Source organism: Arachis ipaensis, chromosome B2 (genome assembly GCF_059453495.1).
Source record: "Arachis ipaensis isolate K30076 ecotype BB chromosome B2, ASM5945349v1, whole genome shotgun sequence".
Lineage (NCBI taxonomy): Eukaryota > Viridiplantae > Streptophyta > Magnoliopsida > Fabales > Fabaceae > Arachis > Arachis ipaensis.
This window is the reverse complement of record NC_142437.1, coordinates 125,023,499-125,092,684: the sequence shown is the minus strand read 5'-3', so window position 1 is coordinate 125,092,684 and position 69,186 is coordinate 125,023,499. Positions and strand designations below refer to the sequence as shown.

General features: G+C 31.6%; 7 protein-coding genes and 1 pseudogene across 10 annotated transcripts; 4 read left to right on the top strand and 4 right to left on the bottom strand.

Annotated features, from left to right (window-relative positions):
* Positions 1-3,755: 3,755 nt before the first annotated feature.
* On the bottom strand, positions 3,756-6,399 carry LOC107626477 (uncharacterized). The gene is made up of 5 exons (XM_016329365.3): positions 5,979-6,399; positions 5,711-5,867; positions 5,416-5,633; positions 5,229-5,307; positions 3,756-4,776 (listed from the first exon to the last, which is right to left on the bottom strand). The coding sequence occupies exons 1-5, from the start codon at positions 5,985-5,987 to the stop codon at positions 4,151-4,153; spliced, it is 1,089 nt and encodes a 362-aa protein (XP_016184851.1). The 5' UTR covers positions 5,988-6,399; the 3' UTR covers positions 3,756-4,150.
* Positions 6,400-18,678: 12,279 nt separating this feature from the next.
* LOC148575509 (uncharacterized) lies at positions 18,679-20,553 on the top strand. Its single transcript, XM_088506261.1, has one exon. The coding sequence runs from the start codon at positions 18,679-18,681 to the stop codon at positions 20,551-20,553; it is 1,875 nt and encodes a 624-aa protein (XP_088362387.1).
* A 2,421-nt stretch (positions 20,554-22,974) lies between these two features.
* Positions 22,975-24,183, bottom strand: LOC107628079 (F-box protein At5g07610-like). The gene has a single exon (XM_016330888.1). The coding sequence runs from the start codon at positions 24,181-24,183 to the stop codon at positions 22,975-22,977; it is 1,209 nt and encodes a 402-aa protein (XP_016186374.1).
* Positions 24,184-25,030: 847 nt separating this feature from the next.
* Positions 25,031-25,633, top strand: LOC148575508 (uncharacterized; annotated as a pseudogene).
* A 991-nt stretch (positions 25,634-26,624) lies between these two features.
* LOC107628078 (uncharacterized) lies at positions 26,625-27,458 on the top strand. Its single transcript, XM_016330887.1, has one exon. The coding sequence runs from the start codon at positions 26,625-26,627 to the stop codon at positions 27,456-27,458; it is 834 nt and encodes a 277-aa protein (XP_016186373.1).
* Positions 27,459-28,143: 685 nt separating this feature from the next.
* Positions 28,144-29,757, top strand: LOC107626476 (zinc finger (C2H2 type) family protein). The gene is made up of 4 exons (XM_016329364.3): positions 28,144-28,344; positions 28,422-28,527; positions 28,778-28,840; positions 29,525-29,757. Exons 1-4 carry the CDS (start codon positions 28,260-28,262, stop codon positions 29,625-29,627), a joined length of 357 nt encoding a protein of 118 aa, XP_016184850.1. The 5' UTR covers positions 28,144-28,259; the 3' UTR covers positions 29,628-29,757.
* Positions 29,758-30,457: 700 nt separating this feature from the next.
* SAR1 (SUPPRESSOR OF AUXIN RESISTANCE1) lies at positions 30,458-40,931 on the bottom strand. 4 transcript variants are annotated; one of them, XM_016329363.3, is made up of 27 exons: positions 40,612-40,931; positions 40,220-40,352; positions 39,707-39,974; positions 39,300-39,360; positions 39,011-39,153; positions 38,705-38,790; positions 38,238-38,342; positions 38,058-38,152; positions 37,673-37,793; positions 37,286-37,468; positions 36,992-37,181; positions 36,294-36,826; positions 35,898-36,060; positions 35,326-35,597; positions 34,706-34,893; positions 34,190-34,266; positions 33,763-34,094; positions 33,352-33,420; positions 32,951-33,269; positions 32,536-32,664; positions 32,286-32,394; positions 31,978-32,049; positions 31,739-31,862; positions 31,540-31,647; positions 31,232-31,372; positions 30,888-31,061; positions 30,458-30,807 (listed from the first exon to the last, which is right to left on the bottom strand). In XM_016329363.3, exons 1-27 carry the CDS (start codon positions 40,815-40,817, stop codon positions 30,766-30,768), a joined length of 4,443 nt encoding a protein of 1,480 aa, XP_016184849.1. In that variant the 5' UTR covers positions 40,818-40,931; the 3' UTR covers positions 30,458-30,765. The 4 variants fall into 4 exon arrangements, with proteins under 4 accessions (XP_016184849.1, XP_020972411.1, XP_020972413.1 ...); XM_021116752.2 differs by having other exon boundaries at positions 32,536-32,661; XM_021116754.2 differs by having other exon boundaries at positions 32,984-33,269.
* A 3,072-nt stretch (positions 40,932-44,003) lies between these two features.
* Positions 44,004-50,690, bottom strand: ABCB1 (ATP binding cassette subfamily B1). Its single transcript, XM_016329362.3, has 10 exons — positions 49,842-50,690; positions 49,684-49,738; positions 49,433-49,608; positions 49,131-49,331; positions 48,759-49,018; positions 48,313-48,629; positions 47,901-48,124; positions 46,443-46,816; positions 45,601-46,315; positions 44,004-45,496 (listed from the first exon to the last, which is right to left on the bottom strand). The coding sequence occupies exons 1-10, from the start codon at positions 50,295-50,297 to the stop codon at positions 44,213-44,215; spliced, it is 4,062 nt and encodes a 1,353-aa protein (XP_016184848.2). The 5' UTR covers positions 50,298-50,690; the 3' UTR covers positions 44,004-44,212.
* Positions 50,691-69,186: the final 18,496 nt, after the last annotated feature.

Here is a 69,186-nt window from a genome sequence, read left to right as displayed (position 1 = left end):
TATTATAGAAAATGACTAAAATACTCTTATTATATATATTAATTTTGAGAATAAATTCTAATCATTTTCTTCTCTGTCGTCATAGGGTTAGGATTTAGAGTTTTCAATATATATATATATATATATATATATATATATATATATATATATATATATATATATAAGAGTATTTTAGTTAATTTTTATAATTGAGATATTGTAGTCATTTTTTATAAAATATATTAATTTATATCGGTTCAAAATTTAATTTATTAATTTTTTGACTAAATTGATTTGTCTGGTCTAATTTTAATAAAAATAATATAGTTTAATTGATTATATGTGTTAAATTTTAATTTAAAAAAAAAAGATGTTTTTGACATTTTTATCTAAGTGCTCCCATTAATATTCGCTGTATTCTTTCATAGAACCGTCTTTTTTATGAAAATAATAGAATAATCATTTTTGGAAATTTGTTTTATTGTGTTTTGAGAATGTAAAATGAAATAAATAAATAAATTTGTAATAATTTTTTATATATATAGAACCAACTACATATCACTAGGCAAAGTCTGATCTCATGTAATTAGACTTGTTTATAATTTGTCTTTTGGAGGAGGAAAAGGGGCAGGGTTTACTTTTGTCTCATCATCACATTATTTTCCTTTATTTCTCATCATGCCTTTCTACTAAGAAGATGATATATTAAAAAGCACCAAGAAACTAAAGGAATATTGTGTATGTGCATTTGAGTGGGTGCATGAAACTATTATTCTACCATTTACTACTTTTTGTGTACATCAATATCTTTTAGTAATGTAACATTATCAAATCTCTATTTAGATATCGATGTAGATTGCTTTTTATAGCAATTACCTAAAAGAATAAGAAATTAAATTTTAATTTAATTAGTATTATCTAATTTTAGAATTTAAGTTAATAATTTAAGATTTAGAGTTAAGAGTTTATGATATAAGATTTAAATTTAAAATAAATAAAATAATTTTAAAAATATCGACTGATAATATTGATTGAAAAAAATTAATTGCTTAATATTACCCAAAAAATAATTTAACTGTTCTCTTGAATTTTAGATATTATATATATCTTAACACGTGTATAAAATAATATATAATAATAGTGTACATTGGCATGCATCAATTTTTTACTCTATCTGTATTTTAATGAAATGAAAGGCTATATAATCCATATTCTAAATTACGACTACCAACTTAATTAAATTGATCTTACTAATAATATGAGATCCTTAACCAAATTGTATGGATGAAAAGAAAAGAGAAAAAAAAAGTGAATGATATGGTCCTACAAAATTGGACCTCTCATAAATAAAGTTTTGGATTTATGAGAGTGGTTAATGTAGATAAGAAGAATAATAGAAAGATGGTGTTATCGGTTTCTAAGGCAAATGCTCCATTATTATGTAAAAAGGACCACAAAATGAATGATAATGAAGGTGGGTGTATATAATGGTACTGAAACGAATCACCAAGTTGATTTGTACAGCAAAATTAAATTAGTTTTATGGTAGCAATTTAGGATCAAAAGAGAGTAAATTCATATGAATAAGTATTGGGAACTCATTTTTAATTATTAGTTAATATTAGTTATATTTTATTATATAATTATTTTTTATTCTTAATTTTTAAAGATTTAGAATTTAGAATTTAGAATTTAATATTTAAATTTAAAATAAAAAATAATTTAAAAAAACTGATATTTATTGAAAAATAATTATTTTTAAGTTAAATTCCGAATAGTAACATTGTTCTTTAAATCTCATCGTTATAAAAATATTTCTCCCAAACAACTATTTATAAATTGTCACATTAATAGTAGGGATGTTAATGGGGCGGAGCGGGAGCGGGAGATGCTTTCCTGTTCTCCGTCCCCGCCCCCAAAATTAATCCCTGTCCCCGCCTCGTTTTCTACTATGGAAAAATAATAATTGTCCTCATCTCCATTCTTCGTGTTCCCCGTGTTTCTCGTGGGACTCCATTCTCCATTTTCCTATGTTTAACATTCATATCAAAATTATAATAAAAAATATAAAAGAAATAAAAAAACAAACTACAAAATATTATTACAAACACATAAATATATCTTATCCAAGACTATAAGTCCAGAAATATAACATAGCAAATCATAGTCTATAAAATAAAATCTTGAATAATAGAATTAGAATTTTTCAATGAGTGAAATTACTAAAAAACTCCTGTATTAGAAATAAAGTAAGGGGTATTAAGTAAGTTCAAAAATTCAGAAAATTATCGGAATGGGGCGAGAATCTCCGCTCGGGTCCCCGCGCCTGTCTCGGGAGAATTTTGCTCTCCATTCCCACGGAAAAAATTTCCCACCATTGGGACCCCATTCGAGGCGGTCCCTACAGAGATCCCCGCCTCCTGAGAATTTTTGACACCCCTGCATTAACAATATACAATAACTAATTTTCAAACTCAATGTTTTAAAAATCATCTAAATACATAAAATATTATTATAATAATAGTATAAATACTTTACGCAGTGTATCGAAATAAAACTTTTAAACTAAACAGTAATACTAGAAAGACAAAAAAAAACGGTCAAAATTTATTTTATTTAGCATCATTAACTGTCGCAACAATTAATAAATACTAAATAAGGTAAATTATAGTTGTTTTTTACTAATTTTCTTTGGTTACTAAACATTTTGATAAACTAAAATAGATAAAGTCACAAAACTCATCATCATCATTTAATTTCGACCGTGATGTATGTGCCATATAAAAAGAATCATTCAAATATTTATTAATAAATAAATAATGTGAAGCAATCGCCTCATGAAGCATGCATGATGAGCAGAGTTGCTAGCTAGCTGGTGGTGACTTCTTCCTCGATCAAGAAGTAACAAACAAATTAAAGCTGGACCTTCATTTGTCTCTTTTATTGTTCTTTGTTCATACTAGCTAATACATAAAATTGAAGGGATGGAGACCTTGAGTAGGAATATAGAAAAACAAACAAAAGTACAAATTTTGAAAGAAAGATCCATAGCAGGGTGATAAGGCTCTAAATTAATTTGGCCTTTTTCAATATATGTGGGACTTGAATCAAACTAGACTACTCAAATTTTATCAAAAAAGATAATCATGATAATAAAATAAAAAAAAAATAGTTTTTTAAATTTATTATATGCATTTAGTCATTTAGACAATTATTTATGCACTATTGGTCCTGGCGCAATATAAATTTTCCAACTTTTTATAGCAAAAATTATAGGAGATGAACATGGAGTCATGGACCCCCTATACACTCCCATCAAGTTTCTTTTCACTACCCTCTCCCATCAAACTCTTTTAATTTCAATCACATTAATTATTATTCATTTCATTGGTTGCTACTTGCTTTAATTTGGAGTAAATGTCAATGTGTACGGCAATAATATTGCTTTAATGTATAGTAGCAAAATGTCATGATTCCTTTGTACTTCAGTTATCTAATTCATTATTCTCTTCTTGGTAAATTTTTTTCACTTTACTTAGAACCCCAGCAACACCCTATTTTTAATTTTTCTATATATTTAATTTTCTGTTGGGAGGACGTTGTCAACACTCAACTCCAAGTGATGATGCATGTGAGTTAACAATCCCAAAAATAAATATATAAATATTAAAATATAAAATTCTTTCTCAAATGAGACAAATTAATAAACAACCCCTTTCCCACATGGCCACAAACCAAAACCATACACAAAATTTTATTCTATAAAGTACAACATATATAAAACTGGAATATATTTATATATGTATTCATGAAATTAATTATACAAAATATTACAAAGAATGAACCAAACTAAAAGCAACTCATTTTCTGGACAATAGGATTCTCCAATTCCAGCCGGCCATATAATAAGCTCTATATTCTCATAGTCCCACTAAACTATATATATCAAAATATTCTACCATATATTACACATATATAATTTCTCTATAAATATAAACTAACCAATTATTAATTATTAATTAATAATATTGAACCTCCTCCCTCAATTTGTATATAGTCCAACTTATTTTATTTTTTCCCCTTTTGATTATTTACAATTACATGTGTATTAGGTATGTAGTATAGTGTACTACACACACTGACAAAATTAAGCAGCATGAAATTCATATCATCACATGAGGGAACAAGCATTAGGGTTCTCATCACTGAACATCTGAGGGTGAGGTTGGTTAGGGTTCATGTAGAATGGTAATGGACCTGGCTCAACATGATGATACCCTTGATTATGGTTCATCACATACCCTTGATGATGATGGGTCATGTATCCTTGTGGTGGCTCCATATAGTGGTACCCATGGTTTGCATACCCAGGGTGAACCTCCATAGCATAACTTGTTTGACCTTGATGAAAATTTTCATTATTATTGTGCCAATAAATTGGGGATGGCAATGGGTATCCGTGGTATTCCATTTTGTTAACCTCACTCTTTGTTTCAGTCGTTGTTGTCGCTGTCGTCGCTGCTGTTTTTTCTTTTTTGTCACCGTCTCCTCCTCCTCCACTTTCTTTTTTGTCTCCGCCGTCTTTTTTGTCGCCGGCAGCTTCTTTGCTCTCTTTCTTTTCACCGGCACCGGCATCGCTGCCGTCTTTTTCTTTCTTTTCCTCATCTTTCTTTGGTGCAACCACCTCCACGTTCCTCTTGAGCTTGTCGTTCAAATAGGGCACCAGTTCCTTCACATCCATGGTTCCCTTCACCGTCACCAAATCTTTACCTCCATCAATGCTCACCGAATCAACACCTGCATATAAAACAATGTTTAACATCTTCGTTCATAATTATCAACGAGTGCTAAGGACCAGTAACTTTTGTGATCTGTAACCATCAAATAACCATCAATGATGATTTTAATGGTGTGAGATTGGTGTGAGATTTCATCCAATGACTCACTTTTTTTTGTTAGTTACATGCTAACCAGAATTTGAAAAAATTGCTGGCCCTAGACTTTTCCTTATCTTAATATTATTATGATAAAATAAAATTAAATCTCACTAGTTATTATTAATTAATTAATTGATCCACTGAACCCGCCAGCCACAAATTATTTAATTAATTTATAATTTGATTGATTAAAAGGTTATTCAAAGGAATAAAATACTACTAGCTAGTACTAGTACTATTAGTTTAATTATTAATTAATCTTTATTATTTTTTTTCTCTTGGTATCATCGTGAATTAGGTCAAGTCTCTCACCGTTGAACTTCTGGATGATTCTTCTAATTTTCGTAATGCAACCGTCACAGTGCAATCTGATCTTCAAAACCACCGTGCTCTGAATAATAATAATGATAAAAAAATAAAAGTCGGTGAGCTAAATTAAGCGAATTAAACTAAAACATTATTAATTAATTTAATTATTATTATTATTATTACTAAATACCTCTTTAGGTGGCTTCTTCTCATCGGATTTCTTTTCTCCCTCGGCCGGAGGAGCAGGAGGAGGAGGAGCGGCTTCCTTCTTGGGCGGCGGAGGAGTTAGTAGCTCAACCTTCTTCTTAGTTCTGACGATAAGCTTCTCTTGAAGCTTAACGGCGTCAACGTCGTTTCCGGTGACCGTTAACTTGTTAGCCGTTAAATCAGCCTTGACATCCTCCACACCTACACACACAATATATATAATTATTTTGAAATTATATAAATCTAAATTAATTAATTAGTAATTAGTAATTACATACCATCAAAATGGCGAACGGTTCTTTTGATTTTCTTAATACATCCCTCGCAATGCAAGTCAAGCTTGTAAACGACAGGAGCGGGTGTGTCGTTTTTCTTTGGTTCTTCAGACGACGGCTTCTTCTCCTCCGTTTCATTCTTTGGCTGCTCCTTTTGCTTCTGCCACAACAAATTAAACCGCCACAAAAATCAGATACAAAACATAAAGGCCAAATTTAATTACATGCATAGAATAGAATAGAATAGAATAGAATAAGAATCAAAACAAACCTCTCCCATGATAGCTTAATTAAGATAATAAGAAGAAGAATAAGAATGTTATATTTGTTTAAGTTTGGAGAATGGGAATTGAGGAAAAGGGTGAGAGTATTATATTTATAGATAAATAAAAAGAGGGAGTTATATTGGTTGGTGGGGTTAATATTGTGGGTTAGTTGGTCAGATCTATCGGTGGATGGGTTTCATGTTATGTATGCATCATGCATGTATGTATGTTAAATCATAATCATATGGATATGGATATGGATGATGACTATATATAATAATATTGTACTACTTTATACTATAGTGCTAGCTATAGTAGCTAGTACGAATAATAAAATATTTAATTTAATTTGAAACTATATATTATAATGTTAACTGGATGTAGTGGCATGTGTGTTTAAATGAAGGGATTTTGTGTGCTGTGATGGTGTGATGTGTTGTGCCGCCGGTTAAGACTTTGCTTGTTATCTAGAAAATACGGCAACGGCATCATCATATACGAAGATTTTTAAGTGTACTGTCATACCGGTGTTTCAGTTATTTTTAACCGTTGATTTTAATTATATATATATATATATATATTTTATAATTAAAATCAACGGTTAAAAATAACTGAAACACCGATATGACGGTACACTTGAAAATTTTTCCACTATATATTCATATATGAATATGACTTGTCTTCTACTATAGTTATAATGTTATACCCTACATATATGTATATACATAATCTCACTTTTTACCAAACCAAACGGCTCATTTACCTGACATTTTGCCAAAAAGTGATCAAGTTTAATTAATAATTAACCAAATAAACCAATTATTATTATATATATAATAACATAATGTGGATTCGGTTATGCTGTCTCACAATGATGTCACATTTTATATTAATTTTGAATAAAAAATATTTTAGTTAATTTATTTTATTATCCACATGTTGTGATTTTATTGGACTACTGGTGGATGTACATATTTGATTAATTATTATAATAATTTTGTAAAAATGTATAAATATTAGAAATTTTCTGTGTTTTCAGTTTCTAGATTTTTCTCCATGAACATTGAATTTACTGTAAAGGCTTTAATTGTTGCCTAACATTGCCTCACACTTTTCCATCTATTTTCTCACCCTCTTTCTCATCATTAATTATTTATTTTTCTGGAAAATTTACTCATCATCTTTCATGCATTTTTGAGCTTAATTCCGGTGCATATCACAAAGGCAATGCACCTACATACTTCTTTTGCACGTTCATTGAATGCTCACAGAATTTCCAGAGAATATTAAGATGGTTGTTGAGACATTTTCCATCAATTGTTGTTTCTATTCATTTCACATTAATAATTTCAAGTTCAATCTTTATCATAGATGGAAGTAATTACCATACACGCACTGTGTGTCATGGTAGAGGCACATATCGTACCACATGAATTATTATATATTTCTTTTTATTTTATTTTATGCCAATTTTTTTAGAAGTAATATAAAAATTAATTTTACACTTTTTAATCATAAAATATTCTAATACTATATATTTTACGAAATTAATTATTCTATAAGCACACATAATAATTAAGAGAAGCGGACAATGTTACATTTGTCATATAATTTTCAATCAAAATTGCTTGTTAAATAGAGAGAAAATATCTTCATTTTTTGTCCTCTTTTTTTTTTCCTCATTTGTAGTTGATTGATTTTGTGTGAAAAGAACAATGTCTAAATGAAAAAATCTCATTATATACAGAAAAAAAGTTGTTAAGACATGCATATATATGATCATTTACGTGTTCTAATTTAACCGGTTAATTTTATTTTTTTTTAAGAAATAATTATTTTTTCAGCGTTTTATTTTAGCCAGCCACACGTCCTTGGTCCCCAACAACATAGAAATTCACAATACGCACTTAATTGCATTCCATATATACACATTTTACCTACAAATTAAAACTTTATTTTGTGTTAATAATCTGCATATTGTTAAAATATCTTGAAGCTACGTAACCACTAAGGAGATCGATGGAGTGAGGACCACGCACTTGGATCAATTTCTCTTTGTGTTCCTAATTTGGCTCTATATAGGTTGTCACCTTCTACACAATCTATGGTGCGGCCATAAAGCCATTGGCTCCACAAGGGAGAGAAATTAAGAAGATAATAAATTTATTTTTAAAAAATGTTCTCTATATACTCACTATTTGTTATATATACTACATTAATTCATTTTTCTTCTTGTGAAAGGTGATCGAGCTGGTTGTAGAACAAGAGAGTGACTCAAGAGTAAACATTGAAAGAGAGGAATTTTCTGCAGTCTTTTCTTACTTTGGCAGAAAAGACACAGAGCAAAATAAAATTGGTTGATCAAAATTATCTTTCTGATCTTACACTGCAGGTATATATACATTGGATAGAGCTATCACTTAGAGGATTAGGTTATAGTCTAAACTAATTCAGTTAGGGAACCTAGCAATCAGTTCTCACGTGTTGGGTTAGTTACAAGTCACACCAGAAGAGAGAAGAAAAAGGAAATAGTTAGCCAGCTAATTAAGCTTTGATCATATGGGTTAAGTCACACCCTCCCTCAAGCTAGCTAGGCGTGTGAATGTCCAAGAGCCGAAGCTTGCTATGACATGCCGAGAACAGCTTTGGACTCAAAGCTTTTGTAAGGATATCCGCTGTTTGCTCTGTAGTTCTAATGGGCAGCAATTTTGTTACATTCTCCTTCGATTTGTCGCGCACAATGTGGCAATCTACCTCTATGTGCTTCGTTCTTTCGTGGAAGACAGTGTTGGCTGCGATATGCAGAGCTGCTTGGCTATCACAGTATATGGCTATTGGTTTTGCCAAGTTTAGTTTCAGTTCCTTTGTTATGAAGGTTATCCACTGAGCTTCACAAGTAGCCGCTGCCAGGGCTCTATACTCTGCTTCTGCTGAAGAGCGTGCTACCACGTTTTGTTTCTTGCTTTTCCATGTGATCAAGCTTGTTCCTAAAAAGAAACAATAGCCAGATACTGATCTTCGAGAATCTGGGCATGCTGCCCAATCACTATCTGAGTACCCTGTCACTTCAAGGTCTGACTTTGTAGAGAAAATTAGTCCTTGAGCTGGTGCAGACTTTAGGTAACGCAGCACTCTCAATCCTGCATCAAAATGCTTGTCAGTGGGGCATTCGAGGAATTGGCTTAGCTTTCCTACTGCATAGCTTATTTCTGGTCTTGTATTTGCTAAGTAGAGTAGTCTCCCTATTAGCTTTCTATACTCAGTGTTGTTGGCAAGTGGTGTTCCCGTTGATTTAGAGAGTTGTGTTGAGTAATCCATGGGTGTTGTGGCCCCCTTTGCTGCTAGCATTCCATAGTCCTCTAAAAGTTCCAAACAATACTTTCGTTGATACATGGTAATGCCCTCCCTGCTTCTTGCAAATTCGATGCCAAGAAAATATTTTAATTCACCAATGTCTTTAATCTGAAATAGTTGATGGAGATGCTTCTTCACAGACTTTATCTCATTCATGTTGTTTCCTGCTAGCACAAGATCGTCGACGTAAACTAATATGGCAGTGAATGAATTAGTTGTACCTTTAGTGAAAAGACAATCATCATGTCTAGACTGTGAGTATCCATAGGCTGTGAGGGTAGATGCCAATTTTGTGTGCCATTGGCGACTGGCTTGCTTGAGACCGTAAAGAGAGCGCGTAAGTTTGCAAACTAAAGAAGGATCCGAGACATGAAGGCCAGGTGGAACGCGCATGTATACATCTTCAGGGAGGTCGCCGTGGAGAAACGCCGTATTTACATCAAGCTGGTGTACAATCCAGCATTTTGCAGCAGCAATTGCCAAGAGAATTTTCAAGGTGTTCATTTTGACCACAGGACTGAATGTGTCAAAGTAATCTTGGCCGGGCACTTGTGTAAAGCCCTTAGCAACCAATCTTGCCTTATGCCTTTCTATCGTGCCATCAGCCTTCAATTTTGTTTTGAATACCCATTTACACCCTATAGCTTTCTTGCCCTTTGGTAGAGTAGTAAGAAACCAAGTGTTGTTCTGCTTTAGAGCCTCTAATTCTGCATTGATAGCTTGCTGCCAGCAGGGATGTGTAACAGCCTCTTCATATGTATTTGGTTCAACTATGGCTGACAATGCTAGTGATAGGTTCCTTTGTGGACATGACAGAAAATTATAGCTAATGACACTGGACAATGGATACTTACAATGAATTTTAGGATTTGAAGTAAATTGGGGAGTTGAGATCTTATTCATCAGTGAGCAGTGAAAATCCTTAAGATAAGAGGGAGGTCTCCTCTCCCGAGTTGACCTTCTAGTAGGAGCATCAGCATTGTGTCTAGTTTGTGTTTGTGATGCATGTTGTGTTGTAATGTCAGTTTCAGTGTCTTGTGTGTGAAGGGCAGGAATGCCTATAAGTGATGGTTGTGGTGATGTGTTTGGATGTGGCTGATTACCATTTTGAGTTACTAGTTGTTGCAAAGTGTGTTGTGCAGTCTGCTCATTTTCAAAAGGATCTAAGAATGCGTGCTGCGAGTTTTCAAAAACTGATGCATGATTGGTATGCTGTGAGTGTTGAATATCAGATGTATGATGAGTATGTTGATTGTTATTTTGTATTTTGAAAGGAAAAACTGATTCATAGAAGTGTACATCTCTAGAGATGAAGAATTCTCTAGTATTGATATCGTACATGATGTAACCCTTCACTCCATCCTTGTGACCCAAGAAAACACATTTTCTTGCTCTATGATCTAACTTCTTTCTATTTGCAGAAAGTGTAGCAGCATAGACAAAGCATCCGAACACTTTAAAGTAGTCAATACAAGGTAATTTGTTGAATAGGATTTGATATGGGGATTTTTCTTTCAAAATTGGGCTTGGAATCCTATTTATGATATGGATGGAATGTGCAGCAGCATAATTCCAATAACACTGAGGTACATTTGCTTGGAACATAAGTGCTCTAGTGACGCCAAGGATGTGTTGGTGCTTTCGCTCAACAATGCCATTTTGTTGAGGGAAAGCAACACAACTTGTTTGATGTATGATACCCATGGCTGCATAAAATTGTGGCATTTTGAATTCTAGTCCATTATCAGATCTAATTTTTTTTACAGTTTTGTGAAATTGTGTTTGAACTAGTTTTACAAAATTCTTGATCAATTCTACCACTTCAGATTTTGCTTTCATAAAAAACAGCCATGTGTATCTACTCATGTCATCAACGATTGTGAGAAAGTACTTGTGTCCAGCAGTTGATACATGGTTGATTGGTCCCCATATGTCTAAATGAATCAGATCGAATATATCATTTGCCTTTGACAAACTGTAACCAAATGCTAATCTTTTTTGTTTTGAAAAATGACATGAGTCACATGGATTGTTACAAACAGAGTTGTCTATAAATGAGTATGATCTCTTTATTACATCAATTCTACTTTTAGGTAGATGTCCTAGCCTATTGTGCCATAATGTGCCTAATTCATGTATGCTGTGTGAATTTGTGTTGTGCATGCATAAAACCTTTGCTGGTGCTATACTCGATGTGCCAACTGGGTTTAGATCCTCAAATGCATAAAGCCCCTTTCTTTGCTCAGTTTGACCAATTATCTTCTGAGAAAGGCAATCCTGAATCTTGCAAGTCATATCATCAAATACCAATTCACAGTGAAGAGATTTGGTTAGTTTTGAAACAGATATTAAATTGAATTTAAATTGTGGTATGAACAAGACATCAAGGAGAAGAAATTGTTTTGAGAAAACTATAGTTCCTGCAATGGAGGTAGAAATGTGAGTACCATCAGGCAATTTTACAATTATAGGTTTGATTTGATGATACAATTGATATGACTCTAGAGAAAAAGAAACATGATCTGTTGCTCCTGAATCGATGACCCAGGAGTTAGATTTGAAAACATTTAGAGACATCACATAAGCTATACCTTGATTAGATGGAAGTGCAACTATTTGGTTTGTTTGATTCTGCTGCATATCCGGCTGCTGCAGTAATGATATCAATGCGCGTTTTTGCTCTATAGTGAATTCTAACTCACCCTTACTGGCCTCTCCTTGGGTGTTGCTGAATTTTTCATCATTCTCTTCAGCAATCATGTTGTTGATCAGGCTCTGGTTACCTTGCTTGAGATGGGGAGGCATCCCATGCTTTTTGTAGCACACATCCACTAAATGACCTAGTTTGCCACAAAATGAACACTGCTTTGTGGCTCCTCTGCCCCTTCCATGGCTTCTTCCTGGTGCTCTGCCTCTTCCCCTTCCTCTATTTGGGTAGCTGAAGTTGTTTGAAGCACTGATAAGTGCTTTGCAGTCAATTGGTTCAAGTGTATGCAGTTGTCTCTCTTGTTGGAGTATCATTGAGAGGACTTGATCAATCTTCGGAACTGGCTCCATCATCATGACTTGTGATCGCACGTTTGAGTATGCTTCATTTAATCCCTTCAGGAACCTTACTACATATGCATCATCTTGATATTTTCTGACCTTCATCAATCCACATAAGCAATTGTTTGAGTCACATGCTACGCATTGAGGAATTGGCCTTAGGTTTTCAAGCTCCTCCCAAATCACCTTTAATCTTGTGAAGTATGCAGCTATTGTGAGGTCTCCTTGCTTGATTGATGAGAGTTCATCATCAAGCTCAGCAATCTTGAAAATATCTCCCTGACAGTACCGGCGCATGAGATCTTGCCATAAATCGAAAGCTACATTGTGCCACATTACACTTTGTGCAATTTATGGACTCAATGCCAAATTGATCCAAGAAACTACATAATTGTTGCAATGATTCCATGCTTTGCTTAGAGGATCATCAGGAGCTGGTTTCACAATTGTTCCATCCACAAATTTTTCTTTATTCTTGGATGTCAATGCTCTCAACATTGCTCTTTCCCAGCTGTAGTAGCTGTTGAAACCTAGCATGATGGAGATTAATGGTGTTCCTGGACTTTCACCAGGATGCAAATAATACGGATCATTCGGATCGCTGAGGGATTGACATTGTTTCTTGCCGCCTGTGCTTGCATAGTGTTGATTTGATTCATCAGATTTGCGATAGTTCGCAAGTCAATGTTTGTGAAGGTTTGATTTTGCTCTGGCTCCATGACTGGACTTGAATCTCACAAACCTTTCTTGAATTTAGTGAATTATCAATGGATCTCGGTGTTGAAGATCCAGATCTTCTTCTCTACGATCTCGTTTGATCGGAACTTTCACTTCGACCTTGATGCGGAATCGGCAAAGCGATCAAGTTCTCATCAAAACTCTACTGCGTGAGTTCGGGAGAAGAGGGAAGAAAAGGGAAGAAGAAGAACAATTAAGTGAAGAATGAAGAATTTGTGAAAGGGAAGAAAAATTCAGAACCTTGAGAATTTTCAGATCAACCTGCTCTCTTGATTATGAATCTCTCGACCTTGATTCCCAGCTCCACGCTCACCGCACCATGTGAAAGGTGATCGAGCTGGTTGTAGAACAAGGGAGTGACTCAAGAGTAAACATTGAAAGAGAGAAATTTTCTGCAGTCTTTTCTTACTTTAGCAGAGAAGACACAGAACAAAATAAAATTAGTTGATCAAAATTATCTTTCTGATCTTACACTGCAGGTATATATACATTGGATAGAGCTATCACTTAGAGGATTAGGTTATAGTCTAAACTAATTCAGTTAGGGAACCTAGCAATCAGTTCTCACGTGTTGGGTTAGTTACAAGTCACACCAGAAGAGAAAAAAAAAAGGAAATAGTTAGCCAGCTAATTAAGCTTTGATCATATGGGTTAAGTCACACTTCTTCCATTAAATGCCATATGAAATTTAAGAATTGATCTGAGTCTTAAAACTTCATTTGGTATATTTCTCTAAGAAGAGAACATCAATTATCACCTTCAGCCGTTCCGTTTTCATAGAATGCTGTTCATGTCAATTACAATTTACAACATGACAATTGCGTGCTAATTAAAGTTAATTTTATATATATATATAATTTATTCGATTGGTTATATTTTTAATTGAATTATTAACAAACACAATTTTTGTAGTTTTTTTTAATGTAACGGATCAATAGATAAAAAATTTATTAATTCGCATTATTAAAATTTATTAATTGGATAAAGTATATTTTTTATTCTCGAAGTTTGGCAAAAGTTTTAAAAATACTCCTAAGTTTTATTTTGTTTCAATTTTGTCCCAAAAGTTTTCGATTTGCATCAAATATACTCTCGGAGGCTAAATTTTCAAAAAATTTAAGACCAATATAACAATAATGCATAAAAATTATGCTTGATTTGCTTGTGTTGAGGGATTGTTCTTATGAAATTATTGTTAAATCGATCTTAAATTTTTTGAAAAATTAGCCGTCAGGGGTATATTTGATGCAAATAAAAAATTTCTGAGACAAAATTGAAACAAAATAAAACTTAGGAATATTTTTAAAACTTTTGTCAAATTTTAAGGACAAAAAATATATTTTACCCTTATTAATTATATATATCGTGAAAGTCAATATAATTAATATGGACCACATCTATTGGCAATGATCAAGTTGCTACTTGCTAGCCATATGGAGATAAAATGATTCGTTCCCAAATGAAATGGCCATATATATAACATGCATGTGTTCTACATGTGCTTGCATTGCTGGTTGATTTTTCTTATAAGGCTACCTCATATATATATATTTATGCATTTGATTTTATTTATACGACCATGTGCAATTTTCTCTTTTAAATTCTCAACTAATAAAATTAGAAAAAGTTTCAAATTATGATATCTGTTATAATGATTAACCACTACATTTTTTTTCTTTTTTGAGTTTCTAGCCTTTATGACTTTATGTTGATAGTGTAAGATTATATATTATTTATTCATATCTTTAATACTAAGGAGACAAACAAAAAAAAATAAATTAAAGTATCGTTTTTATCCCCAACGTTTTGGGTAAATTCTATTTATGTCCCTAACGTTTAAATCGTCCTATTTGTATCCCTAACGTTTGTAAAAGTGATTCAATGTTATCCTGCCGTCAATTACACATCATGAGTGCTTTAGTTTGTTGAGTTTTAAAAATCTCGTTAGAATACAAATGTTTGGGATAGAATCGATGATTTACTCCGAAAAATAGCTCATCAAATGTTGAAACTAATTCCTACAACATTTACATAATTCACTTTTTTAGGGACATAATTGAATCTAAACACAAATAGTGGATATAATATTAAAATCGAACACATCCAAATGAGACCTAATTGATAATGAATACATCCAAATGAGAATAATTGAAAAATAATATAATCTAATTTGTTAGTATAATTCATAGTAGGATAACATTGAATCACTTTTATAAACGTTAAGGATACAAATAGGACAATTTAAACGTTAAGGACACAAATAGGACTTACCCCAAATGTTGGAGACAAAAACGATACTTTACTCAAAAAAAAATAACAAAAATTTGTTACAATAATTAATAAAATAAATTATAACTGTTTTTAACTTTTTTTTTCTTACCAAACATTTCCGTATTTATATATACTGTCGTAACTAGTTAATAAGAATGAAGATAGACCATATAACTATAGCTATAGTTGTATCTTTTACTTTTGTGGTAGGGTAGAGCTTAGAAGAGAGGCTCTAATTAAGGGCAAGGTTTACATGCAAAATTGATGGAGGATTAAGAATTTTTGACTTATTATATATAGAGAGAGACCTAATTAATAAGTAGCTACGACATTGGTGACGTTACCATTTGGATTGATGAATCCGAATTCAATTCCAATTAGCCACTAATGGCTCCACCTTTTAAGACCTTTTGATTTCTTGGAATCTTGGGGAAGGTGGCAAAACCTTTTTGACCATATTTAGCTTGCACCACAGATATCTGATCTTATTATAATTCATATGAGATGTAGGGCAACAATTTTTAAGAGAAAGTAAAGTGTACATCACTGATAATAATACTAGCTAATAATTAAGTGAACCCATATAATGTAGCACATATATATATACCATTATTGTTATTTAAAAAGGAAAATCTGCTTTTCAAAATTTGTGTATCATAATAATAAATGATGATTACGATTGTGTATTTTACTTTTCTAAATACATGCATCTCTCATCACTTCAAAACTCCAAAGTGTTGGTTTAGCAGACCTTGAGAGAGAGAAATTTAAATCAATGTCACTTTTAGAGTTCAAAAGTGAATTTGGGTTAGTGAGATTGCAGAAGATTTTTTTTTTTTTTTTATAACTCTTGAGCTAATACGAATATAGAGCAGAAAATAAAAAATATAAACTAGTATATATTCTATTTGAGAAAGTATAGGCAATCAACATTTTTATAAAAATTTAGCCTATATTTAACCAGAAACAAAAAAATAATGAATCAAAAGAAAATTAGTAACAACAACAATAAAATCACCAGCAACAACAACAATAAATCAAAAGAAAAAACAATGAAGTACAAGAACGATGAATCAAAAGCTAAAACAATGAATCCATCTCTTCTTCTTCTTTTTTCTTCTTCATCAACAACAATAAAGCAGAAGCATAAGCAGAATTGAAAACAAAAGTTGAAGCAATAGAAATAGAAGCAGAAACAAAAGTAACAAAGGTATCAAAATTAAAAGAACAAAAATTTTAATGGTGACTTCGGTGACAATGCGGCACTTGTTAAGGGACTGGTGGGCAGTGGCGACGCGAATGACGCTTGTTGAGATTGACGCGGACTGGGCAGACAATCGACACTTGCGAGGAGGAGGAGGAGCAGCAAGATCTAGCGGTGCGGACCGAACGACGAGAAACAGCGGCGGTGACAAAGACTGAACGACGAGTAGCAGTGGCGGCGAGCAGCGACAGAGTGATTCCCTTCCTCCTTTCCTTTATCCCGTTTTCTTTTTTTATATATTTTTTAGTTAGGGATAATTTGATAATAAAAATTAAAATTTTGGTTAAAAAATACGATTTTAAAATTAAGTTAAACCTTATGACGATTTTATAAGAAAAAAAGATTGAAGGCAAAAAAAATTTTAACTTCTACCTTAGAACAAAAAAATCTCATTACAAATTTTAAATGTGTGTAGGAGTCCAATTAAAACTTATAAAATGTAAAGATTTAATAATTACAAATTAAAAAAAATTATAGACACTAACATAATAATTTAACCAAAATATAATTAAGAGAAGCAACATTATTATAACATGGTCATCTACTATAACCAGTTAATCCAAATAGGAAACATTTCAGATGTACTATGATATTAGGTATTCTAATATTTTTAGTTATTAATTTTAATTATGTATATATTAAAACTAGTTTTATGATTGAATTTAATTGCTAAAAATACTAGAAAACGTGCATCATGGTATATGTGAAATGTATCCTAATATATATATATATTATATTATATTACCAGCGTATAAATGATGATTGTTATTTTGTTAATAGTGATAAATCAATTTTTTTTATCTTAATATAAGATCAAATTTATTAAATAATGAAAACAAACATGCATACAGAATTAGTCATTACTTTTTACGATGATAAATAAAAAGATTAGTGATACTCAGGGACGGATACATGGGGGGCAAGTGGAGGCCTGGCCCCCCCAGCTTTTTTAAAAAAAAAGTAGTAGTTAGAAGTCCAAGTGCCCAACCAGTGAACCAACCCAAATAGTTTTTAAAATTTTTAAATCCTTAAAATTAGTTATCTTTCTTCACGTTTCGTATTCCCTCTTTGGCTCTTTCTTAATCCTTTTGTTTCCTCACAAGTCACAAGTCACGCCGCGTCCTCGTTAGGTCATGTCTCTGTAGGGAAGTCTTCAATCATATTCATATCAACTAAAGCAAGGTGCCAACTGCCAACTGCCAAGGTATTTATTTTATTTATTACTTCTTTTATATAATTACATAAAATTATTAATTAATAAAATTATTTTTTATTATGAGATAATATAATTTTATTTCTTTGTATTTACATAGTAACATAGACAAATTGATGTTTAATTAATAAAATATACTTAGACTTTGTTTATTTATATAAGTATATAATTATTTGAGTTCTTTTTTTTTTTCAGGTAAAAAAAACTAGAATATTTTATGATGAGAAAGCAAAGTAAAATTGATGCAATTTTTAAGAGAAAAGTTACTGATGATGTTGGAGTTCAAACAAGTCAACCCTCTAATCTTATTTCACAAGAAGGTCAAGTAAGTGAGCTCTCTAATCTTACTCAAAATACACATCAACATGAAACCAAAGTACCAAGATTAGAAAGAGATGTTGATATCTCTTTACTAGAAAGGGATCCTGGAAAGCGACGTCCAATTTGGCAGTATAATGTCAATGAACGTGATAAGATTCGTAGAGCATACATAATAGCTGGGCCATACCAACCAACAAATATTAGCTATCCAGCTTCTGGTAATAACAATCACCGTCGATATTTTCAATCTTCTTGGTTTAAGAAATTTTCAAGTTGGTTAGAATATTCACCAGAAAAAGATGCTGCTTATTGTTTGCCTTGCTACTTGTTTGGTAAACATTATGGTGCTCGCAATGATGGAAAAAATGCATTTTCAGAGTTAGGATTTAGTAATTGGAAGAAAGTAAACAATGGGGTAAATTGTGCATTTGTATGTCACGAGGGTTCTATTCCTAATTCTCCCCATAATTTATGTGTGAAATCTTGTGATGATTTAATGGCTCAATCTAAGCATATAGACAAAGTTCTTGATAGGCATAGTGATGAAACTATTGCAAATAACCGTTTAAGATTGAAGACATCTATTAATGCTATTCGATGGCTTGCATTTCAAGCATGTGCATTTAGAGGCGATGATGAAAGTCCTGGATCTTTGAATAGGGGAAATTTTATTGAGTTAATTAAGCTTTTAGCTTCCTGTAATCAGAATGTTAATAATGTTGTCCTTGAAAATGCTCCTGGAAATGCTCAATATATATCTCCCAGTGTTCAAAAAGATATATTGCATATCTTTGCTAGAAAAGTGCGTGCAACAATTCGAGAAGAAATTGGTGATTCTAAATTTTGTATAATTATTGATGAAGCAAGAGATGAGTCAAAGCGAGAACAAATGTCTGTGGTTTTGAGATTTGTAGACAAGCACGGTTGTGTTCAAGAAAGATTTTTTGATCTTATACATGTTTCTGATACATGTTCTTTGACATTGAAAACAGAAATTTCATCAGTTCTTTCTCGTCATAATCTTGATGTCCAAAATCTTAGGGGACAAGGGTACGATGGAGCTAGTAATATGCGTGGTGAATGGAATGGATTGCAAGCTCTATTTTTGAAAGATTGCCCTTTTGCTTATTACATTCATTGTCTTGCTCATCGATTACAATTAGCACTTGTTTCTGCAGCCAAAGAAGTTTGTTATGTTCATCAATTCTTTTCAAAACTTACACTAATTGTGAATGTTGTGACTGTTTCTCCTAAACGTCATGATCAGTTAAGGGTTGCTCAAGCAAATAATGTTGCAAACTTAATTGCCAATGATCAAATTGTGACAGGTAGTGGACTTAATCAAATTGGTACTTTGCAAAGAGCTGGGGATACTAGATGGGGGTCTCATTTGAATTCTGTACGTAGCTTGTTATGCATGTTTGATGCTACTTGTGAAGTTCTTGAAAAAAGCACCGAAGAAGGTAATTTCTCCACACGTGGTGATGCTAGTGCTGCTTATGATGCTATCACATCCTTTGAATTTGTCTTTGTTTTGCATTTGATGAGAAATATTTTGGAAGTTAGTCATGATCTTTGTCAAGCTTTGCAACGAAAAAATCAAGACATATTGAATGCTTTAACTCTGGTTTCTACTACGAAGACTTTAATCCAAAGAATGAGAGAATCAAGTTGGGAGGCTTTCATAAAAGAAGTTATATTATTTTGTGAGAAACATGAAGTTGAAGTTCCTAATATGAATGCATTGCATATTCCTAGAAGAGGCCGAACTCGCAAAATTGTTGATCAAATTTCAGTGGAGCATCATTACCGAGTTAATTTATTTCTTGCTGTAATTGATACACAATTGCAAGAGCTTAATGGAAGATTCAATGATAATATGGTGGAATTGCTTACTTTAATTTCAACTTTAGATCCCAGAGATAATTATAAGTTCTTCAGTGTCAACAAAGTATGTGAATTAGTAGAACGGTTTTATCCAGGTGACTTCAGTGACCAAGAGAAATTTCACATTAGAATGCAAGCTCAACATTATGAACTTGATGTTCCTAATCATGTTGAATTAACTAACTTGTGCACAATTTCGGAGTTATGTCAAGGATTAACGAAGACAGGAAAGTCTTTAACATATTCTTTGATTGATCGTTTGATTCGCTTGGTATTAACTCTTCCTGTTTCAACTGCTACAACTGAGAGATCTTTTTCAACTATGAATATTGTGAAGAATAGACTCAGAAACAAAATGGAAGATGAATTGCTTGCTAATTGTCTTTTGATTTACATTGAGAAGAAGATTGCTGAAAGATTTGACACAGATTCTATTATCGATGAATTTTATGATATGAAGAATCGACGTGTACCACTTCGTTAGTAAAAAGTACACATTTTTTTTTGTATTTTAAATATATATTCTCTATCAGTATATTTTTGTAATGCATCTTACATTATAATTTATTTGCATATATTTTTATATTATATATATTATTGGCCCCCCATGATAACATTTCTGGATCCGTCCCTGGTGATACTCATACATTATTATGAACAGTGTACACAAACAACTCATTCATAGGCTACAAAATCAACAAAAAGAAAATGTGTATAAACGTATGAGAGAGAGAGAGAGAGAGAGAGAGACTAAAATAAAAGTAAAATTTGTCTAGGAATGGAAGTTATGATAACAGAATAAGCAGATTCTGAGAAGCTGGACACAATGATGGTTTGTGTCTTAATGAAAATGGACCAAATCACACTTCCAGGAAACCCGTTATGTTGTTTCAATTTTCATAATATTTCATCATATGCTGATTGTGATGTACGTGATTATACTCTATACTCTTCCTCAATAAAAATGTGCAACATGGGTCAAAATCAAAAAGTGCTTCTTCAAAATTTTATAATACTTTATAAACCAACCTTTTATATATGTTTTGTCATATCTAGCATTTTACTTACCTTTCAATATACCTAATCCTGATAAACATTTGATTATGTTTTTATTTTCTTTAATACATTCGGAATATTCATGAAATACGAATTTCGTATTTTTTTTCACGATACCCTTCCACTGATAAATCAATGACTAATTCGGTATTAATTAAAGTTTTATTTAAGAGTTTGCTGTTAGCCAACAAATTATTATATGCACAAAACAAAATTCAAATATTCAATACCAGGAAGAGAGCTAAATGAAATATTAAAGGGAGCCAAAAATATTTATACAATAAAATAAGACTAAAATAAAATTTTAAAAGAGGCTAAACTGAAATTTACATATAATTTACATGTAAAAAATTAAAATTAGAAGGGAGGGCTGTTGCCCCCTTTCTCTCTATGTAGCTCCGCCCTGCCCCCGCCCCTGTCCAATACTTAGTTAAACGAACTAATAAACTAATAATATTTAGGCTGATCTAAATTGGTTTACGGTTCTCATATTTACATTCATTATTTTTTTTTCAACATCAACAAAAAAAATTTTGGGCTGAAAAGTGTAAGTTGTTGAAACTTGTAGTTCAATAAAAAAGCAAAAATCTTACTATAATTAGTTAATTACCCAAAAAATGTGAAGCCCGAAACGCCGTCTCTTCATGTTGCCTAAAAAACCCAATTCTCATATCCTTCAGATTATTCATTTAGACCATCTCCGGTAGGAACTCATCACAGTTCCTGTTTATGGCCCACCTGTCATAAAAAGTAACTCCACATCAACTTTTGCGTCATAAACAGTAAATAAGAACTCAAAGCATTTCTCTCTTTTCCATTAGGAGGAACTAACTTTAATCCCTATTGTGGTCCCACTTAATTAATTAATTAAAATACTTAAAATTAATATAATTAATTTTTTTCAATAATATTATTTAAATTTATAAATTTAAAAATAATTTATTATTAAAAGATATTAATATTAAATAAATTCATATATAATAATAATACACAATATATAATTCGGGATTACACTAATTTATAGTTTTGTGTTTATAACGGCTAATTTTAATAATATTATTAGCATTTTAAATTTTAAAAATAAAAATAACCAACTCAACTAAAAATTATTTTATAAAGTATAAAAATTAAATTTATTTTTTAATGTAAGTAAATTTAATTAATTATAATTTAATATAATAATATAAATAATATTCAATATTAATTATAATATAAATAATTAATATAAATCATTAATTAAATAAAAATTTAATTATTTAATATAATTAATTATTTAATTAATTATTATTTAAATAATTAATATAAATTATTAATTAAATAAAAATATAATTATTTAATATAATTTTTATTATAATTATTACTAATTTAATTATTATTTAATTATTTAATATAATTATTTAATTATTTTAGATTTTATATTATTATTTTTTTATAATAACTTGCCAAATGTCAAGTTACTATTGGTTAATTTGAGTCCCTACTTAGAGGGACTCTCTTACCTTGATCTTTGTGCGGGAACTCATTTCTTCTCTCCTCTAATGGTTAGAGTTCCTATATGTCAGAAAAAAGTGAAAGAGGAAGTCACCAATTGTAGGTGCTCTTAATCCATCTTTTATTATAATAATAATAAAAAAAAGGTTAAAACAAATACATCCAATGGATTTAATATTTCTTTAATTTTTAGACTATTCCGGTAAAAGAACTCAATCTTATGGTATCCTATCGAAGTATATCAAAATAGCAAAACATATCCAAGAAAATAAAACTTCACCAAATAGAATGAGGTGCATCAACCTATCTTCCCAGCATGGAAAAACTGAAAAAAAAAAGATCTTATTATTCTATATTACTAATAACTCGGTAGAATACTTGTCAAAGTCTCAAAGTAGTGATGATGAAAACTTGGTGGATAGAATCTATCTTCTTCATAGAGAATTCTCGAGCTATGATCCTTCAAATTATAAGCCACTAATTTTGTACGATTAATTATTAGAATTGCAAGTATTGAATCTTCCTGTTCGTGTTCATCATTTGGTGGTTGCCTAACAACATCAAATGCATCAACATCAAAAGTACCTGCTTCGAAAGTAGTTAGATCTACATGAAATCTAACAATCCATTCACTATAATCTTTTTTTAACTCCCAAATACCATAAATTAACTTTAACGGGTCATCATTCTTTTGCACAATCATGTATAGATTCTCTCCACTATTTCCTAAATACAACTCCGCAAGCTGCTTATAATAAGGTGGTACTGGTGGTATTGGTAACGCTGGAAAATAATTTTTAAAGCAAAGCCCATCAATATCGAAATACACTTTACTTCGATCATCAACAACATCGTACCAATGTATAGCACCATTGCAATAAACACCATTGTTACGGAAGTAGCGAATATCATTTGGAAAAGTAAGAACATCAACTTTGTTCCAAGAACCCGTGTTTGATGAATAAACATTCATCTTCATCTTATTGGTTGCGAGTTCTACGACTTTAGCGAAAAAGATAATTTTATAGTGAGGAGATTTCCAAGGTTCAAAGATAAGAACTGGATTAGAAAAATTTGGATGATGAATTTTATAGCCAAATTGGTCTATACGAACACAATGACCGGTTGATGGATTGCTTATATAAAAATAACGGCATCCTTGGAGAAATTTCTTAACTTCCACATCGTAGGGTGGTGAAGGCCATTGTATTGGAGCACTATCCCAGAGTAGTAGACCATTGCATGATTGAAGAATACGATAGTAAAGTAGTCCATCAAACTCATTATGAAGATGGAGGTAGGTGAACCTGTTGTTGCTGTTATTGGTGAATGGGGTTATGCGAGCCTTCTTAAGGATGAGGCAATCCTCTGTTTCTTGGAGCAACATTCCAGATGCATAAAGTTTGTGATTGCGGCATAGTCCAAGGGTGTGCCGATTACAAAACTGGGGCTCGGAGATCACAGACAACCATTTTTTGCACACGCATTTGTATCGGAGCAAGTCTTTAACCGCCAACCGGAGAAGGATTTCCGTTAGCAAATCCTTGTCTTCCACCACACTATGCATTATTAATGATCACACACACAATAATGACCGAATCTCAATTATATAGATGCAATTGATGGTGAGACTTGATTCATGTAACGAAAAATATGATTAGCCTTGGGATTAGGACAAATAATACTATTTTATTATATCCAATTTAACTTCAGTTAAACCTTTAACCCTTTAAACTTCTAACTCTATCGGTTTATTGACCGATTCGATTTTTACAATCTTAGACTCAGGACAATTATATAGAAAGAAGCGATAATATTGTAGTGTTTATCAGATGAAAAGACATAAGAAGACAACATATCCTTCATAAAATGATATAAATAATAACATTATAAAAAATGAAATGGATGGATCACGATACCTATTTCGAATCTACTGCTGATTACTAAAATACGCTACCCTTACTTATCTCGTTTACATTGTAAACGAGATAATTTTGCACGTATTTCGTTTACAATGTAAACAAGATACAATAAGACAAATTTTCAACGACCATAAAAGGATGTGTAACTCTTGGCATTCTTCACACACATTTCATATCTTCTTCTGTCCCCTTTTTTCACGAAAACAAGGCAACAATAGCCAGTTACAACGAATACATAGTTGTGTGTGTTTATCCCAATTGTCGTGTGAAAAATGGCAACAACGGAGTGATATTTGGGTGTGAGAATCCGATACTGTTGCGCACTCAACGTGTAAGTACATTGTCGGAGTTGAAGAGTTTGATATTGAGCAACATGGATGGTACAGAAACAAGGGAGGTCGGAAGGGTGGGTATAGGTTGCTGGCACCCATGGGTAATGGAGTTTTCCAATTTTGACTATTTCGACTTCTAGGGGACGAGCATGTGCGACTCATGTTTGACATCCATGGGAGGATCATGGCGGAACAGGTGATGGAGCTTTCCGCCGAGATTGGAGATGTTGGTCGTGGTGGTTCTGTACACTCGACCTATGTACAGGACGACCAACCTCTCGCACCACCACCCATTCTTGTGGCCATTCCAATAGATGAGGCGGAGGAGGGCAACGAGGAGTCAGACGAAGAATAAGTGGCGGATAGTGCCGACAGTGATTCTTTCGAAGGGGACGATGAGGAGGAGTTTGTACCGGAGGCGCTCACCCAAACTGTGGCGCGCCATGTCTTGCCTCCACCTCACCCAATTCCGGCGCTATCGGCAGTACCAAGTCGCTATTATAGTCTGGATCTGGACGCCATGCATGAGAGGACTCCGTTTTCTGATACGGGAGAAGAGGATTATAACCTAGACGGTGGGGTAGAGTTTCGGGTTGGCCATAGGTTCAAATGCCGAGATGCAGTGTTGCAGGGTGTGAAGAACTACAGTATTCGCAGGAGTGTTGACTACCAGGTGATCGAATTGGACCGATTAAAGTACCATGTGCAGTGCCGTCAAGCTACGAATGGGAGTCAATGGAGCCTCCGTGTGGCCCTTCGGTAGAACCTCGAATACTGGTAAGTTCAACTGTAATTGTGCTTTTGAGTACTTCTGTGCAATATATTAAGTAGGTTTGAGATATGGCTGAACCAATCAGTGGCGGAGTTTGAAACAAAATTTTGGAGGGGCCAAAATTTAACATAAAAATTTAATAATAATATTTATATTAAAATAAAATTTATAAATATAATTATTCTTTAAGTTTGTTACTAATAAGATAATAAATAAGTAATTCTACAGATAAAAAATAGAAAATAATTTATAATAGTACTCTCCTTCTTAAATATTAGCCTTCCTCTTAAAAATGTATCAATTTTTTAATTTTTTATTATTATTTTATATAAAAATTTAAATATATATCCTGTAAAATATGTAAAAAAAAGTTAGAAGATTATTGAATTTTTTTATCAATTTATACAAATAAAATAATATCAATACTTATTGAATATTCTAAATATTTTTTATCCTATAAAAAATTAAATCAAATAAGCAGTAAAATATAAAATAATATTAAATTAATTAAATAAAAAATATCTAATTTTTTATATTTGAACTCAAAGGTAGAAGGAGTATTGCTTGTTGGATAGAGAGCTGCGAAATGCGAATGGAGAAGCTGCTAGCAAAGTATCGTATTTTTTATAATGATGATTTTTATCTTTTATTTTGTTAGATGATCTTTTTTTATTCTTATCTTTTTTGTTAAATAATTTTTTTTATTTGATTTGATTGTTAGATGATCTTTTTTTATGTTTATGTTTTTTGTTAGATAACTTTTTTATTTGATTTGATTTTATCTTTTAATTTTGATGTGTTGTGAAAGTCAACAAATCACAATCCAACATGTTTTTAATGTTTAAAACTAAAAACTATTGTGTAATAAAAGCAAAATATTTAAGCCAACTTAACTATTTTTTATTTTTTGAAGAAATACTACTAATTTTTTTATAAAAAGTTTGGGGGCCATGGCCTCTTTTGTCTTAACTAAGCTCCGCCCATGGAACCAATACTGTTTTATTGTGTTAGGGATATTCGGAGGGTTGGTGGAGCGCACAGTTGTTTAGCACCCATCATGTTCCAAGACCATCGTCAGTTGGATAGCACTCTCATCTGCAGGGTCATATTGCCGTTGATACAATCCAACCCCTTCGTCAGCATTCCGGTGCTGCAAGGTGCGGTCCGAGCGAGCTATCACTTTAAACCCTCCTACAGAAAGATGTGGATGGCGAAGCAGAAGGCAATTGCACAGATCTACGGAGATTGGGAAGAGTCATACAACAAGGTGCCGAAACTGCTTCATGCACTGCAAAGTTGTTTTCCTGGAACCATTTGTGCTCTACGAGCCGGACCGTACTACGATAAACACCTAGTCCGCGACTGTAGCATGTTCGACAAAGTATTTTGGGCTTTTCCATCATGTGTTGAGGCGTTCAAGTATTGCAAGCCGTTTGTTTCCGTCAACGGCACACATCTATATGGCAGATACGGTGGAGTGTTGCTTATTGCGGTGGCACAAGACAGCAACAGCAACATCCTGCCTATTGCTTTTGCCATTGTCGAGTTCGAGAGCACCGAATCATGGTCATTCTTCCTTACTAATCTGAGATGCCATGTCACCTCACAAGATGGCCTGCTGGTTATCTCTGACAGATCGCAGGCCATCAAGGCCGCCCTCAGCTCCGATGATAGTGATTGGCATCCTTCTAGAGCGTTCTATGCTTACTGTATCAGACATATGGCTGTGAATTTCATGGCTCGTTTTAAGTCAGTCGAAGGCAAGAGATACCTCATAAACGCTGCTTACAGTCCAAGCAAGACGGGGTATGAGTAATAAATAAAAAATTATTTAATAATTATTAAAAAAAAATTAAAAGATATATTTTATTGCTAGCATGATTTATCGAGACATTTCATCCTCACTAGGGGTGGAAAAAGGCTAGACGGCCTGTCAGGGGCCTGCAGCCTGACCTGTTATAAAATAGGCACAGGCTCAGGCTATTATAAAAGCCTTATTATGTTAATAGGTTAGGCTCACTAATTAGCGTGGTCTGGCCTGTCAGGATCTTTTAATATATAATTATATATATAAATAATTTTGTATATTTTAAATACTTTAAAGTTAAAATTTTTTTATAAATATTAAATATGACATTTTATATATAAATATGTTTATTAAAAAATATTTTTTTAAATAATATTTTTATTTTTTGTAAAAAAAATTAGCAGGCCTTTTAACAGGCTTAATACTTTAAAAAAAACCTATAACAAACTACAAGTCAAACTCAGACCAATTAACTACATGACAGGTCAGACCTGATAAGAGCAAAGCCTGACCTGACCTGACCTGTTTCCATCCCTAATCTTCACCCAAATAAGAAAGACTTTTATTGAGGCACTAAGATACATTACAATAAGGTAAAGCTTTTCTTTTAAGGCAAACATTAATAAAGTAAGTATTAAACATTTAAACCCTAACCAAAAAAAATGAAAACGGTGTCGTTTAAATTTAACAGGTGTTAAAGATGTTGAAGACTTAAAAAAAAAGGGGAAAACAAAAAACCCTAATTCACAGGCTGGGTGTGGAAGAGGAACTCAGCTTCAAAAACCCTAGAGCAATTCAGGAACGCCAAAAATGGGGGGTAAATGTCCGCACAGGAGCATCAAGAAAAGGAGATACTCTCACAAAACCGCACGCCGCACCAAATTCCTCATCAAAGATATCCTTTTCTTTTTTTTTGTTCGATTTTTATTTCCGAAATTCGATTTTCGTTGTTATTCTTTGACAATTGAAAACGTGATGACATGGTTTACGATCAGCTAAACAAGGCTGATGAAGAGAGACCTTTACCTGTTGATGAAGATTTGCCTGGGATGGGACAGTACTATTGCCTTCACTGCGAGTCTGTAACTAATTCCATTATACTTGCTTTTTTTCATGTTGTTTAATGTTTTTCACTTCAAAGTTTGCAACTTTGTTTATTTTATTTTCTGGGGTTGAATTGCTAGTAGAACACTTCGCTATCAAATTGATGGGAAAGTGAATAAGAAATTGCTTTGTTGTTCATCAATTCACGTTTTACTTGTTTTATATTGTCATGTTTATTTGTTAGGGATGCTGAAGTATAGTTACTCTTTTGATATAATATGCAGTCGGTATTTTTCCAATGTAGCTGTGAGGGATGAGCATTTTAAGACCAAAAAACACAAGAAGCGGTATGATACTTTTGCTTGTGTTTTCCTATTCTTTGCATCCTTTGATTTGGAAGAATCCTATTCTTCACTGGTGAAGAATCTCCTTTTGTAGTAATGGTTATGGTGATTAGATTGAATTATTGCTTTTAGTTTTTGTACTACTCTTGCTTTGAAGTGTTCTGTTCTGAATGAGTGTGTTTAATAATCAGCTGAATGACTTTGATTAGTGCTCACCTACGTTAGTGTATATACTATTACACTATTACACACACATACACACATAGTTCAGCTTTCCCTATATTGATGACCATGGTATATGCAAAAACAATAATGCTACCAGCTTTCGCACATTCTATAAATTGGTGTGCTTTGAATGATATCGTTTCTGATAGAGTAAACTACAATTTCTATCCATGAAAATTTAGAACGCCGACAAATCTATCTACTAGTAGAAATTGTAGTTTACTCATCTTTTGTGAGTACAAAGTTAGTCTCGTTCATTTAGGTAGATTTGTTAGAGGTGAAAGCTCACATGTAGTTGTCTTAATAGTTGAGAACCATTAGATGACAATTTAATCAAATATATTAAATTATCTAACGGTTTCCAGCTATTAACTTCATATGAGTCTTTACCTTTGTCAGCATTTTGAACTATTATTGGTAGGAATGGTAGTTTATTCTTTCTGGTGTTGATTGTTTGTGCAGTGTAAAACAAATGATGGGTCCTGCACCTCATACTCAACTTGATGCTGAACTAGCTGCTGGAATGGGAATGCCAGACAATGGACCAAAGTTGATGTCTATGTAACTTATTTATGGGACAAATTGATTATACAAATTTTGAGCCTTGTGTAATGAGATTGGATGCTAAGTTGATATGTTATGATGCTATAGATGTTATCTTATTTCTACCAATATATTATGTTTGTTCTCGTTTCTGCATAGGTTGTTATTTTAGCGCGTTATATTTTCATTGTTAACCACAAAGCTGTATCATCTGGAATGTTACCAAAGCGATTTGACTTATACTGTGCTTTGGTCACATTTGTCCAATAATCTAATATCATTTAACTATTTTTTTAATTTTAATAGGTAATTGTTGAAAAAATACGAATATTTATGGATTAATCAAATCATCTTCCCTATATTGCTTGCCCTTGAACGTAAGGTTTCATCTTATTTTGTGCAATGACGAACTGTCAATTTATTTGGCAATCTTATTTACGATTTTTCTTTAGACGAAGATATAAACGACATACAAATAAAACGCATAATTGTGTAACCATCGGAAGTAAATGTAACTTCGTTGAAAATATCACGCTGATTTAACACTAGTTAAGTCAAGTTACGGCAAACACAGCTATTCGTTAATTTCAGTATTTTCAGAATCGTAAAGGTATCGTCTCCTTTCGCCACTCGCGAGAATTTCTTATTGTCTTACATCTAAAGGGTCAGTCATTAATGTTAAAAGGATCATTCCAATAATCCAATGCATACCGAAAGCATGAGAAACAAAAAAGGATGTACAATCATTCACTCTTCATTCTGTGGTGAAAATTTTCCTACAATTAGTCAAACCGAGATTATGCCGAGCTAGCCCACAGTTAAATATGTCTTGGTTATAATACACATACAAAGTTTTAGACAAGTATGCATGGACATGGATTATTACTGCCAAATTTACAGTTAGATGGGGCAAATTTACATGGATTATTCTATTTGCTGGATTACGCGTCTGTTCAAGAGAGAAATTGTAACTCATAGGAAAGAACTAGACCATAGTGCAAGGAACAAAAAGAAAAAGAAACCACCAAAGGCATAAGCGTAAAGACAGACCAGTTAACAGAGGTAATCATCTTTAGGAAGTGTCATAAAAAAGAAATAGTGAATATACTTGTATCGCTACCCTTACAGCATCTGGTAACCACTAACCAACAAGCTAGTAATCATGAAGATACAGATATTGCATCTTCCGAGTCCACCTTTAGCTGAAAAGCAGAGAAAAATAAGAGAAGAAAATTCAGTGCCTAGTAGAAAAACAAAAAATATCGAAAAGACATAAGCTTACTGTCTTTAGATGGTTTTGCAAAGAACTGAGAAGCATCCTTTTGAGCTTGTCGCATTGTTCTACCATGTGACCCTTTCTAGTCAATTCCTCAAGTTGGTATAGTAGGCGCTCGATTGTCGTGTATGGGAACCAAGCAGCAAAGGATCTTTTCCTTCTAATAATATCCGCTGGCCTCTGCAGAAGGTTTACATTAGTCGAAAACAATATCATTAGCATCATGCCATCAAAATTATGAGGATAAAATAGTAATTACCAATTAAATTAAGCAATCATAGCACCTAATCATACAAGTTTGACATACTACCGCTAGTAGTTTCCATAAATAACAGAAAAGATTAATTTACCACTGAAGCAAACAATTGTATGCATTCGAGCAAAAGATTAGTAGCTTCTGTATATCGACCATAGCTAACATAAAGCTGAAATAAAGATGCAGGATTTGACTCCCGGCCACTCATACCGGACATCCTTTCCTTTTGTCCCTCCTGTCATAGGTGAAGTGAATATCACAATTAAATCAGAGAAATTCATGAGCAGATATTCATGTGGAGATGTTTAGGTAGTTTTGAAAACAGAATTTATATAGTGCATTTTGCACAACAAGATTTTGATACGAGCAATCAGTGACTACAAATTCAGCCGAGAATATCACCTTGAACAACTGAACCAGCCAAAGGGGCAATTCAATCTGAGGATCTGCACGTAGAAGAGTTTCGGCAACAATAACAGGCAATCTCCCATGAAATTCCTTATATTTTTCCTGCAATTTAGGAGCAGTTCCAAAAAGAAAGGGTGAAACATGGAAACAGAAAAACATATTTGAACAGACCACAAGTTTTGAATGTGCATACAAGGTAAATCTTCAGAGTTGCCCAGCAACTACTACCGTCAGTTTGTGGAGTTGTGTGATGTGTAACAGGTGAACCATGGACAACCATCTCAAGCTTAGAAGACGTCAGTAAATGGCCATGTTCCCTGAAATCATCCAAAACATGAATAGATTATACAATGCAGAATAAGCAGAAATAAAATAAGATACTGTATGTGCCAAAAAAAAAGTGACAAAAAAAGTATGGTTAGGTTATCTTACTCAACCCAAGTAGATTCTACTTTATCAAGACAGCATCTCAATGAAATAGCAGATAAAACTCTTTCCAATTCCCTAAAACAGAAACCAGTGTTACATATATAAGTATAGCAATACACACAAAAAATTGAATATGGGTTTTTCAAGGTTTAAAACATCGTATAAAGAAAGTCATGAATTTCAATCTTGAATATACATGGATGATATAAAGAGTTAATATTTGCTCCTCTCATTTGACATCCTCCCTTTACTCGCAAAAAAATAAAATAAAATAAAATAAAATAAAATGCAACTTAAGTGCGTATGTCCACCTCTTCAGTGCTGAACCCTTGAAAAATCTGAGAAGGATCGTGAAGGCCATATCATACAAATTATTGTTGACAAGAAGTTCAGCCAAATCTGATAGGGCTCCATCTTTTCCTAAAGAAAAACGAAAAGGGGAAACATCGTTCAAATTGATATCTAACAAAAACAAACAGTACTGAAACCTCATATTATTAGGCAAACCTTGCAATGATCATATGCTTCACATAAAGCTAAAGAATGAGAAAGTATACTAACCAGAAAATGTCCACTTGACATTTACCAGCGATAGCTTATACTCTGCTGAAGTTAGCACAAACTCATTCTCGAGTTTTTCAACATCAATACAAGACTGCCACCTTTCAGGCTCAGCATCATTATCAGCTGCTGCAGCAAAGTTAGAAAATGATATCACTAAAACTGCAAGCAACATTGGAAACAATATTTAGTTTTTTACAAGAAAGCATTAATATAGAAGTTAATAAGTGGGAGTTTAGATGAAGAAAGGAAACTGAAGTAAAGAAAAAACAAAAACAAAACACTAATAAAGAAAAGCTACCCAACGCCTCAATGAGGTTATCAGGAATGCCCCCACATATTTCATTCAGCTAGAAATATGAAACAAGTGATGAATTCAAACTAGCACCACAACTTTGGTTGTAAAGCTACTTACAATGATCTTCAGGTGTTCTTTTAGCTTTCTTACTTGGGTAATGTTCACCAAGAAGAGAACTTCCATTAGCCGGTGGATCAATCCAGGCATATGCAGGATGAACAAGGTGTAGTGAATTGATAGCAGCGGAGAGTGCATTCAGCCTCTCTTGCAACATCAATGAACTGCCTTGGTAATCTTTTGAAGCAGCTTCAGTTCTCAAACGAGTTGAATACATATACATGTAATTTGCTGCTCGTCGCCAATTATGCTGATGCATTTGAAATGCATAGAGCAACTTGTACAAGTTTGGCTTTGCAGAAATATCTGATCGTTCAGCCTGCATATTACACAGTAAACATTCTATGGATGGAAGAAAACTGCAAAATTTACAACATTCAATCTGCTCGATCAAAGCATACCTTCCAAGCAAGCTCTTGCTCTACCTTTTCCACTAGCCCAATAAGGGGAAGTTTATTGCTACAAAGAATCTGTGAAGAGCAAAAACGAAAAAGATTGGGCGAAGATTCTAAAGAAAATATGCAAAACAGAAAGTATAAACATTACAATGCACAAAAGCTTTCTCATGTTAGGCAGAGGCTTGTTTCAGAGTGCATCTTCAATAATATGATCTAAGGCTTCACTAAAAGTAAATAATTAAACAAACCTATATCTACCTGTGAGGATATGGCCAAAAAAATATTGTTCTAAAATGGAAAATTCCACATCTATCTCAGTGTATCTTCTGCATCATCTCAAGTTCTTTAGGTAAACAAATAGAAGCAAATTAACAAAGGAAAAGCAGAAAATTCACAGTTCATCCAAATTCCAACCTTTATAGCACCTTGTTCGTAAAGAACAATTATGAAACGCCTCAAGCAGATGTATTTGCTCTCCTCATCTGGATTTGAAACTATTGCACAATAAGCATCATAATAGCGACCAAGGTCTAAAGCAAATATGAAGACATTCGCCCATAGTCGGCCCCTTGTGGTTGTAATGGATCCATTAACCGGGTTATTCTCATCTTTCATAGCTTCATCAACTTGTTCAAGTGCAGCAAGAGCAAACTGGCAAGCACCTTCACTAATACTATATCGTTCAAATAACTGCATAGCCCATTGATAGTATTGAAGCTTCCAAGCAGCCGTTGATGCACAACCACCTGCATAGAAAGCATAAGAATTGATAAGAAAAAAAATAGTTCTAAGATTATCTGCTTGATGAAGACCTTTGGAATTTAGAGATAAAGATACTCACTAAAACCAAGATACGGAATTCCTACATCTTCAGACAAACTCTGCAAAGCCTCGGATGCACCATTTCCAGATGAAGATCTGAATTAAAACACCAACAAATAGCATCAGGACACAATTTTAAGCCACCAAAAGCATATATGCAGAGGACTTCAATACTACTATCAATGGAGACTGATTGCTCCAAATGCTGAATTTTCCCCAAAGGTGCTTCAGATATTTAAAATGAAGGTGCATACATGTTCATATCTTCCCCCTTAAGCCAAAGAAGTTATTAGTCCTTGCTCTCCTTAAAATTTGAGGACTGAATTTTCCCAAACATATAGTTGATTTTAAATATATATGATTACCATATTTGTCAAAGAAAAAAAAAGGGGGAAGTTGTAGTCACTACTATAGTATCGGATGTCATAAAAGTTTCCAATACCATTTCATTTTATGAAAAATAAGAAAATCATTTTATGCAAGTCTGGATCATCCAAATAATAGAAACAAATATTTCAAAGGTGAACTATTGCACCTGAAGAAACAGCGAATGGCATCAAAAACCTTGTTGTCCTTCTGTGTTGTATGCAATCCACACTGCACCTGTGCAAGGAGGCAGCATCCTAGAAGATGCTGGCGTATGCACCATCCACCATCAGATTCTTGAATACTTTGGGATGTCTTCTCCTTTAGAAGATGTGCTTCCGCCATCATGAGCAATTGCTGTTGAATATATGAAATTGAAATATAGTATTCCTTCAGTAAAGATACTAAAAGGGTACAAAAAACTAATAAAATATAAAGGATGAGCCATGGGTTGATTTTGATGAGCCCCTTTTTTATAAAAAAAAAAAAGAAAAGGTTACAATTTTTAACAGATCTTTATAAGAATTAAAATCTAATTCATAATATTTAGATGTAATATTTAAAATATATTTTATAGTTTAATCATGTTACCAAAAAGGAAAATTTAGAAACTAAAAATGTTACCTCTAAATATCCCTTTTAAGAGGTTTTACTTTAAAAACTAAAAAATTAAAATAAATAATATAAAAGGGCTAGATGTTCCAAAAATAAAATAAAATGAATTTCTTAACAGCACAACAAAGTCAAAATAATGTCCATTCTAAGAAGAAAGCCAGGCAAGTAAATGACCTCAGCAGCCTCATACTGGCCATGCTTGAAAAGGATAAATGCAAGATCAATTGAACGACTCAAAAAATTAGATGATCCACCAGACTGGCCCCATATGATCCAACTGATAAAGTCTCTCATCCTGTTCACAAAGCTCTGCATATTTGGAAATCTTTTTAAAAGGTGGCCATGGTCTGTTGATGAACTTCTAACATTTAGCAGCAATATAAAAGCCAATGTAAAGTCGCGTCTACCAAGCTTCTCATTCCATAATTGTTTCCCCGTGTTGCAATCTGCATCATGACCAAACTTATTAACACACAATATCAGCAGTATATAAAGTCTCACTTGTTCTGTGATATTTCATCTCACAAGTCAGTAAAGGGACACTAGTCTAGATTTTATTGATTTCACAATGAAAGCATGCTTTTGGGAAGTCAATTTAAAAAAGTTTCAATTTCTATTTCTTCTCATTTTGGGAGTGGGGGTGATCTTGTGAGTCTTTGTCACCTTAAGGATGAGTAATTCATGTCAACCTTAATATATTGGCATGTGTAATGATTAAAGATTTAAAAATTAAAAATAAATCGAACCTATATGTAATGATGAAAGTTTAGAATTGAAGTCCTCAGTTGTAGCTGGTGCAGATGGTGTGATGGCAAAGAAGTTGATGATTAGCCATTCAAAAATAATTTCTTGAAGCATTGGAACTATCTCAAGTTGTATTTTGGTGATATCATCATGTGACAAGTGGACCTGTATTATATAAAGTTAAGATGAAACCAAAGTTGTAGTAACAATTCACTAAAAAATACAAACTAAATTCTTTGCAGAATTAAAACTAGATGTAAACATGGTACATGACCTTGGCTGCCCAGGTACTCCACAAATATTACAATTGAAAAACTGCTATATTATGTAATTACGTAACTGTTTCAATTAACTGATTTTACAATAAGAAAATCAATGTCTACACATGGAAAACTCACCTGACCACCGATGTCCACCAGATAACTTAAAAATAGAAGGAAATCCCAGGCAGATTCAAACATCACTTTCGAAATCTGATAAGTAGTATGCACTATAATGGAGGAGTTTATATTTGATGACACTTCAGTATCAAAATTTTGTATTATTTTCTGTGGAACCAAAAATTTCAAGAAACCCTGAATTACATTTAAAATTCTGCTCCATGCAGAAGCCTTTTTGTACAAGCTTTGAAGAGATAAGAACATTTCAACAGAAAGTTTTCTCAAGCTTTTGTGATCTATAAGCTCCTTCTCGTTGGGCCCTGATATACAAGATCCAGTTTCCAGAATCTTCACTATACAGTGAACAATGTCTTCAGATGAAATCACTGGTGCAGTTAAAACTGATTCATAAAAAATAGAGGATGCAGTTTTGCCCAACTGTTGGCTGAAACTCATAACACATCTAAGTAATTCGACCAGAATTTCACATTCAAGATCATCATCAAGTAAATCCACAAGGCCTGTGAGCTCACCAACTTCATCTGAAGACCCTACATGTTATGGAAAAAGCTCAACATATCAAGGAAAGCATACGAAAACAATGTACAGAATAATATAAGAAAGTACCATTTTAAAAAAAAAACTATTTTTAATACAAGAATTCTGAAAGAGAGAAGATAGATTAGAGACTAGAGGTATCCATAATTATTAGTTACCTTCTACAATCCGCTCAATATCTTCCAAAGACCGAAAAATTGAAACCGAACTTTTTCTGATTAAACCAACAGCATCAGTAGAAGAATCAACAAGCAAGCCATATATTGCATTGTTCTTGCACCAATTGTGGAAATAGCGGGTCAGAAAACATTTCCAAGAATGCAGTATGGACAGCTTTTCAGAACCAACCTACAATAGTATCAATCTTGTCAGTTTACCATAACATGCCCTTCTCAAAACTAAAGAAAGGATAAATACCAAAAGAGAGATTAAATAGATACAAGAATGATGACCTCATGTTCAATGAGTGACAGAACCTCCTGTTTTAGTCCATCAGCAGTTAATGCTTGTAAGTCAGATTCAGGCAAATGCCTGCTATATTCAGCAAGTGTTGCATGCAAAGCAGCATTATGATGCACCCCAGGAAGAAGCAGTTTGCGCAGGAATATAGAAGATACAAATGGCACAACATCCTCCTGTATAAAAGAAATAATTAAGTCATCCTCTTCAAAATCATGGATAATAACCCCAAAAAAAACACGTGAAAGCACCAAGTGCTATCTTGAACATACGAGAACTCCTAGCATGATAGCAAACAACACTTACATGTTACATTAGAACCTTGACTTCCTGAAAACTAAAAGGACCCGAGAAAAATTATAGATGATCTAACCTAATACCTTTGAAGATGAAAATATTGAATATGCAATTTGCAAGATTTCATCTGCTTGATGTTCTGAACTTTGAAACAGCTGATCAGCAACAACTTCTTCTTGTAAAGCATAAGAAAATGCTTCTACCCTGACAAGACATAGGATAACAATTAAGCAAGAAGAACCACTTCACCCTCATTAATATCCAGGCTAGATTTATATAAAGTAATAGAGTCAAGACCACTATCAAATACCAATTGGCAAAAGTGTAGCTAATATCATATTTTACACAAACTGCTTTCTTTCATAAAATACAGATACAACTGGAGAGATAATACCAAGTTTATACTATAACTAATATAAAAATTTATCAGCTGAACAGCTTGGCATGAACAAAGAGAATGTTACTTACTCCTCAACGTTTGTTGTTAACATGTGTGAAACCAATTCATAATCTTTCAATATCCATATCTTATCCAGTGTTATTTTAACATCAAGGCATTGTCCCTGCACAAAACTAAAGCAGTCTCACATCCAGAGCAAGGGGTAAAAAAACGTCATCCAATCAAGCAGCTTAAGTCCAGTGGATTACCTCCTCCAAGGTGATATTTTGCACTGAAGGATCCATAGAAAAAACATTTCTCTCCCCAAAATTATATAGGATACTATGTAAAGAAATCATCTCCAACTCTTCATCCTTCACAATCCCAAAAAAACCAGTTACAAAAGGAAGCAATACAAGATAGCATATTAGAGTATAATATTGATATTACATCAACTAAGTAGCTGATACTGCAAATGATGTTACAATCTTTTAAATGAAACTCCATTTTTTTTCCACAACTCCAGGTGTGAAACAAATCCTTCAGACATCAATCTGTATTTAAGATGATATGCATTGTATAAACATTAAACAATATTTGCCGAATGCAACCAAAGTTCATAATGGAAGAATGATTTAATCTTAACTGGGAAAAGGGGGGGGGGGGGGGGGCACAAAAGATATGGAGCAACAAAGAAAAAAGAGCAACAGAAAACAGAATGTCTTCAGTAACATACCAAACCGTGTTTGTATAAAATTGACAGAGGAATTGTACTTGAATCAGGGTCAAATTGACCCACCCATAACCTTCGAAAGGTAGCACCTACATAACAAAGTCAGTGAAGAGTAAATCTGTCATTTTGAGCATACAAGTAAACACAAGAATGCGGTAGTGCATGATACTGAAGAAAGGCAATGATCAATTGTATGCGATATATTGCACAAATGAGATGATGTTTACCATTTCCAATCCCCACATCCAAGGCGTAACATAAATATGAAAAGCATACAAGTTGGAGTTAGATTTGATATACAGTAAATACCTGTTACGGTATGATTAAAGACCCTGCTATGAGATGAAAGATCCCAAATTCGTAATGTCCCATCTGAATGAAGCACAAACACAAACCTTTTCCCATGTAACTCAGATATTTCCATGTCCTGTACAGCACCCACCATTTTACCCCTGGAAGACATGTTTAACAAATACATTACAGTTCAGAACATGGGAGCAGGGAGGGGAATAAACTGAAATTCCAAAAGAAAACTAACATAAGTGATTTTATATATAGTATTTTGTCTATTTATTATTAGAATTTAAAACAATAATACCGTGACATCAAACCCCACAAACGGCTGACTCCAGCTTCATCTCTCAGCTCATGCACAAAACCTTTAAAGGAAAACATATTCATCACAAACCATTAGGAAATGATAAATCAATAGCAGGCAAATTTCAAATAGAGAAATTTCACATTATCGAAGGCATGCTTATGTTGCAACATAGTTGAAACCATCTCTATTCCCTAATCCACCAACAAACAACACACAACCAGCCCACGCAAACTGAAAGTTGCACCAAAATGCAGCCTCAAGTTCTTGGAGAAATTTGAGAATTAACAAGTATGGTTTACTATGAAAGGTCAGAGAAAAGGGAAGAAGCATAGTAGCATACACACAGTAACATACACATGGTAACAGTAACTGGAGATCAAGTTGCCAAGCCAAGTTAATCATACCAGGAGCACTTGCGTCAATCACGCCAAGGCGGAAACAGCAGACAGAACCATCACTTCTGCCAACAACAACACACCCAGCCGTTGCAGTAACAGCAGTTATTGGCACATGATTAGAAACATAATCGCACACATTAAGCTCGAAAAGATCCTCTGCTGGGAAGAGGGCACTCGATGCATAAGCCGAAACATTCCGAATTTTCAAAAGATAGGCCACCCCAGTCACAGTCAACACATATAACAAGTAAGGAAACCTAGAATTCCTACTAATCTGCATCCAAAAGAAAGAAAAACACAACTACCAAATTAAATTACAGGTAAATAGAGAATTTGAATAAGCTTATAAAAAAAACACATTCAACATAGAAGAATTAGAAAATGAAGAAGCTCTCTAGATGCTTCTCCTATCACGCAGATGCGGAGACTAATTATGTTCACATTATGCTTTCTTTACTTAATCCAAAAGCTCATTCAGGCGAAGTAAACATAACAAGTGCAGTGAATAGTTTAAGCAACCTCATTTTTGCAGACGAATGCAAATGGACAAAGCGGGTAAGGGAATATGAATCTGAGACCGGCTTTGGGTAATTCCTTCGAAGCATTGAGCTCAAGAAGCTCAAGAGCATGAGGCTGCAACTTGTGGATTCTCCTGTGTACATTATGAGATCGACAATTAGACAGAATCCTTTTAACTAACTCTAACCAATTGCTAACAAACTCTATAGCTACCCTAACTAACTCTAACCAATGCTAACAAGCTCAGTAACTACCCTAACTAACTGAGATTAATTAATGCACATGCGTAAATTGCAGAACCTTTTTTTCTCCACGAAGAACGTTGGTACTACTTGTTACTGAAATTATCTAACTTTGAAATGCAAATAGCAAAATTGAAAGAGATATCGAACCAAATTAGATAAGCTGAAGGATCTTCGAGGACGAAGCAGGAAGCGCGGTCGTCAACGGTGGGAGGAGCAATTGTGGTTGCGTTGGTGCCGTCGACGGCGGTGGGGATGTTGGAGGAGGAAGAAGGGACGGAGAGTTCGATCCACCGAAAGACGTCAGTTCCGATGATGGGGACTTCCTTGCCGGCGAGAGTGGAATCAGTTCCCATTTTGAAATTCGAAGCTAAGAAGCAAAAACCCTTAAAAAAAGAAGGGTTTTTTTCTCAGTGTAGGGTTCTACTAAGCTGAGCTGCAGGAAGAACAGTACAATAGAGTTGGCGCTCAAAAAGAAAAACATTAAAAACCACGAATAAAGAATAAATTACCTTTTTTACCCATACTAATTATCATATATTGTCAATGTAAAAAAAAAAAATTATAGATATAATTAATTATATATTATGATATTAGTAAAATAACTAATTTTTAAATTCATCAGATTAAAGAAAACACATAAAATATATGAGTCTAATTAGATAATCGTATAAAAAATTAAAGGATCATGCTACACATTTATGTAATTTTGTATTTAAGTCCATCCAAGTTGGTCTAATAGCAAAAAAACTTAATATCATTAAATGAATCATGAAAGGGAATGGATCCTCTCAATTGTTAAAAAAAATTAAGAGTATAAAATGTAATCTCTAACCCTTCATTGCTTTCTCTTTCATATTTATTTTTGATCTCACTTATAAAATTAATGGTGAAAAATCACACTTTACTTCCTCAATTGTTAAAAAAAATTGAGAGGATCCATTTCCAATCGTGAAATACACGCGCCCAACACACACGAAATAACTGCTCTTTCTCAACGCTTCTTCTTCTTCTTACTCGCGAAACGTCTTCTTCTTTGCCTTCTTCTTTGCATTTTTTTTTTGTCTTTTCCTCATTTTCTCTTGTGAATAAGCAGTAGAGGGTGAAGAGAAAGAGTTTTGAATTGTGTAGAACAGAAATAAACCTAACACATCATGGTGAAACAATTATATAGTACTGAGTGAACGAAATATAATACATTATATAAAATCAAATTCAAACAGCTTCTACATAATGAACTGAACCACATACTCATGGTGAAACAATTGTATAGTACTGAGTGAACAAAACATAATACATTATATAAAATCAAATTCAAACAGCTTTCTGCATAATGAACCGAATACATTATTCATGGTGAAACAATTGTATGGTACTGAGTGAACGAAACATACTTCCATTATATAAATTCAAATTCAAGCAGCTTTCTATGAACTAAAAACGTAATTCTATAGTACTTTTAGTGAACAAAACATAATCCATTATATAAAATCAAATTCAAACAGCTTTTTGCATGATGAATCGAAACACATACTCACGGTGAAACAATTGTGTAGTACTAAGTGAACGAAACATAATTCATTATACAAAATCAAATTCAAAACACCTCTGTCTACAATTTAAATATTATCAATTCAATTCAACTTAATTCAGATTCAGAACATCTCCGTCTATTCAATTCAATTAAAATAAAATTAGTAATTACATTCCATTGAATTTGATTCAAATTTGAATAATCCAAATTACTCTCATTCAACTGATTTGAAATTGATTCATTCATTGTTTCAATTCAAAAGACCAGATCGAAAAAGAAAACAAATAAGAAGAAGAATGACGAAGCTTATAACGCGAATAGAAAAGAAGAAGAACAAGAAAGAAAATGCGAGTAGAGGAGAATGACAAAGCCTATAACGCGAGCAGAGAAGAAGAAGAAGGAAAACGCAAGCAAAGAAGGTTTCGTTGAGCAAAAGTCATAAAAAGTTTACGTTGTATGTGGCGCGTAAATCACAAACGATTTGGAAATTGAAGAGGCGCGTATAGCAAAATAGACTTAGATAACATCCATGTATTTTTTACATGGATGTGGAGCATTATTGAAAATTAAACTATATATTATCTTAGTAGTTTGTTATGCGGATTATGGCATAACATATGAAATAGATATATTAGAATATCTTCAATGCTAATTTCAATTTTAATTTTATTTTGGATCCTATACGATGATACATAAATATTTGTGAGGCCATTTGTTATAAATAATGATTTAAAATTAAAAGTGAAAATTATCCCTCCAATGCTTAGTCTGTTAGTCTTAATTTAATTAAAATTTTATATTATTGTTAATTATTTTATTAACATAATTATACAAGTGGTAAAATTTTATTGGTTCTCCATCAATGTGATACCGTATCTCTAAGACGATACCGATTTTATTTCATTAATCAACTCCAATACATATTTCAATTTTAAATCAATTCATTTGTTAAAAGTATCAAAAGTGATACTCTTGAAACACTCTATTGAAAATGCTCTTACTACTACAAGAGGTGAAAGCATTCACCAGACTTTGGAGTTTGGAGTAACATAGTGCTACTTTGAACCAATCAAAATTCATGATACTTTTAAACACAATAACCAATCACCAATGTATGGACCCTCCACATAATAACGGATAACACTGTCCCATTTTGCTCTGTCATTTTCTCATCCCTTTACTTCTTTTACATTTTGTCCCACTCTTGTCCACAACTCTTCCCACATTTAGATCCTTGTCTGATTCTCACAATTCTTATATATTATATGCATCTTTAATGTCATGCATGTTTGTGCCACAATTATGTTCCGTTAAACTCAATAATGGAGTGTGTTTCCCTACATATATGCACCTGCACCCCTAGAGAGAGATATCATAACCAGAAGATTTTAGAACTCTTATGATGACACAGGATCAGCTTTCAAGATTTGATTGCAACGTGTGTGCAATTGTCAAGTGCCAAAAGTGCTAGCACCCTTGGTATATTCAGTTAAGGCCACCACCATCATTAAGTGCTATATCAATGTTGGAAACTAGCAATTGGCAGAATATTAATACATGTCTCACCCAACATTTTCTAACAGTCACATTTTATCATTAATGCTATTTAAAAAAAAAAAAAACTGCTGCTTAACCAATATCCGAACTTTATTATTAAGAATCTAACTACTTGATCAATCCTTTTTTTTTTCCACAGTATTTTTAACCCGATATAACAAGGACTAACCTGACAGAAGTTTCATTTAAAGATTTATCGCTAACTAATGTTTTACTGTATACACAAAGCGTTATTCTAATCCGTTAATGTGATCATTCTAAGTTCTCTATGTTGATTTAACCATTTAAGAACATATATTTAGAAGAGTTTTACTATATATTAGTCAATCTAATGAAGAGTCCCTTGCTGAGACAAAATTTGTATTAAGCATTAACATATAATAGTTGTAACCAATAACATATCACTGCTCACATTTCTGTTCTAACATTTGTACCAAAGGGGCCTTGGATAAATTCATAAAGATGGACATCTATATATATCTATTTCAATCTTCAATTGTGTAGTCTTCCTTAGTAAGATTCACAAATACAAAGATACATTCTTTAATGTAAGGTGAAGAGGGATGATACACAAAACTATACTATGGTCAAAACAAGAAAAAATTACCAAAACAATTATCATTGGTATTATATGTCATATAGTCCTCTATATAAGAATTGCTAGCTTTCCCTTTGATCATCGTTTGGTCTTGTTGAGGAGCTTGAACTTGAGGCAACACCAATGACTTGGTTGTTTGAGAATCTTTGTAACTGAATCATTCTTGCATAGATCCCATCAGGGTGATTCTTCAGCAACTGTGAATGTGATCCTTGTTCTGCTACTTTCCCATCATCAATCACTGCAATGAGATTGGCATTCCTGATTGTGGATAGTCTGTGAGCTACTATGATAGTTGTTTTTCCAGTGCAAGCTCGGTCTAGAGCCTCCTGCACAGACCTCTCAGATTCTGCATCTAGTGCACTTGTTGCTTCGTCGAGAAGCATGAGTTCTGCCTTCCTCACAAAAGCTCTAGCAATAGCTATTCTTTGCTTTTGTCCTCCTGATAGCTGAACTCCTCTCTCCCCAACAAATGTTTTGTATCCTTCAGGCAGGCCGGATATGAACTTGTGCGCGTTGGCAAGAGTAGCAGCCTCAATGATCTCGGCTTCAGTAGCCGAGTCATGGCCATAAGCAATGTTTTCATATATTGAAGTAGCAAACAAGCATGGTTCTTGAGGCACCACAGCAATGTGCCTTCTTAGGGACTTAAGGTTGTATTTCCTTATGTCCTTTCCATCAATCATGACTCGACCGGAAGATGGATCATAGAACCTCTGGATAAGTGCAATGACTGAGCTCTTACCACAGCCACTAGGCCCTACAAGGGCTAGAGTTTTACCTGCTCTTGCACGAAGACTGAGGTCCCGGAAAACAGGCATATCCGGCCGAGTAGGGTAAGAGAAGTCAACATGTTTCAGCTCAACTTCACCACGAAGCCGGTCAGGAACAGGTGTAGCATCAGAATCATCCGGCTCAATTTCAGTTCTGCGGTCAAGGAGTTCAAAGACAGACCTCATGGCTCTACCCCCCTTGATGAAGTCAGGAGCCAGAGTTAAAGTTTCAGCAGCACCATTAGCCGAGACCATGAGGACCATAAAAACTCGGATTGTTTTAGAGAAGTCAGATATTCCGTGCTTCACAAGCCAAGAAGCATACCAAAGACCAAGTGCATAGGAAGCATAGAGTGCAAACTGTGCTATCCCATATCCACTTCCAGAAATTTGTCCCTTCCAAAAGCAGCGTCGTAGAGGAATTTCAAGGTTCGAGACGAAAAGTCCTACGATTTTCTTTTCTGAATTAAAGGCTGCAACAGTCCTTACATTGGCTATAGCCTCCCCAGCAAGTTGTGTGGCCTTAGCATGAGCAGCTTCAAGGTCACCAGAGAAACCAGTCATGAACATTTTCTGTTATAAAAGTCAGTTCAATTAGTATCCATACACCATAACAAATGTGGGTTTAAAAAGAGCATGTAAACATGCCAAAGAGAAGTATCTTGAAAAGTTCAAACCTGCAAAACAGTGGCTGCAACAACAACTGGGAAGACGGCTACAAGGACGAGAGCAAGGCGCCACTGTAGTACAAACCCTGCAGTGCAAGCAACCAACATAAGTGCAGTGTTCTGCACAATTACCGAAATTCGATCTCCAATGGCTGATCTGACATTGTTGGCATCAAGAGATAGCCTTGCTGCAATTCTAGCACTCTCATTTTCTTCCTGATCGAACCATGCCATTTCGTTCTTGAGCACTGCACTGAACATTTTCTCCCTCACTCGTTTCGTGAGATTTTCCCCAACAATATCCCAGAAGAAATGCTGCAATGTATTGAAGATAAGAGCTGCGGATGAAAGTCCTATTAACAAGTAGCAGTACTTTTCTATTTCTCGGATCATGTGTCTGTGGTTTGGATTGTAATAGACACTGAGAACAGCACTAAGAACATAAGCAAAGAAGGCACTAAGGGATCCACAAACAACTGAACCTATAGAACCAATTAAAGCATAGAGCCATTCAGGAGAGTTCATCTTTGCAAGTCTCCAAAAGGAACTGGCTTGCTCTTTGAAGGCAAGCTTTTCGAGCTTGTAATTTGGATGTGATGCATCAATGGAAAGACTAAAATCCGATGTGGAGAAGTCAGATAGCCTTCTTGAGTATGGTGACCGGCCGTAAGAAGAGTTCCGAGCAATAATAGGTGAACTTACAGAGTTTCTTGCACTCGAAGGCCTGCAAATGAGTTCACAAGTTTGAGTTTTACAATACAAAATTATCTATATACTTTCATGAACAATTAATATGAAGTACAAAATGAACTTTTCTAGTGATATCAATGTTCAACAATGATATAAGCTACCTTGCACTACTCTTTCTAGCATTACTCATGGCAGTTTCATGGGCAGCCTCTTGCATCCTGATAAGCTTGGCATAGACTCCATTTTCGCCTTTGGCGAAAAGCTCATCATGAGTTCCAATTTCTGATACACTTCCTTGCTGAAGTACTGCAACAAGGTCAGCTTTGCGAATCGTGGAAAGGCGGTGTGCAATCACAAGTGTTGTTCTACCAATCATAAACCTATCAAGTGCTTCTTGCACAAGCTTTTCTGACTCGGAGTCCAACGCACTTGTCGCCTCATCTAGGAGAAGAATTGCTGGGTTCTTCAGCATTGCCCTTGCTATAGCAATTCTCTGCTTTTGGCCTCCTGAAAGTTGCAACCCCCTTTCACCTACCTGCCATTTCAAATTACTTATTATTAGTTCAATTCAACAACTGTACTTTTCTAAAGAGTTGTTAAAAGAATGAAGATACAAGTTCAGGCTTAGATTTCTAGTCATCATATAAAATTGCCTTTCAGATTAAGTAATTTTTTTGTTATGACTGATACTTTTTCCCTTAACTTGCACACTAAAAGCTAATCCAAACAATATCTATGATCATATATTATATTATACTATAGCAAAGTATATGTTTTCTTAAGTAATTCATAGTTTAGTGAGTTTAGAGTTGTACATAAACTATTTATTTATCTGTTTTACACAGTGAGGTTGATGCTATTCTTTATTTCTTTTGTTGTTATGTTCTAGGAATCCCTGGTTTGGTAAGTCTTTATTTAAGAATATATATTCCACCTCCTCTCTGTGTTCATGCACATGCATTGTTGACTGAAGCATGTTACTCTCTCTTGTTTCCAAATGCAATTTTGACCAGTCATTTTCTGGCTTTGACTTTAAGCAAAAATAAAACAAAATTGATTTTAAAAATTATATTAGCTTTGCTGTGTTGACTAAATAAATCAGTCTACCTTGATTTTAAAAAAAAAAAGAAAAAAAGAAAAAAAAAAGAGTTGCAATTATTGACTCCTATAACTAACCAAACAAGAAACATGATCAAGATCCGTAGACTTTGGGTTTCACATTTTTACAATGATAAGATTTAGAGAAATATGCATCTCTTGTACCATGCAAAATTGCCATAAAATATAGAGACATTATCCTCTTTTTGCACAACAATCTTTACCTACTGTAATAATTATTTTGAGATACATCATTATTTTTGTTATCCAATTTCATTTTCATTTTTATTTAGCCATATATTTTACTTAAAACTTCTAGAATTGGACTAGCAATGATGGTAACAACCCATGCTTGTATGCTAGTGTTAGATCTTAAAATCAAATAATGTGATTCTTTTCACATGGCACCACCACTACAACCACAAACATGCATTTACTTGTTATTGTTTCTTTGAGACAAAATGCAAAAATCTTTTTTTACCTAAACAGACACTTCAAAAATGGATAAAGCATTGCCTAACCTGTGTTTCATAACCTTCTGGAAGTTTGATAATGAAAGAATGAGCATTGGCTACTCTTGCAGCTTCTTCAATCTCAACTTGGTCAGCATCAGATCTTCCTAAGAGTATGTTTTCTCTAATTGTCGTCGCAAACAAAGCCGGTTCTTGGCTCACTAGTCCTATTTGCTGCCTCAACCATTTTAGCTTCAAACTCTTAACATCATTCCCATCTAACAAAACTTGTCCTACACACAATTTCTTCAATTAATTAGTGCCACATACCATACCATACCATATCATATGGCCTTTAATTAATATGCATAACTTCAGTTCCAGATTTTTTAACAAGCAAGTAAACTACATACTAAACGAGAATGCAACTTTACTTAGCCATCACTCAAATTAAGTGAGAAATTGTAACTTTTGAGTTTACCTGATGAAGGGTCATAGAATCTCTCTATGAGGGACACAACCGTGCTCTTTCCGGAGCCGCTGCTTCCCACCAAGGCTATGGTCTTGCCGGCAGGCACGCTTAAGGTGAAATTGTTGAGAATCCTAACATCTGGCCTAGATGGATATGAAAAGTCCACATTTTTCAGCTCCACTAGTCCTGTGACACTGTCTAACTCCACACCGGATTCATTGTTTCTCTCTATAGCCGGCTTGTGATCGATCACGCGGTAAATTTTCGCAGCTGCCACTCTGGCCTTTGTAAATGCAGCTATGCTTGGTGCAGACTGGGCTAAAGCCCTGTACGGATGAAAATCCTCAATAATCACTATGGTTAAAAATTGAACTACTAAGGTCATATAAAGAGGAATCATTTTCTGAAACAAGTTAGATTCTTGAACATGAAAGTAGAATTGATTAAGTACTCACAATCCACCAATACAAACAGCAAACATGGTTGCAATGGCTAATCCTCCATTGGTGTAGTGATGCCTAACTAGATATCCACCATACCAAAGCAAAAGAGCATAGCAGCAGAAAACAACAAAGTAAGTAGCACCCAATCCCATTCCCTTTGCAAATCCAGTTTTGTATCCAAGCTTCTGAGCAATCCTCAGTGCAGATGAGTAACCTTGCAGTGCTCTATTCTCCCCAACAAATGCCAACACCACTCTGATTTGAACAACAGTCTGCAGAAAAAAAAAAAAAAAGCCTCAACATCAACAACAATAACAACACCACCCCAGATGAAAAAAAAGTTAAAAGAAGCTCCCAAGATAAATACTTTGGTGTATTATTGACCTGTTCAACAATGTTGCCTGCTTGAGAAAGAGCTTCTTGGCTTTTAGCAGAGAGCTTGGCCAAAGTGGTTGTATGAATGGCTCCAATGACAGCTATCATAGGAACTACAGCAAGAGTGACCAGTGCTAATTGCCACACAGCACTGAATCCCACAGCAAACCCAGAAATAAATGTGCCAAAGTAGTGAATGAAATTACCCAACTGCACAATAGAGAAAAAAATCAAATATATTATAAGGGCTTTTATTATTATTCCAAACTCCAAGAACATAAAAGAAGTGCTTTTAACTTTTATTGCTCCACCTTCTCACTAATGGCATCTTGGACCATGACAGCATCAGTGTTGATTGCAGAAACAACGTCTGAGGTTCTAACCTCTGTGTCAAAGAATTGAATGTCTTGTTCTAAAGCAGCTTCAAGATACTTGATCCTCATCCTTGTTGATTGCCTCTCACCTGTCCACATCCAACATGAAATCTCTGCAAACAAAAACAAAATCATTAGCCCAACAATTTGGAGGAAAAAAAGGGGAAAAAAAAAAGAAGAAAATTCACCTGCCCATGATGATGCCCATATAGCAGCACCAACAACAAGGAAGTAAAATGCATACTGCAAACACAAACAACCAAAAATATTGTAAGCTCACTCTTCAATCTTCACAACAGAATCAACAAAAAGAATCAAACTTTGGACTTTGCTTCTGGTTTTTCACCTTAACAACTTCCTGGGTCATCTTGTCCACATTATTGGCATTGGAACCAAAAGAGTTCACAAGATCAGCAAAGAACCTTAAGAACAGTGGCAATGAACATCCATGTACCATTGCTCCAATTGTTCCAATTCCCATTAGGATGTGATCCAATGAATCAGCAAATCTGAAAAGCTCACCAAACCCAACAGGTTCAACACTTTCACCTTTTTCTCCACCACCACTAGTACTAGTAGCAGCACCACCATCTCTATTTGCTTCTGAAGTGACCTTCTCCACCATTTTTTCTTGCTCCTTGTATTGTTCTCCTCTTTGTTCTTCCTCCATTGATGCTGTTCTTGTTGTTGTTGGTGGTGGTGGTGGTTGTGATTCTCCTGGAACAAGCTCAAGTCCTTGCATTTCAGACCATTTCCAATGTTCAATGGTCTTTATCTCTTCCTCAGAATCTTGTTGTGACATTTTCAATTAAAAAACAAGGAAAATTCTCTTATTATTATAAGCTTTTAATGAACAACCTTCTTAGTTTTCCCACTATCACTACCTCTACCACCCTCCCTAGCTATGGCTATAGTTCTTGCTAGTAACGCACACCCCACCCACCTTCCTTTATTATCTTACTCTAACTCTATATCCTCCCTTTTATTGAGCTTCATCTTTCTGACTTTTTTTTAATAAAAAATATCATTTTTTCTGTTATGTATTCTCTCTCAATATATTTTTTTATTTTGGGTAATTAACTATTATTTTATCCCTTCATAATAAAGGGATCTTTCTCCTTCTCTCTCCCCATTATTTCACTTTTTATTCTTTCATTCTTCTTGTTGTGCGTGATATATGAGTAGGAGTGGAAGAATTTCTATTGTTTGAAACTATTATAATTATTATACGAGAAAACATAAATAGGTTTTCCATTTTTTATCTCGAAAATAAATAAATTTTTTATTAATTAAAAATACAAAATTTTTTTATTTTCTAAAACACGAGTACGAAGCACGGACACTTCGTCGAGTTATTGTGTCCGCGTGTCGGACATATTTTGAACACGACACTCACCGACATTCGTCCGACATGCGTGTCTGCTATGTCCAATTGTGTCTTAATAAAAAATAAAAAATTCTTTTTCGGACACTCCTAGACACACATAAATACAATTACGTATCCGCGTGTCCAGTCTTATTCTTAACATATATTCTTAAAATAATTTTAGATATAGTATATATTATTATTTATTAAAACAAAAAATATTTTAATATCAATAAAATATCAAAATATCATTACAATTTATCTAAAAAATACTTTATATTTTATATATATGCGTGTTCCCCTGTCATAAGATTTTAAAATTCACGTGTCGGCGTGTCTATGTCTGTTTCAGTGTCCGTGCATCATAGAACACGACACATCTAAGTCTCTCCAAAAAAAACCTATTTGTCTTTATATATTCTGTTTAATTAATAAAAAACTTATGTATCTTTAAATTATAAACTTAGAGATTTATTTTTTTTCTCTTGTTATATTATCTCATCTACTATTTACTTGATAATTGATATGTGATAATTACTTATTACCTTAATAATAATATAATTATTTTTAATATCTCATGGTTAATGCTTCTATAATAATAATAAAAAAAAAGTGAAGTATAGGTAGAGCTACATGGAATTACACGTGGAATATGATGTTACTGTGTGTTTGAGAGGGTTAATGTTGTTTATTCGGTTTGGTTCTGGTGTAAAAGCAAGGAAAACAAAGAAAGTGACAGATGGTGATGAGAACCTGCTCAGAGAAAAAGAAGAAATTTCTGAGACATGGGAGATGGATGGGAATTTGAGAAGAAAGAGAGAAGAGAGTTTTGATTACACTCCCGACAAACAACACTGTGCCAAAACTTGAAGATGAGTTTTTGACTTAAAAGAAAATATCATCATAACTAGTTTCTTTTTTTAGACAACTTTTTTGTTTCATACAAAAAATATAATTCAAATCCATTGCTTCAACACTATGCTTCTCCCAATCCAGAAATCTATTTCAAAGTTTTAAACATCCAACCAGTCATTAAATGGATAAAGGTAGAGATTTAAAAATTAAAAATTTAATTAAATTGAATAAAATAATATTTTTATATTTTATTATTATTTTAAATTAATTAACCATAAAATATGTACAAATTTAATTGATTTTTATTTTTTGATTGATTTATTACTAAATAATTTTTTATCTAAATATGATTAATTTAGTAATTATTTTTTATTAATCAAGTTGAACCAGTCAATTTAGTCTACGGCTTTTTTATTGATATATACATGGAAAATTTTTTATTTTCCATAATACGCATGAATGAAAACTTCTCCCAAATTGCACATGGCCAATTCGCAACCCTCACACACGAAATCGAAATAGGCACCATTTCATGCAAGGTGGCCACGAAATGGGTGCTGTCATCTGACACACGCCATACCAAGTTCACCAGCTACGAAATAGAGCACTTCAAGTATCTAACACACGCCATACTAAATTCACCAGCCACAAAATAGAGCACTTCAAAGATGACAGCACTCATTTTGTGGCCACCTTACAAAAAATGATGGTGCCTATTTCCATTTCATGGGTAAGGGTTGCAAATTGGCTATGTACAATTTGGGAAGAATTTTTATTAGTGTGTATTATGAAAAATAAAGAATTTTCCATGCATATATCAATAAAAAAGCCATCTATTTCATGTCCTTGATTTTCTTAAGAGAAAAAAAATTAAGTAAAATTCTTTAAATTTATCTTATTTATTATTTAAAAAATTATTTATAATTAATAAATATTAAATAAAACGAATTTAAACTTTTTTTTCTCTAATATTACTGATAAATTTATGTGAATTTCAACAAAAGAATAATAATATATGAATTTATGTGGGTTGGTAAGATTTTAATATACATAAGAAGCAAGTTCGTCACTGACTTAAATTAAATAGTAATTAACAATGTGGCATACGTATCTTGTTAAGTTTTCTTATGTGTACCTTCCATTACTGAATTTGGAGATGTAGGTAGAATTGACAGTTATAAATAAGGGTTGAAAGCTCCACTTAAAAGGTTTTCCTAAAGTTATCAAACAAATTAAATACACTAAACTACCAAAATAAATTAGGGAAGATTTTGGTATCGATGAAAAGAATTTTGAAATATTAAAATGACCAATCTTTTTTTTTAAAAATTATAAATTTATCTAGTTACTAATTTGTTATATTTTTATTAATGAAAATGGAAAGAATTGACAGCTTCTTTATTTTTATTAAATTTTATCTATATTTAAAGTTTTTTATTGCAATATTTTTATATATTTTTCTAAAAATAAATTTATGAAAATTTTAAAATTTGTATAAATGTAAATCTTTAACAAAAATATATAATATATGATGTTTTTAATTAATAAAAATATATGCATTTAGCTTAAATAAGTTTTTTATCTCTATAAAAAAATTTTATCTAACAAAATTTAAAGAATTTCTATTTTAGTTTGCTATTTATTTACTTTTTTAAGTTCTAATATAACAGGTTAAATGTTAACGTTACAAATTTAAATACTAATATAACATGAGTCATATCAATGTTTAATTTTTCTATTGATTTATTCTAAAAAATAGGAAGACTTATTTGATAAATATAATTGTGACTTTTCATAACAAACAATTTAATATTAACATAAATATGATAAATGAATAAATATTGTATATAATATATTATCTTTATATATAAGTAGTCATAGCCCTTATGAAATCTCTAATGATGAACAAATTATGTGTTAAATATTGTTATAGATATTTACAAAACATCACTAATATTTTGTATTTTTATAATTAAAATAATATTTTTTTACAAAATATCATTGATATTTTATATTTTAATAATTAAAATAATATTTTTCATTATAAAACATCCTTTTGCAATTAAACAAAAAATTTTATTAAAACGTCATTGCTTTTTATACTACTACCACAACATATGTAAAACACTAAAATAATAAAATATTTTTGTATTTTATATTAAAATACATTTGTACAATGTGTAGAATGGTTTGTATTGTGTTCGATTCAGTAAGATATCAGATGTTTATTATTCCTGATACCCAGATGGTTATTCTGGATAGTATAGGTGTATTGTGTTTGATAAATTAGTAGTATTTTATTCTGGATATTCATTTTTAATTTATATTGGGCCAAATAAACAGCCCATTATACACATTGTACAGATACTCTATTGACTCTTTAACGAAATTCTAAAATTATTTATATATAAAAATTTTAGCCCATACTTATCATGTAATATCTCATGAATAAAAGAAATAATCCCTTTCTAAAAGTACACAAATTTCCTCTTCCAAGTAAAATTCTCTCAAAAACTTCAAATCAAGAGCTTTATAATTGTACAATTGAAATTTTATTTATATCAAGAGGGAATATTTATATTATTGAGCCACCCCAAAATTGTTGCTCAAGATCCATAGGAACATGAAAGTTTGCTAAGTAATTAAGATTTTAATTATTTAGTTAGTCCAACAGCAAAAATGCGGTCAAAAACCTGAAAACGTCACTCACTTGTAAAAAACAATGCAATTTGCAAATCTAAAATTTCAAGCATCATTCATTATTCATCATTAAAACATTGTAACATGTTAAGAATCTTATGCTATTAAATTGAAGAAATCAAAGCACTACTATTCAGCAAGATTGTCAGGCAAAATCGTCGACATATCTTGGGATTCCTCCAAAAATTTGATTCTTTAATGAAAATGACAGCAAATAAAACCATTTAGTATTTTTAAAAAGAATTTATCTATTTTGTGACCTAACCACATATATTAAATTTATAAATTAAAAAAATAAAAAATTTAAATATTTAATATATTTATTTTATATTTATTAAATAAAAATATTTAAAATTTTTTATTAATGACAAATTTAGAATAAATGACCATTTGTATCCATAAAAGATGAGAACGCTGACATATATATCAACGCTAGATCAAAATTAAACTTATATCCATACAAGATATTTTTTGTGTGACAAAAGTATTATGTCTTTCGAAAGTTGGAGTGCCACGTAGGATACTTCTGTCACACAGAGGACATCTTGCATGGTAAAAATTTGATTTCGATCTAATATAAATACATATCTCAATAATTTCATCTTTTATGAATACAAATGATCATTTATTCGACAAATTTATTATGTGCTCTTAAAGCACGTATTAACTAAATCCTTTTAAAAAATGGACAACTACCCTTAAATCAGAGTTGAATTAAGATGTTCAGAACATTGATCATGCTTAATTTATATATCTTCACACATTATTAAATTACTAATATCTGTTTCAGAGGCTGCAAATTAAAGCACACCTTCTTAATCACGCTTTGAATTAATTTAAAATTTTAAAGCCAATAACGTGGATGATGTTATTCATGTACTATATAGTTCTGACTTCTGACAATGCTAAATTCCTCTTCAATTTTCATTTTTTTAAAAATAAAAAACAAATTGTTTAATTAAAATTAGTTAGTGCTAGCGTTGTGTCAATAATTAGAAAGTATGTTTTAGGGTGAATAATGCCAGCTTTTGAAAGAGAAAATATATCTTTTTAATTAGGAGATAGATGAGATCAAGTAAAAAGATTAGTACTAATGAAATTAAATTATTAATTAATTAATATATATATGATAAGTGAGATTAATTAGGGAGGGAAATAAAGGTAAGTGTTGGATTTCTTTCTCCCACTTCACGTTTGCCGTACAGTGATGTCTTAAGGATCAGTTCTTTCTGTGATTTGTGCCCTTCACTTTAGGGTATCTGTCCTCCAACATGGAAAAAGGGTTTGGCTTGTGGAATGGGACAACTAGCATCACCACTACATTTTTCATAAAAAAATATTGTACATTTGATTTGATTCCTTAATAAAGTTTATTCTAGATATATAATAGTTTTTATTTTTATTTTATTTTATTCTGTTTTTATCCTTATATTATTAATTACTATCTAATTTATTGGAAATTAAAATTTTTCCCTATTAAACTTGCTTAATATTAACTTAGTGTTTATGCTTTGAATATTTACATCAATTTTATTATTCTTTCATTAAATAAATAATTAATTATTAACCATATGGTTTATGTAATATTAACTTTATAGGTTAAGTATGATTTTAGTTTTTAAGGTATAAGTCGAAATTTTTTATCCCCAACTTTATTTTTCATATAAAATCGTTTTTTTTATTTAAATATTAAAAGTTTGGACTAAATTATCCGAAAAAAATTAAAATTAAAAAAAAAAAGAAAAATATTAAAAGAAAAAGAGTGTTTATACTCCTCTAAAAAGGGAAGGGAAGAAGAAAAAGGGGAAGGAAAGAAAAAGAAGAAGTTGTCCATGATCCATCTTTACTTTCGCTTTCGCCGCCATCTCCGTACGATTTTGGTCCTTAAAATAAAGATGATTTTAAAACCAAGTTAAACTTTAGGGATGATTTTGTATACAAAAAAATGTTGGAGACGAAAAAAAAATTCGTCCTATACTTTAAGGACTAAAATCGTACTTAACCCTAACTTTCATTAAGCATCTTACACAGTTTGTATAATATCTTTTAGTTCGACAGAATAAAAATTAATTTATCGCAAATTTAAATTTTATTTAAAGGTTTTTAATTTGTCCTGATTAATGAGTTGCTACATGTTATGCATATAGGACGAAATTTAAATTACCAATAATTATTTTAACAGATTAGTGAGTTAAACACTACTTAACTAATCAAAGTTGGTTAATTTATTTTATATTTATTTTATTCTAAAATGATTTTAAAATTTAATATTTGATATCATTTGAAAGTCAAAATTTAGTTTTGAAAAATATTTATTTTATAAAGAAAAGTATAAATATGTAGAAAACAATATTTATAGTAAAAAAGTGCAGCCATATAGATAAAGAAGCTTGATAGGCCCCGTCTCAGCATGCAAGAAAGTTTCTGAGCAATCAAATGTCACGTTATATGAGATAGGAGAAGAGTGTTGAGAGTTGAAAAAGTGCATCATCAATGGAAGATGAGAGTCTTAATAACATGGTAGAGCCAAGCTACATATGCTATGTACAACCTTATTTGGCAAAATCTTAAATTCAATTCCAGAAAGTCACCATTTACTCACACTTCTTTTCTGCCTTTTATTTGACTTTGACTACTTGTTGCCGTGCAAAGTTATTTCTTTTAGGGATACGTTTGTATTTTGAGATCGAGACTAAGAAATTGAAACTGAATATTGCGAATTAAAATTTTAGTTTTGGAATATAAAATTTTAGTTTTTTTCATATTTTTGAAAATTGAGGATACATAAAAAGGAATATGATCTTTTAGGTAGTGTTTAAAAGAGAGATAGAAACTGAGAGATTGAGATTAAAAGATAGAAACTGAAAGACAAAGATTGAAATAAGTTTTAGTATTGTATTTCGTGTAAAATGGGAGATAGAGACTGAAATAAAAATGAAACTCTAATTTTATTTATACAAAGAGTAAAGTTAAAATTAATTATTTGAAATTTGGGTATTTAAAGTATAAAATGTTATTAAAGTTTTAGACTTTTAGTCTCCTAGAGGTACTGAAATACTGAAATTTTGAGGATAGAGACTGAAATTTTAGTACTAGTTTCTAAACCAACAAACATGATATTGAGTTTCAGTCTCTCAGTTTCTGTCCCCAATTCCTCAAAACAAACGGTACCTTAGAGATGGATCGGAGACTCAAACTTTAATAATATTTTTTTAGATAAAGTATACTTTTTGTCCCTAAAGTTTGATAAAAGTTTCAAAAATAGCCTAAGTGTTATTTTGTTTCAATTTTGTCCTAAAAATTTTCGATTTGCATCAAATATACCCTTGACGGCTAATTTTTCAAAAAAATTAAGACCGATTCAACAATTTCATAATAACATCCCCTCAACACAAGTAAATCAAACATAATTTTCATACATTATTGTTAGATTGGTCTTAAATTTTTTGAAAATTTAGCCATCGAGGATATATGTGATGCAAATAAAAAATTTCTAGGACAAAATTGAAACAAAATAAAATTTAGAAGTATTTTTAAAACTTTTACTAAACTTCAAGGATAAAAAATATACTTTACCCTATTTTTTTAAAATATTCTCGTTTAATTTTTTAAATTTCAAATATACTCCTTAATCTTTATATTTAATATCTTAAACTAACCATAATATTGTAACAACATAACTTTATCTTGTATATTTTATACTAAAAATAATATAAAAACTTAATTTAATTTATATCTCTTAGTCTCTGTGTCTCATGATCACTCTTCCAAATATGCCCTTAGCTTCTTCCTCTAGGATTATTTATATAATTTTGACTAAACTTGAAGGAGAACAAAGTAATATATCCAAGAGTAAATTATCAATTCTTTTGTTATAGAGAATTTGAAAATATAAACTAATTTGATGTTTATTAAAAATTGGATTAACTCAATAAAATTTTAATCCAGTAATTTTATCAAATGTTTTGAATAATTTCATCGAATTAATATAAACTTTATGACTATCGAATTAGATTTATATTTTTCATAGTTAAAATTCTCAATATTAAATTTTTTATAATAAAAAATAGTATTTTAATTTTTAACTTCAAAATTGGAAAAAAAAAAAAACATATACATTATTCTTTGATGGAATAGTTATTATTCAATATAATATTCATTGTATATTTCCATGTGGCTTTGTTTTGCTGATTTAATTTGAAGCAACCGCGCGAGGAGGATGGAGATTAGAGAAGCATTCATTATTGTGGCATTTCTCTACTTTGCTTATGATTAAATAATAGTTAATATTTAATATACATAATTTTCTTATAGAAGTCAACAACATGCTTATGCTTATTTTCTTAATCAACATTTGACGAAAAATGATTCAATTCGATTAATCATTCTTGTTATTCCTTAATATTTGATCAATTAATTAGAAGCTGAATACTGAATTTGCGGATTGACTTAGTGGCACATGATTGCTTTCATTTGACTATTTTTATTTAGTTTTTAACCTACAAAATATTAACAAACTCATGCATTATTCAACCCTCGTTGAATATTCAAACTTTTGGAGTTGGACATCACTTTAATTTATTAATTAATCATAACAATCTAACAATGTACGTGTATAAAGAATGTCGGTGTAATTATATACTAAGTATTACTATTAAGGTTGATTTTAGTGATTAAGCTAAGGTTTCTCTATATATGATATTCCCATTATCAACTACTTGTAGTTATATTGACTTTTGTACATGTTTACACACATAAGGGATTAGTTAATTAGTTTTACATTTACATATAGGGGATAATTTTTTTTGTTCTTTTGAATTTTGAAATATATATATGTCAATTTTGGAATCTTCATTTTTTTTCTTGAACTCCTATAAAAGGAAACATGGTAAATTTGTTTTTTGGGTTTTGTAACCTATACCACCTATATATATATATATATATATATATATACTACAAGAAAAGAAAGTTATTTTAATATTTTTTTAACAGTCATAATTAAGTGTAAAAATTAATATATATTTTTGACAAATATCACAAATGTCAAATTTTTTATGTTTTTTTTTATGAATAATTTGACCGTAGAAAATTACTCATCAATTTTAACACTCATTTGTTTTCAATTTATTCCACTATTCCTCTTTTTCTTTGGGCTCCTTCAATTTTGGCATTACACTGCTCTTAGTTTGGGATCATACTACTCATTTTTTATCTTCAAAATTTCAATTTATTCTTCAATTTCAAGATTTCATCTCATTCTTTGTTAAAAATTTTTGTTAGAAATTTTTTATGATCCATAAGTGTCAAAATAAATAGTATTTTTGACGGTTAATAAATATCACAGAAAATATATTCTCAATTTTTTTTAACAAATTATTTTTGACGACCAATATTTATCAAAATAAGATTTAAGCTTTTTTCATAATTACTTATATGTTAAAAATATTATTTTTTACAAAACTTTTATTAACATATTTTCATAGTTAAAATAGTGTCAAAATTTTTTTTTGACGAATTTTAATTTTTTTTTCACATATAACTCTAAAAAATAATCTATATTGTTGTGTATATATATATATATATCATTGTCCTTATGTTTATTTGTGTGTACACTAATATGGCACTTACTTTTATAATAATAATTATTTTATTTGCTTGAGGATTGTACAAAATTACCCTCATCTAATAAAATTCACTCTATCTTTGATTAAAAAATCCCACTAAAATAAATAAATCATTTTAGCAAAAAAATAATAAAGAAGGAGAGTATAGCCTTTAAGTAGCATTGTCTTGTGATAATTAATTATATTAAATTCCAAGGTAGCATAAACAAATTAAATAGAAGAGAAAGCAATATATCACAAAACCTAGCTAAACATTATATTTATTATTTTGTGATTTGGCCCACTATATAGCTAGATATATATAGGATGAAGAATCCCTCTAGAGCTTGGATTTGTAGGACATTAGAAAAACAAGGAGACAACATAAGATACTATAATAAGTATAAGATAAGGGTTTTCACATTGCAATTTGAAAGCAATTTAATTTAATTTTTGTCAATCAATTCCCTTGTCTTGAGCGTTACATAAGTAAAGAAGTAAAGTATATATGGGTATGATGATATAGGCATGACACTTAGCTCTAATAAAAAAATTAAAGATGTCAAACATTCAATGGAAGAAATGAAATAAAATACTATTGGTAGGGTTATTAATTAAAATATATAGTTTGTATTTAATTTGTAAAATATTCCAAATTAAAGAGAAAGAGGGGGTCGGTGATCGAACTTCCATGAAAAGACACCATCAAGTTTAACAGCATAATCATATCATATTTGCTTATAATCTGCCAAATTTGGGGGAGAAAGATAAAATGAGATTGAAGAAAAGTCAAAAAAGAGATAAGGTTAATAACTAATCAATTTAATTTATGTCTTTTTTTTTTTGAAAAAAAATTATAAGCGAATTTAATAGAATATTTCATAGAAAGTAGTAGAAAAATTTAAAGTAACGAATTTAATATATCGAAAGATTTTTATAACAAATATTATAAGTTTAGTTTTTAAATGAGTTTTCTTAAGACATTTATATCTAAATAATTTTATGCAAAGATCTAATTTATGTTATTTATATAAGGTGGGGTAAAAGGGATTAAAGCTTAATCCACAAATCAAATACAACAAATACTCAAGTGTCCACTCATCAAATAATACCCTCTCTCACTCCAAAGAGAGGTGTGCTTTGTGACACTAATCATGCCACTACCCCATTGTCTTTATTGTGGTAATTAATTACTTTTTAGCCTTTTGCACCATTTTAATTTGCTTGGATTTTCAAACATAATTAGATAGAGATCGCATGCATGATCATATATTATAATTTATAAGTTGTTCTATTAAGGACATTTTTTCGTGTTATAGATCGACTCCGTATTATTCTGTTGGTTCTTGAAGTTTTTTGATTAGTAAAGAAGTAGCTCTTAAAATTTAAATCCAAGAGTAAAACCTGCAAAAAAGACTTCAATACTTAAGTCAATAAAACATCTTTTATAAAAAAATAAATGCGATATTGTGTGACTTAAATTTAACTGATCGAAGTATTTGCTCTTTTGACCGAACATTATGAATAAAGAATATAAGTTATATTTGATATTTAATTTTATGCATTGTGAAGATTATTTTAATACAATTATTAAGATCAGTGTAATTCATCAATAAATTAGAGCGATTAAAAATTTAATTATATTGTATGGATATAATATTAATTAAGATTAAGACATAAAAAAATCATAATATGTGATTTTGTTTTTTTTCTAATATATAAAGATAAGTGAAAAAAAATAAATACATCACCATTTAAAAAAAAATTTCATACGTATAAATGAAAATTAGGAAATATGCATGAATATTCTTGACTTGATTATCTCCGTTTAATTAATTGACCTATGGCTATGAATGTTTTCCCCTTAAAAATACAAATATATTGTTTATTATATTCTTAAATTAAGAAGTAAAATTAAAAGAGACATGAACCTCGTTCTTGGTGTTTATTATTATTTCTTAATTCGTTTAAATAAATCAATATAATAGCCACTTGGGTTCACATCATCAACTCGGTTTCCATAAGGGTTGACAAGTAACTGATTCAAAATCCCAATTTCACAAACTTGCCATTCCATCCAATGATCCAAACTTTATATAACAAGAGATGCCTTTCTGAATCACTAATTTTAGTAATTTAATTAATAATAATTAAGGGCCAATTTGTACATTGATTATTATTTCCCCTCAGATAATTAGAGGCTACTTTCTAGCTTTAATAATTCATTCTTAGCATTTTTTTCCCTTTAATTTGATAAAATCAAATGGCTGTGTACTAATGGTGACAACTATTAATTATCACAATCCTAGCAGTTTAGGGTGACAAATCTTATCGGCAAGATTTGGATTGTATAGCAAAATTTCTACCAACAGACATGCATGTACTAATGTAATAAATTAATTGTTTATTATGAAAACAAAGAATAATGAATATATATATATAACTATTTGTTATAATATTTGAGCCTTTGTATAAGTTTTACTAAAAAAAATTTACCTAATTTTCAATATATAGCATAACAAATCTAAGTCTCACGAAATGTATGTATTCCTCAAATATGATTATAGGAATAAAATATTTTCTATAAAATTATTTCTTTTAAAAATGTAAACATATTTAAAAAATACATATATAAATAATTATATTTCTAATGTATTTTATCATACAAGAGTCTCTTTTAAATTTGTCATGAAATTTTTTATCTAAAAAATTTAAGCTAATAAAAATAAATATATAAATAATTATATCTTTAGTACATTTTTTATGCCTTTTGAGAAAAAATTTCAAAGTCGTCCAAATTCACAAAATGCAATGATTTGGTCATTAATTTATTAATTGTACCGTTTAAGTCTTTAACATTGTAAAAAATGTACCGAATTGGTCTCTTACCTTATTTATGGCCATTTAGACTTGTCGCCAGCAGTGACATGGCAAATTAGTGCCACACTGTATATCACGAAACAACGTCGTATGATTTTTGACGTCGTTTAACAAGTAAGAGTTAAAACTTTGTAACTTCAACGTTTGTGATCACTTTATCGTCGTCTTCTTCTTCTTTTTCTAAACTTAAACACTCTGCGCGACAAAATTTCTGGTCTGTAACTGCTGTCTAGGATTTATTTGGTGAAACGATTTGGCTCGGTGGATTTTGTTGGTATCTTGATCAACTGTATGCGTGATTGAAGTTGTTGAGGGAAGGAGATGGTTCTTCGCGAAACCCAGTCACATAGAAGTAAGTGACATAGATACAATAATCTTTTTGTATCATTTTCGGTGTCATGTCACTGCCGGCAGCAAGGCTAAATGGCCGAGAATAAGGTAAGAGACCAACTCAGAGTATTTTTTACAATGTCAAGAATTTAAACGATACAATTGGTAAGTTAGGGGCCAAATTAATATATTTTGTGAATGTCAGGGATTACTTTGAGTTCTAACTCCTTTTCAGAGTTTATGTAATTTATTTTGCACAATTTTTTTTATTTAGTTTATGTTATATTTTTTTTTCGTTTAAAGAATAATACGAATCGAAATTTAGATCTTTTAATTATAGAAATTCTGATACAATATTATAAAATTAGTTTCTTAAAAAATTAAGATAATAAGATGATGAGGTGCGTAAATAATTATATTTATAATAAATTTACGTAAATTTTACATAGATTTTTTTTTATTTACCTTATATTAATTTTTTTTTTCTTTTAGCTCAACAAAAACAGATCTTTCTTCATATATATAAACAAAATATAAACATTATTATCACTACAAATGAGAACAATTTAATCAAGCAAGTAATTGGATTAATTAAAGTAACTAATATAAATCTATAGCTTGTGGTGTGCTCCCTAAAGCTATAAAGTATAAAGTATATATATACACCCTTCAATAATACTATCCATTCACTGAATCTAAAGTGCTAACATATATATATATATTGATCAACTAAGATATTATTGAAGCTTCCATGCTTCAGCAGCTAGCAGATCCTCGTTAATGCCAAACACAAAAAGTAGAGATAGTAAATTAACAAATTATATTTGCAAATAAAAAAGAGATATAGATCACATTATTGCAAGTTAATTAATTAGTTTCCCTTCCATTTGTCAGAATATGCATATGATTATTCCCTTTAGTGGGTGTAGCAACATATTTCCAGCATGGTTAATGGTGGTTATGACAAAGATCATATATATTATATATTAAATGATAAATTAATTAATATGATGCATTGAACATACATACAATTTTTCCTCCAATAATCTAACATGTTTCCATAGAAAATATTGCACTACTTGCTTATGATTAGTCTTAGCTTTTTAGATACTCCAAAAAATTCATTTGGTGGAGTCCAACATATATATATGCATGAGAAAGAATCAAATAAATGTCTTCTTTTTTATATAACAGGTATCCTTAACCGCAACAATCTCATTCCAATTTAGTTTATTCTGTTTTGTATAAATCCAATCTTAAATGAATAAATGAAGAGATTTTTTTTGTTAAATTATTAAATTCTTATTTCTCACAATCAGGGACGGACATACGGGGACGAGTAGAGGCCTCGGCCCCCCTAACTTTTTTTAAAAAAATTAATAGTAATAAGTTATTAAGTATGATTTAATTTTTTAAAAAATTTTATTTAGTATTTAGTTAAATATAAATAAAAGTCTAATCTAACTTAAATATTAATAATTTCTAATATCTAAAAAGTAAGTAACAATATTAAAAAATCTGAAATAAAGATATTATTACTAATATTTTTAAATTAAATACATTTTTCAAATCTCATAAAGTGGATTTTTTTTTTTGTGAGCGTCCTTCTTTATTCATTTGGTATTAATTCTCTATGTTTCAACTACTATAACTGAGAGATCTTTTTCAGCTATGAATATTGTGAAGAATAACTCAGAAACAAAATGAAAGATGAATTTCTTGCTAATTGTCTTTTAATTATATTAAAAAAATTGCTGAAAAATTTGACACAGATTCTATTATCGATGAATTTTATGATACAAAAAATCGACCACTTTGTTAATAAAAAATACATACATATTTTTTATATTTTAAAATATATTCTCTATCGATATATTTTTGTAATACATTTTACATTATATAATTTTTTGCATAATTTTTTAATATTATATATATTATTAACCCCCATAATAATATTTCTGGATCCGTCTCTGCTCACAATATAAGTGGTGGATTCCACCATATATCATTTGGCTTTCATACGTTTGGATTTTGGACAAAAAATAATGTTAGAAGCCAAACTAATAGGGATATATATTTATTAAAAAAAAAAAAAGTAATCATAATTAATAGGAATATATCGATCTCTTCCATTTTTTCCAAATTTTTAATAATGAAATAAATAAAAGTACTTTTCTATTCAAGATGGTGTTTGCCAACTATGTGATTATAGTTAGGCCAATATAATTAAGCATAAATAAAATCATTAGTAATAAGCTCTCATGCATTGATCTCTGTAAAAAAAAAAAAAAAAAAATCATTGATTCAAATTGAAGTCTAAGATTCCAATCTATTGAATATGATTATAGTTCTTTATATAGTTTTACTTGATATACTCACAAAATATTTATAGCATGATTACTTAGTTTATTACACTTCTAGATAGAAGTTGGTTAAGTTATAGTACTATGACAAATTGGCAATGATCTAATCCTTGGATTCATTGTATCAGTACAAAATGGGGATTAAAAATGCCTTAGTACAATGTTTATGAAGTGGAAAAAGTTTCAATTTTTCAAGAAAACCATTATTTTGGAGGAAATAATTTGAAGTTGACCAAAGGTGAGGAAATTTCATGGAATCATACTAATTAATGGATGTATATAATGGGGTTGATGCAACTTGTCCTTTGTGTGACTTACATGACAAAAAAAGGTGCTGAGGGTGTTGTAAGTGTTAATGATGATGGAATTTTTTATATAGTGGCAAATGGTAATTCTTTGCCAAATTAAGTGAGTGAATAAAAATAAAAAATAGTGGCAGTTTGGTGTGTCATGAAAGCATAATTGTATGCATGTGTGAACCTGTGAATGATCACTTTGCACCTTCCTTATTACCATGCTTAAGGGCCCATTCTCTTTTTGTCCCTTTTCATCATTATTTTTCTATTCCCTCTCTTGTTTCTACTCCTTGCCTTTTCCACTTTTTTTTAAATCTTCATGAACTTTAATTTTTGTTTTCTTCTTCTTCTTTTTTTTTCTTTTTTTTTTTTACCTATTTACTTGTTTATTTATTATTGGTTTAATTTTGCTTACTTTTTCAGCCTTTGAAGGCCTTGTTAATTATTAGAGGCCAGCCATAGTGCTTATTTGGACGTCATTATTTTGATAAAAAAGGATCTTTTTTCAATGAAAAAATAACTTTTTTTATTTTTTAGCGTGTTTGGCAAATTTCTAGTAGTAAAAGTAAAAGCACTAGAAAAATAAAAAAAACATCTTTTTTGAAAAGCTGTAATTTACATCTTTTTTTAAAAGATATTTTTCTCTTAAAAAAAAGATATTTTCATGTAATAAATAAACAAAAAAGTACTTTTATATTGTTATACCCAAATATAATTGATAGATAAAAAGATCTTTTTAAATGAGATATCCAAACATAAAATTACTTTTACTTTTCCATAAAATCTTTTAAAAAAAGATAACTCGAAGAAAGATCTTTTCTTAGAAGCTCACCCAAACAAGCTCATAATTCTAAACACATAAACTTCAATTATTAAGAATTGAATAATCACTATTCAAGTAGCTATTTTTCTTCATTTAAATTAAAAAACTAAGTTGTTGACTCCTAAAATTTGTAGTTGGTACTATTTGGGACCATGACACATTGACATAGATGTTGTAATATTTGAAAATTATTACATTGTTAGTTAACTACTTGCTAAACTAAGGTGATTAAATGGTTATTATAGTGTACATTCTCTATTTAATTTGTTTTTTCTCTCTTCTTCTAAGAACAAGAGATGGTGTGTAAAATATCTTCATACTCAATTAGGTCATCAACTAATTAAACTATATGATGTTTCTATTATATTTCACATCCTTTCACCATCACAAACAAACAAGATTTGATTGTAGGGACATTAGATGTGGCCCTCTTTTTTGCCTAAATAGTGGGTCCATATTTCTATGTGAGTTTTAGCCCTTTCAACCTTGTGAATTTTCCAATTCTTTTAATGGTACAAATCATCTATTAATGTTTGTCTAAACCACTTTTTTTTACTTAAGCATAATTAACATACCTATTTAGTATATTACTTGTTATTTCCCCTCCTATTATCTACCATGAAATATTTTCCATGGCAATATCAACTTTATTAGCCACACAATAGACAAAAGAATCTCTAGGCAATGATTTCATATTAATAATGTCTCCACAAATTGTTCCACCAATGAATTTTCTTGAACTATATATAAAACCTTATTTAGGAGAAATGTTGAATAAATAAACATAGGTATTTTTGGTCAATATTCTTGTTTTTTGAATGATATATGTATGTAATTATGTATTTATGTTATAGTTCATTGCCCATATCTCGTTTTATAGGAATAAATTACCATTTGTATCTATAAAAAATATAGATACCGATAAATGTACCCATAAAAAAATAAAACAATAATCGTAACCACGGAAAATAGCTTTCGTGTGCCAAGAGTACCCAGACGTTGGTTACGTAATTGGTCTGTTATGGTACTTTTGGCACACGGAAACCATCTTTCGTGGTTACAATTGTCGTTTTATTCTTATATAGATACATTTGTCAGCGTCTGTATCTTTTATGGGTACAAATGGTAATTTATTCTATTTTTCATATATATGACCATCACATTATAATTTTGCTAAAGGAGTTTCAAATCTAATTAAGAATTTTATTTCATATAATTTGTCAAATTTCTGGTCCCTAGTCTACATAGTCATAAACAAAAGTGGTTTTGAAATTAGCTAATAGCTAGCCATCAAAATCATCAAAGAAAGCCCTTAATTAAATATGGTAGTCAAAGTCAAGTGTGACTAACCACCCATGAGTTGGTAAAAAATCATGTAACAAAAATTGACATGGTAGATATTTAATTTGATTTTAGTGGCCTACTATATGAACAATGTTTTGATATGAAAATGATGTTTAAGAACACAAAAACATAATTGATAGAAGAAGTGGACAAGTCTAGCATTTTGTGTTGATTATAACCAGAAAATCATGATAAGGTTACCTTGAAGCATTGTAGGATTCTTATAATAGAGGTTCTTGTCTCCAACATTTGGGGTCTTTTGTGTCATTTTCTAATAGCGACTGGAGTCATATCTAATAAATTTGTGAACATGAATTAATTTACAGCTAAGGAAAAGTTAAACTTTAGGTGGAAAATATGTGATTCAACTTGACTTTGCATAAACCAACTTAGGTTGGTCGAGTGGTCAATTCACTCGTCCGCTTAAGCAAGTGTCGGGGTTACCGCAACCAAAAAAAAAAAAAAACTTGCTTTGCATATTAGATAGAAGTGATTGAAAAGGGTGACTATTTAGATTGATTGGAAATGGGGAAAATGGGGTATTTCATTCTTACCAAAATTTATATCTTGCGTTACGTAAAAGGCTGAAACCTCATTACTTGTTAGGTTTCCTCAGGGCCAATAAGTTCCTCAACATTTCAGATGGAACAGAGCATGTACTTAGTACTTTTTTTCTATTTTCTCATCATTCTGGTCAAACATCTCTTTCTAAATATTGAAATAAATAGAAAGAAACACATAAATGATAATATTTTTATTACGTTATTTCACAAAAAAAAAATTGCGTAATTTGCACGAAAATCTAATTTTAATATTTCGTATCATAAAAATTTTGATATTATAAAATTATTTGTCTAAAAAATTTAAGTTGATAAACAGAGATATATAAATAAGTATATTTTTAGTAATAATAAAATTTTTAAAAAATGACGGAGAAAGCTAAAAAATTTAATAAAATATGGATTGTTAGAGTGATGGAAGTATGATTGTTGAGTATTTGCCAAAGAAAATTATCAGTTGGAAGGTTGGTAAAGTAAAGTGAGTTACTACTTACTAGGTCCAAGTGCACAAGTTAGCTTCACTTTGGTAGTCACTGTTGATTATGAATTTTCCAAAATCTTGGTGCTATGG

Bases quoted from the DNA above. Each gene is read 5' to 3' on its own strand.
- LOC107626477 (XM_016329365.3), bottom strand. The intron at 5,634-5,710 runs GTATGTAATTAC...TTGTGTGTGTAG, and splicing joins AACCGTTCGCCATTTTGATG to GTGTGGAGGATGTCAAGGCT. The intron at 4,777-5,228 runs GTGAGAGACTTG...TTTTATATGCAG, and splicing joins AATCATCCAGAAGTTCAACG to GTGTTGATTCGGTGAGCATT.
- LOC107628078 (XM_016330887.1), top strand. From the start codon at position 26,625: ATGGAACCAATACTGTTTTATTGTGTTAGGGATATTCGGAGGGTTGGT.
- LOC148575509 (XM_088506261.1), top strand. From the start codon at position 18,679: ATGGCTCAATCTAAGCATATAGACAAAGTTCTTGATAGGCATAGTGAT.
- ABCB1 (XM_016329362.3), bottom strand. From the start codon at position 50,297: ATGTCACAACAAGATTCTGAGGAAGAGATAAAGACCATTGAACATTGG. The intron at 49,019-49,130 runs GTCAATAATACA...TTTTTTCTGCAG, and splicing joins CAGGCAACATTGTTGAACAG to ACTGTTGTTCAAATCAGAGT. The intron at 48,125-48,312 runs GTAAACTCAAAA...AATTGTGTGTAG, and splicing joins ATTCTATGACCCTTCATCAG to GACAAGTTTTGTTAGATGGG.
- LOC107628079 (XM_016330888.1), bottom strand. From the start codon at position 24,183: ATGCATAGTGTGGTGGAAGACAAGGATTTGCTAACGGAAATCCTTCTC.
- LOC107626476 (XM_016329364.3), top strand. From the start codon at position 28,260: ATGGGGGGTAAATGTCCGCACAGGAGCATCAAGAAAAGGAGATACTCT. The intron at 28,345-28,421 runs ATATCCTTTTCT...ACAATTGAAAAC, and splicing joins CACCAAATTCCTCATCAAAG to GTGATGACATGGTTTACGAT. The intron at 28,841-29,524 runs GTATGATACTTT...TTGTTTGTGCAG, and splicing joins ACCAAAAAACACAAGAAGCG to TGTAAAACAAATGATGGGTC.
- SAR1 (XM_016329363.3), bottom strand. From the start codon at position 40,817: ATGGGAACTGATTCCACTCTCGCCGGCAAGGAAGTCCCCATCATCGGA. The intron at 35,598-35,897 runs GTTCGATTTATT...GTCATGATGCAG, and splicing joins ACTTTCATCATTACATATAG to ATTGCAACACGGGGAAACAA. The intron at 32,395-32,535 runs GTTAGTATACTT...GTTTTTCTTTAG, and splicing joins TGTCAAGTGGACATTTTCTG to GAAAAGATGGAGCCCTATCA.